This window comes from Leuciscus leuciscus, assembly GCF_965113295.1.
Source record: "Leuciscus leuciscus genome assembly, chromosome: 6".
Lineage (NCBI taxonomy): Eukaryota > Metazoa > Chordata > Actinopteri > Cypriniformes > Leuciscidae > Leuciscus > Leuciscus leuciscus.
The window spans coordinates 42,154,310-42,220,633 of NC_138730.1; the positions used below are offsets into that span (position 1 = coordinate 42,154,310).

Sequence of the window (66,324 nt, forward strand, 5' to 3'; positions counted from 1 at the left end):
AGAGTCACATGCTGACGCATAATAAGATCATTGAACACACACATATACACACACACGCACACATTCATGTACTCACGGGCTCCTGCGCTGAGCTTCACATAAACACTCCATATCCACAATATCAGCGGCACCTCCAGTCCGACAATCCGTCGCATTCTCACTTTTTTCCGATGTAAACAAAGAGAACCGCGACGTTTTGTCCTTCCTTCACTCGCACCCTCCCTGCACGGAAGGGAAGCCTCAGGACTGGCGCTGTTTCTGCGAGATATACGTGCGCAATACAGCCAGCTTTACGTATCTCCCAGCAAGAAAAGGTCTCGGAAATCGCATTGTTTGTCAAAGCATTTCTTGGAGGAATATCGTTCCACTGAATGCTCGCATTGTTACACCAGTGGAGGGTTTCCGGGACGGTCGCTGTCCAGGTGCTGAAGTTAATGAGGTCTCACGTTCCCCCCTCTGCGGGTGAAAGTGGTACAGTCCACCTGCACAGTAATGCTCAATGAGCCGCTGAAATATATGAACAGAGGGGTGGGCAGTTCTTAAAGGGCAAGTAAGCAAAAATAAAAATGATGTCTGCATTTATGTTACTTGCCGTCATCTGGTTCCAAACATGAATGTTTTATCCTTGAACGGAACACAAAACAAGAGGTTTTGAAGAGTATTCATGCTGTGAATGGGGGGAAAGGGTCACACATAGTGCACATGCCTTGTGCACTCCACTCCAAGTCTTCTGAAGCCATATAGCTCACTGTATGAAATAGACTGTGTTTTAAACGTACACTAATAATCTCAATTAAAAAAAAAAAATTCTCATTTGCACTTGTGGGGGCAAGATACTCTCATGTATCAAGATACTTCCATGTATCCCATGTGTTGCGTAACACGAGAATGAACCTCATTGGTTCTTGCTGAAGCTCATACATGATGCGTAACACGAGAATGAAGCTCATACGTGATGCGTAACACGAGTCTGAACCTCATTGGTTCTTGCTGAAGCTCATACGTGATGCGTAACACGAGAATGAACCTCATTGGTTCTTGCTGAAGCTCAAACGTGATGCGTAACACGAGTATGAACCTCATTGGTTCTTGAGGAAGCTCAAACGGGATGCGTAACATGAGAATGAACCTCATTGGTTCTTGCTGAAGCTCATACGTGATGTGTAACACGAGAATGAACCTCATTGGTTCTTGCTGAAGCTCAAACGTGATGCGTAACACGAGAATGAACCTCATTGGTTCTCGTATTCTTGAGCTTCCGTGTACCACAACTAATGTGTGAGTTGCTGAATCTGTTCAGCATATAAAGCAATCATGTCCCTTCAGAAAATTTGGTCAAACCGCTGAATCATATGGATTAGATTTATGATCTCTTTATGAACTTTGTGTTCCGAGAGATGAACGAAAGCATTACGGATTTGGAACGAGATGAGGGTGAGTAATTAATGACAGAATTTTCCTTTTTCCATTTAAGAAAAGGCATTCATCAAATTAAACTGATTAAAAAAATCAAATGAAAAAAAATAAATGCTCTATTAGAAAACATAATATCTAAAAAAGTTGAATCCTTTTTATGAAGTGAACTAAACTAAGCTTGAATATAAATGTGAAATCTACATGATTTCACTGAAGATGCCCTGCAGGGGCAATTAGCGGAGGCCTTTGGCAATCAAGAACAAAACTGTTTCCAAGTGGATAATGATGAGACAAACGGTGTCTGGTGAAGCGCTACAGTTCAGCCTTTCCCTTTAAACTGTCTTCAGAATGCAGCAGCTTCCAAAACAAGGGAATTTGATAAGCTCCTGCGATAAGAGTCACCATTCTGATCTGGCACTAATCTAAAGACCTGATTGTTTAATGAGAAATCACACGCCAGCATTTGCTCTCTGACAAACGACATGCTTTAGTCAACAGAAATAAAAGAGTAACCACTAAGAGGCGACAAAACACCATCCAGTTAAAACTTGCAGCAAGCTCTATATTTTTTGCATCAGGTGCATACAAATCATGGCCATTGCTTTTTAATGTAAAACAAATATTTTGCTGTTAAACAAAACAGAAGGGCTGCACAGATTCAATGAAATATGATCATAAAACAAACAACAGACGTAAAAGCCTTCTGGAGTCAAGCTAAAAAGTTTTCCACATTCCACTCTGTCATTTGAGCTGTAAATGCATGGAAAACAATTCAAGCTAATCTAATTTACTGTAATATACATTGAAGGCATGCAGGTTTAAGATGTTAGACCACATCTGAAGTGGATTGCAAAACAGGAAAGCTAGATAATCCATGTTTTGGCATGCAAGCTGCTAGTACGCTAAAGCCAGTGAATTCTGCCTGGATAACCCCATTCAGCCCTGCAGTGTACGTCAGCATTTCACAACCACAGCCGAAGACACTTCCAGCCAGGGTACACCTCTCATGAAATGACCTCTCTATAAATTGAGTGATCTCGGACTACATTTACATTTAGTCATACTGACCCCAAAACAGACACATGTTTGTGTCCAGGGTTAATCAGATGATGTCATACAGCTTATCTGCAAGAATTCAAACTCTGTTCATTGTAAAATAAATATCTGTTTTTGCTTAATTGTCTTATTTTGTTTAAATGTGGTTTAACACATGACATTCCTTGCCTTGTGCATCTTAAAATTCAAACAAAAAACATTCATGCTGCCTTCTCTCATTTTAAGCCTCTCTCTCCAGCATACTACTCTTTCTATTTATGCACAATATATGTTTGCTATGTTGAAACACATTCTGTATTGATGAATAACTGGTTGACTTACTGTTACTACACTGTTTCCCATAATGCAATGCACCTGACCTTCCATTTTCAGCATGATAATGAAGGATTCAAAAAGGGTGTTTGTTGCAATTATGCCATAGACGAACCAAAAGAGCTCTTAAAAGAGCCATTGTTTTTCTTTGTGTAAAGAACATTTTAATGATCTAATGAACCCGTTTCCACTGTAAAGAACCTTTAGTGCAACAACACGTTTAAGATTCTTCATAGAACCACAGATGCCATCGCTGTAAACCTGAATAAGTTGGCAAAACTCAATAGTTAATCAAATAGGTTCTCAATTGGTTAGGTCTCAATAGAAACTCAATAGATTTCATCAAAAATTTTAAGTTAAGAAACTCAAAGTTTAAGAACTGGCAGATTTTTATTTTGTACTCATACATTTTAATTGCTCTTGAAATATTTGAGTTCGCTAACTCATTCATTTAATTTTAAATTATCATGGAATCTCAACTTAAATATTATTAGTAGGGGAAACTTGGCTATAGCTTAACTAGCTAATTCAGCGAATGCTAACTTGCTATTTGGTAGCACAATGCTTTGATAGTATTAGCATAGCATAACAAATGCTAAATGAGTACAACAACATAGAATATTTCATATTTATCTGTTCTCAAGCCATGCTCATGCTCCACTCAACATAAAAAAACAAAAAAACCTAACAAACTTTTCTAAATTAGCAGAGCAAAGCATTAAACATTACTAAATCTCACACTTAACATTAATCTCACACAAATAACATTATATAATAATTTTAGCATTTACTCTCCCTTTCGAATGCCATGGCAAAACAAGCTGGGAAATAAAAATCCCAGCCCAGATTCAGTTAAATTTAAGTTTGTCTGAATTAAAAGAAATAAGTTCATAAAACTCAAAACAATAAAGTAATTCAGATTACTTAAAATGTGTCATACAGTTTTGTAAAGTTCTAAAAACTCTAAAAAATGTATTTGAGTGAACTAATTTGTTTAATTTAAGGAGTCATTGCACAATTCAGGAGTCATCAAACCAAAATGAGCTACAATGCACAGTTTTGCACACACTCACCCTTTCTGACACACACAGTAAGAACAGCTGAGGATGAAGAAACAAATCTAATGAAAGAGTGACTTTCAAATGGATAAATCACACCTCTAATCAAATGTCTTATTGGGGAGAAGTGTGCTATTGTTACTTTTCAGTCCTGGCTATATACTGGTCAACCAAAATCATAGAGACATGAGGCATGAATATCTAATATTATTATTAAAAAGAGTAAATCTAGAAATCATGACTAACTCATCATTGGCGAGTTTTGTACAAGCAAGAACCACTTTTAATCATGTTCAGCTTTGAGCAACTCGGGTTATGATTACAGAAAACCATCTGCTCCTGGCATTGTGAAAGCATAAATCACAGCTGTCACGGACAGATATTCAATTATCATGCAAATCAGGGTCAAAGAATATAAGGATACATCTAGAGGAAAATCCGGCCGAAATGACATTCTAAAACTTTTGTACATTACATGCCAAATTTTCTATTTATTTGATGTTTTGTCCATGTAATTTGTTAGATTAAGGTACAGATTGTCATTGTTCAAATCTAGGTGACATATTTCCATAATCGTCATGTAAGTACTGTGCATATGAGATACGTTTACTCAAAGTTAGTTAACCTTGGTATTATAATGTTAAATGTCCTATAAAAACACCATGGAACTTTTTACGGGACTGTAATATTTCAGAATGAGGTCTTGTGATTTTTAGACCTTTTATTCAACTGTGAACTGAGCTTTAAAATATTCACCCTCTGCTTGGCAACAGATTTACACAAACACAGTGCTAAACAAAAAGGACCACGGACAGCCAGACAAAAGGTGCAAATGTGAGCAAAAACACGAAGGATAGAGGCGGACAGTATGGAGTGATTTCTGGTGTTGTAAGTTTTACAATAAACGTGTACACACACATGCAGACACAAATCTCCTGCTCTTTTATAGTCAACCCCGGTTTAGCCCTCTGTGGTCCTGGAAGCCTTCCATCGTCCTCCTGGGTCGCCATGGCGACCTGAACAAAGACCTCTCAGCCTCATTATTCCTTTTGAGAGTAAAGTGTGCCAAACTCATTCTCTATGGAGCGTATGAGAACACTGTTAGAAGTTTTTACTGTGACTAACACCTCTCTCAGCTCCCTAACAAACTCATGAAACATGTTTCTTACCCAGTTTTCTAACCTCTTTGTTCCCTGGAAAAATGCAGTCCCAGTCCTATCAGTCATGTTCCTTTAACATCAACATTACTAAAATAGCCTATTTAACAGAAATTTTGCAGATTTTTTTTCTCTCATATCTACAAATTCAGAAAAAAAACTGAAAAAATTATAAGGGAAAATAAGACATTAAAATGTTTACAAATATTAACAACACATTTTACGTTACACAAAATAAACCAGTGACGACACTTTATCGGCACATGCTCAGTAAAGTTTCAAATCGGTTCCTCGTGTGCCTTTATGAAAAAGATTCAGTCATTTGTTTGTGAGTCAGACTACACTGCTGTGTTTTTGATTCACTGAGTCGGTCCATAAGAGTCATATGATTTGTACATGAATTGGACAACACTGGTGTGCTTTTATTCACTGAGTCAGTCCTGATAGGACACGAACATCTCAGAGACGTCTATTTGATGTCTGCATTTATATCTGCAAGATGTATTTTTTTGAGTGTTTGCTCATCTGCAATACATCTCTGAGACGTCTCCTGTCAGATGTCATATAGACATCTAGAAGATGTCTGTAAGATGTTTATGGTTTAAAATGTAAAACTGCTCTGTCTAAGATGTTATTCACAGATGTATTTACACAGCAGATGTTTTCTAGATCTCCAGATCTTTAGCAGACATCTTACAGACGTACACTACCTGTGCTTTGTTCATGAATCAAACTAAACTGCTGTGTTTTTGATTCACTGAGTCGGTCCATAAGAGTAATTTGTTTATGAATCAGACAACACTGGTGTGTTTTTATTCACTGAGTCGGTCCATAAGAGTAATTTGTTTATGAATCAGACAACACTGGTGTGTTTTTATTCACTGAGTCGGTCCATAAGAGTAATTTGTTCGTGATTTGGACTACATTGGTGTGTTTTTGATTCGCTGAGTCGGTCCATAAGAGTCATTTGTACATGAATCAGACAACACTGCTGTGTTTTTGATTCACTGCGTCGGTCCATAAGGGTCATTTGTTCATGATTTGGACTACATTGGTGTGTTTTTGATTCGCTGAGTCGGTCCATAAGAGTCCATAAATCATAAATCGGACTACACTGGTTGCACTGTAGGCTTAGGCTATGTTGCTGATTCACAACAAAGGCTCGGCTCAAAAGAGTCATTTGTACGTGAATTGTTGTTACAAGTTCAACTATATGTTGCCCGGAATTTGTTTGTGTTTGTTTTTGCAGGCAGCCCACAGGGACATGTCTATAGGCTTCACTTTTGACTGTTCTTGTGTAGACACTGCCCTTGTGTAACTTCTTCTTTCCATTATGCTATGTGTACATCGTGGACACACCTAGTGAAAATAAGAATTAGACCTTGGACACATTGGTACACTCGAACGCATGACGCGCACTGGAGCACATACATTTGCTCACACACATCTCCTACTTGTTACTATACATTTATTGGTGAGGTTTGACCTCTGAATACTGTGATTGGATGCCCAGGATATCCTGGATGTTATTCCCTGATCGTGTGTTTATGACCCATATTCCTTAAAGGAACACTTCACCGTTTTTTGAAATAGGGCTTATTCACCTTCTTTCCTACATTTAGATAGGTGGGCAAATGCATTTTTGTCTCAGTGCATGCATTGTTTTAGTTTGACAGGGTCGGCGCTAGCTTAGCTTAGCATAATGAATGGAATCCTTTGTTGCCAGCTAGCATGTCCTGAGTAAAAGTGATATAAAAAATTTAAAAAACCCACCTAATTACTTCTTGTGGCCTGCATATTCACAACAAGTACAAATAGAGATGCAGATTAACACTAGACGATTTCCTATGCAGATATTGACTTGGGACTATATTAGGGGGAAGCACAGGTGAAGCACTGCTACTTGGGCGCAGAGATATCACGCCCAAGTAGCAGTGCTTCGCCTGTGCTTCCCCCTAATATAGTCCTTAATATATAAGTCAATATCTGCCTAGGAAATCGCCTAGTGTTAATCTGCATCACTATTTGTACTTGTGAATACGCAGGCCACAAGAAGTAATTAGGTGGGTTTTTAAATTTTTTTATATCACTTTTACTCAGGACATGCTAGCTGGCAACAAAGGATTCCATTCATTGTGCTAAGCTAAGCTAGCGCCGACCCTGTCAAACTAAAACAATGCATGCACTGAGACAAAAATGCATTTGCCCACCTATCTAAATGTAGGAAAGAAAGTGAATAAGCCCTATTTCAAAAAACGGTGGAGTGTTCCTTTAATAAAGTTGAGAATGTAATGGTCCCACACCACACCAAATCGAAGAGCGACTAATATTGCGTAGGCTATGTGCGAGAATCTTCAGGCCTATACTCTTTTTAACACAACCCCAAACTGGGAGAGCCAAGAGGACACGTGTACAGCTTAAAGAATATGGTCTGCACATGGAAAGTTTGTAAATGTAAAATATATCTATACAGTTACGTACTTGGATGGGATTGTGAATGCATTGCCTGTTAGCTACACCATTAACCAAACCTTTTCGTTGTTAGGTCAATTCTTCTTCAAACAGATTCTAAACAAATTATTTTGTAATACTAATCAATAGTAGGCCTACTATTAACAAATATCAATAATAATATTAGACTACTGATATATAGGTATGTATGTATGTATAGCTCTGCATTGTGCTTTTACAGGGAAAACTGTTTACTTGAGACATGTTTACCTGAGTTTCCATAGCAACAGGACATGATGATCAGTGGCTCAAAATCATGGGAGATAAAACAAACAAGCTTTTCAACCAAGTATACTTGAGGCCTGAGGTTAAGAACCAAGGGCTCATACAAAAAAAATAAAAAAAAATAAAAACCCTTGCTATAAAGCATCTGTCTCGCCTTCAGACTGAATATCTTACAAATATATAAAGTATAAAATTAAGTAATTTAATATGGAAGTGTAAGGCCTGAGAAAAGACAGTGTTAACAGACAAGCATGTTCCCTGTAAAGCAAAATTGAATTAACTCTTCAACTGAAGCTTGGCCTATTTCAGCTTCCAAAAAAAGCTCAAGAATGATGTTTGTGCAACACAAGGGTCTACTTGTCTCTTAACTGGATGATTAGTCTAGGATGAGGTAAACAACTGCTGTGATCTCTCGTCTCCTACTGAAGACTCACTTTACAGGTTGAAATATTTCTTCAAATAGCAGGAAATGACTCACCAAAATATGCATGATATGTGTGTTTTACAGAATTTGTGAAACAACTTTTAAGCTTTCACAAGTTTAGTGTATAATACGAATGGACCCTGTTTATCACAGAGGCCTTCAAGTGGAGCTTGGATAGTTTAGATATGACAAAACAAAAACAAAAAAACAACTTTTTTTTTTTTTATCTGTAAAAAACTTAGTTTAAAACTAAACATTTGATTGTCATTTATAAGGCAAATGACAAACTGAAACAACTAAATAGTCTTTATTCACACATAATAACCAAAAACTAATATTTTGTATGGCGTCCTTTGATAACAGCTTACATTCTTGCTTGCATTGTTTTTAGGCCTACAGCATTTTTCCACAGCCACTGTTGTTATTGTCTTCCAGAAAGTTTCTTGTTGTTCCCAAAGACTTGCTGTTGATTAAACTTTTGTGCGATCTATCTTTGAATCCACTAAATCCCAAATTTATTCAATAGGATTCAAGTCCGGACTTTGACTTGGCTAACTGTGACTAAAGAGCTTACACATGGCCTACCGGTGATTAACCATGACTGGATCCATCCATGCACTGGATAACAATAAGATGAAGTTCAACAAGGAACTAATGTGCCCGGTTCTGAATATGTGTCTGGTAAAACAGGGTAAGTAAACCAGATTACCTAACAAAACCACAGCTTTGTTTGAAAACATGTTCTATGTGCATACTTCTGTGTTTGTGAATCATCATCATCATCCAGAGGATTCTGGGATATCGTCTCGTGACTTGACAACAAGATTAAGGCATATGCACAATGGCTAACTCTTCATAAAAAAGGTTCAATGGGGTGCTAGAACCTTGTCCTAGAACCGAGTCTTGACTCATAAAAACAAACAAAAAGGTTATAGGCTATAATAAGGAGAAAGAGAAAGTTCACCCAAAAATTTAAATTCTGTCATCATTTACTCCCCGTCACGTTGTTCCAAACCCGTAAGACTTTCGTTCATCTTCGGAACACAAATGAAGATCTTTTTTAATGAAATCTTTCAGTCCCTTCATTGGCAGCTACACAACTACCACTTTAACGCTTCAAAAAGTTAATAAAGAGATCGTAAAATTAATCCATATTAATTTAAATGTGGACTAAATCGTTCAATTCATATGGATTCGTTTTACAAACTCTTTTTGAAGCGTTAAAGTGGTAGTTGTTTTTTCGTTTTGTTTTTAAATAATAAAAATAAAAATACTAAATACATGCATAGCCTACATAGCCTATATACATGTTAGGTTTTGGCGAAATAAATGTGATAGTTTCAAATCTATAATAAAATGCCATTGTAAAAAGTATAAGTTGTATCTGGTGGCCTTAATTTCCATTAGTTTATTTCCTCAGTGGGCGGAGAAGAGAAGCTTAAAATAACTTTTGAAACGCTCTGTAAGTCTGAAGGAACTCAATAGGGTTCTGATTGTGTCACTCAAATCCTCCAGCACCGTTGTGTGATTTGCATAATGAGTTGGCTATAAATAATGCTTCCTCTCACACTGTCGCTCCCCGTTTGGGACAGTTCCTGAAGAGAGAAACGGTTCTCTGAACTACCACATTAAAGTTCACGATGTCAACCTCTTCCTACAGAAAGCGATTTGGAGATGTGAACCGGAGCAGCGCGTTCTCCAGCCGTCAGACCTCCAGTTCCGTGCGCTCGCGGGTGTCCTTCGGCGTCTCCTCGGCTCCGGTCATTTACGCGTCGAAGAGCTCCAGAGTCCGAAGTAGCGTGGGGAATCTGGGGATGCCACGACTGACCTCGGAGACTGTGGACTTTAGTCTCTCGGACGCCTTAAACACGGAATTCAAGGCGAATCGGCTCAGTGAAAAGGCGCAGATGCAGTCTCTGAACGACCGCTTCGCCAGTTACATCGAGAAGGTGCGTTTCCTGGAGCAGCAGAACAAGATCCTGAGCGCCGAGCTGGAGCAGCTGAGGGGTCAGAGATCGTCCAGCATCGCGGATCTGTATGAGGAGGAGATGCGCGACCTAAGGCGACAGGTGGACCAGCTCATAACGGAGAAAACACGCGTGGAAGTAACGCGAGACAACCTGGCAGAAGACATCGAGCGTCTCAGAGAGAAGTATGACAAACATTCACAAAATGTTTGGGCACGTTAATGTGTGAATGGCATTGTATTAGAATACCAAGTGGTATATAATAGGCCTACCATGGTACACTGGCATTTGCAGCAGGGTTGGTGGTAAGGTAACGCATTACAAGTAACGTGTTACAAGTTTACTTTTACATTTACAACTAAATATCTGAGTTACTTTTTCAAATAAGTAGCACAAGTTACTTTGTTTTCTCATTTATTGACTGACACCTCGCTTGTCCCCATGTTGAGAGAAATCAGAAGTGCAGAGGCGTAGGCTATTGTAGTTCTAGGCTAAATGTGAGCATTGTGTCTATTGATCTCATTTGCACAAAAACAGATTCAGTATTCCTCAAAATGAATAAAAATAGTGAAGCGCTAACTCAGAATATTGCGCAAATCTGCAATAGTTAAATGTTAAATTACACAAATATACTTTATGTATTTAATCTCACTATTAACCATATGTTCTCTGCTAATAACAGAAGGCTGTTTTGATTAAAAACATCCCATTCTAGGACTTTTACCCTGATTATTTGCAAAATATCAGAGAGCAAGATGCTTTTTGGGTAACAAAATTCTCATTAAAAATAACAAAAGTACATTTGGCATATGTTAAGGAGTTTGTGTACTATAAGCAACCCCTTCTTTTTTATTATTTTTAGTATGTGTGCAATCCTTTGCAAACAAATCAACATTAAATGAATTAAAATGATTCAATATTTTTTGTAATTGCACACAGTGAGTGACCTTATGCATCAGGATACTGTGCAGTGCACAGTGACAGAGCAGTGTTCAGGAAAGTGCTGTGGGGGTGTTTGCTTTTTACTGTTTTGGAAAATATAAAATCAATTGTACTTTTTACTTTAGCCTTGTTTTGCCCTGTGCAGAATGAAGACAAAAACCTATTTGGAAACTTTGCGGTTGTCAAAGCATCTAGCTCTAGTATAATTTGTTTGCATATGCCAATTTTTTATATTATTTTGTGGTCTAATGCAATGAAAATCACCTCAAGTGATTATTGAGAAGCTAAATTGTGTGATTGACCAATAAGAAACAAATATTCCTGAGAGCTGTGTAATAATTCAATAAATCAACTAGTGAAACTAATTTGTAAAAATATTTTGAATTGGTGAAAATTTTTAAATAAACCAAGGTGTTTTCTTATTGATGTGTCATTTACAGACTGCAGGATGAGATTCTTCAGCGAGAAGATGCAGAGAACACCATGAGAAGTTTCAGACAGGTAAAACACGATTGTGTTTAAAACTAAAGGTTTTGAGAAACGTATAACTATTGCTACTTATATTATTTCAAATGGCAGTGTTTAAAGGCCCACTGAAGTGCCTTGAAACGCGCAGCATTATTCAATGTGTTGACGTAGTTCTGTCACGGAACAGTGAGAGAGGAATCAAGCGCAGAATGAGTTGTGAATGAGTTGTGAAGTTGTGCCTGACACTAACGTGAAAGCAGACTTCATTCGCCCCCATGAAAAGCATACTTACACTGCCTGAATCGTTCCCTATCCCCTATATAGTGCACTATGTGCCATTCACCATGTAGAAAATAGTAAATGTGTGAACAAGTGACCGATTTTAGCCGTAGCTTCAGCGTCTATTTCTAATGTAGGGGGCGGAGCTTCAGATTCTAGAGAGCATTTGATTGGAGAGAAAATCTGATGAGAAGCTGAAGTGCAGAAATATGTCATCAAAATCATTGCTCCATATTGGCAGAAGTGAGAAACTATACGTTTTGAATGCTTATCTTCTAAATGCGAATTCTGTAATTGTTTTTGAGCACATTAGCTTATAGATAACAGTAAGGCTAACATGCTATTCATACTAAAATCAAAAACTCCATGTCTAACTTTAAAAGAATCTGCAGTATTTTTCCTACAAGAATTACAAGATTCTGTTAGATCAGTAAAAAAAAGAAAAGAAATTGTGCAAGAAAATATTTCATGAGGCCTTTGCTGATGCATATAGCTGAAGATGTTATCACTGTTACATGTTGCAACATTTAAGAGTGGCAATACTAGTTTTCATTATGTCGATGTAAAAAATTGAGCAACATAGTATGAGATGAATTGATACAATTGTGTAACTTCTGCATCTGGGTGGATGACTGAGCTCACACGATAATCTACAATACCATTCAAAAGTTTGGGGTCATTAAGATTTGTATTTTTTAAAATAAATGAATACATTTATTCGGCAAGGATGCACTGAATTGATCAAATGTGTCAACGGCATTTACGGATTTCGATTTCAAATAAATGCTGCTCTTTTGAACTTTCTATTCATCAAAGAATCCCACAAAATCTCCACACAAATATTCAGCAGCACAACTGTTTTCAACATTGGTAATAAGAAAAGTTTCTTGAGTACCAAATCAGCATATTAGAATGATTTCTAAAGGATCATGTGACACTGGAGTAATGATGCTGAACATTCAGCTTTGCATCACAGGAATAAATTACATTTGAAAACATATTAAAACAGAAATCAGTTGTTTTGGAATTATATTTCAAAATATCAGTGTTTTTACTGTATTTTGATTAAATAAATGCAGCCTTGCATGGTGAGCATAAGAGGCTCAAGGAACAAACATAATAGCCTGGTTTCACAGACAGGGCTTAAATTAAGACAGGATTTGGCTTTAGTTTAATTAGGGCATTCAAATAGCTTTCATAAATGTGTCTTAGAAAAAAAAAAACATGACTGGTGTGCATCTTGAGACAAAACAATGATATTTTAAGATTTGTCGGTGCAAGTTTCTTTCAGTTTAAACAGCTCAAACATGCATTTTAGTCTAGGAATATAGGCTTAAGCCTTGTCTGTGAAACCTGGGGATAAAGTTATAAAGAATTGTGAATCTACTCATAATCTTTAAGCTAAATTCCCTAAAATCATTACACGGGGTGGTGTTTGTGCTGCTTGCAACTCATTTTCTCCATTGAATCACAGAAACAAACAATTGTGGGTTTAGTTTGGGAACTGTGATAGAGATTCTGGTTTGTGTGTGTGTTTGAGGAATGGATCTGTGTGGCATGTCAGGCTCAGAGCTGAATGTCTTTGTCTCTGGCATTAGCGCTGGGAAATCTCCTTCTCTGCCGATTGCTCTTCCAGCAGACCAGCAGACCCTGACAAAGCAAACTGTTGTGTCTGAACTGGCTGCCAAGGGCAGGAATGTCTGGATGTGTGTGTGTGTGTGTGTGTGTGTGTGTGTGAGTGAGAGCACGTGTCAAGCATAAAAACAGTGTGAGTGTTAAAGCCCTGTTTATGGGTAGTCCCGTCAGCTGACATCCAAATGGTGCCACACAGACTCCAGGGCTTTGTGCCCGGCCCAGATTCTCATTAAAACACAAAGACCTCTTCACCGTGTGCTTGCTGTGCATCTGTGCTCAATACAGTAGTGCTGCTGTGTCATATAATGTTGTTAATGTCGTGCAGGACGTGGATAACGCTGCTCTTGCTCGAGTGGATCTGGAGAGGAAGGTGGAGTCTCTCCAGGACGAACTCGCCTTCCTGAAAAAGCTCCATGATGAGGTGAGATACACTGGCAAACTTCTGCTTTAACACACAGTAAAAGGCATTAAATGACAGATCAATGCATCCTCTTCTTACCACCACCACCACCACCACCACCACCACACTCTCAACTAGTGATAGACTGAATAATCAACATAAGCAAAATCACATAATCAGAGTATTTTATTTATATGAGCTCCAACTTAATTGCAGTTCTGTCTTGGTCATGTTATAGGGGAGCACGTAAATGTTGCCATTGAATCTAATCTAATCTTTTTTTAATAAGTGTTTATGAACTTTCAATAAATATTGTGTAAAATAGGTGTTCATGTAATTTTCACAATTTTCTGTATGTCTAATTTGCTATCATTAAACTTAAATTAATGAAATAAAATAATCATAATGCAATTAATAATTATTCTTAACAAATGTATTATATTAAATTACATTATATTATAAGCTTGGTGATCAGGCAGTTAGGAATTGATTATCATTTTATGATTCTTTTTTTTTTTCTTAAATCTTTTTTATGTAAAGCATGTTAAAGTAAACTTTCCTATATTATCTAGAATTATATTATATTATAATACATTTTTCTAAAGTCCAGGGATTTACATTAAGTCACATTCAAATCTAAGGATAGCATTTTTTGTCTTCGAGACCTTTGTGTACTAAAACGTTGTTTTAATCTATTAATTCCAAGTCATCATATTTGTCATACAAATGTAAATCCATTACAGTATTATCTATACAATTAAATAATAAAATGACTGTTTGAATGAGAAGTACCAAATGACAAAAACCATCTACAGTATGTGTGCTGTTTCAACTGCATAGCAACACCCTGGCAACCGTGCACAACACCCTAGCATCACGGCGGCACGTTTTGCACAAGCAAAAGCTACTCAAAATGTCAAAATGTGGCTGTTTATATGATCACAACACAAGAAAAGAAGGTTTGACAGATGCTTTTCAGATTTCACTACAGTCTGTAATCTCTCTCTCTCTCTGTAGGAGCTGGTTGAGCTGCAGACACAGATCCAGGGCCAGCAGGTGCAGGTGGATATGGACATGGCTAAACCTGATCTGACAGCTGCTCTGAGAGACGTCAGACTGCAGTATGAGAACCTGGCAACCAAAAACATCCAGGAGTCAGAGGGCTGGTACAAATCCAAGGTATTTAACATGAGCCGTTTCACCATTAAGAGGGATTTCCTCTGTTTATCATCAACATCTTAGCCTCTTCTTTATCTTGCTTCACATTTTTTCTGCGAGTCATAACTGTCAGATGAGCTGCTTCTGCTTTTAAGGAATAAAATTAAATTAAAGTCCTCATTTACTCAAATATTTTTTTATGGATTCTTCCTTTTATACTCGCATTTAAGTTTTACTTCGGTTTCCAAACTCTGCCTACCTTTACTAACACGTGTCTTCACTCACTGTCAGTTTGCTGACCTGACAGAAGCGGCTAACAGGAATAATGAAGCTCTGCGATTGGCCAAACAGGAGGCCAGTGAATACCGGCGTCAGGTTCAGGCGCTCACCTGCGAGGTGGACGCCCTCAAGGGAACAGTAAGTAGTTTACATATTTAGACATATCCTTTGGCTAGAAACGTGATGACTGTTACAACAATCCTCAGTACTCAAGGGGGCCATAGAGTTTTCTTCAAATGCTGTCGTTTTATCGTTGTATTATTCACTCAGCTGTTTTATTATTCACTCAGCTAGCTATATGCATGAGTGACAGTTTTACTAACTTTTCCCTTCAAACTGATGCTTTGCCATGAGAGTAGTCAACTTTAAAGGAAAAACTGACTGTAGAAAAAGACAGTTTACACCAATGTCTGCTATAGAGCCTCGTGGAAATGCTGAGAATGCATGCAGTCTTTACAAAAACCAATTAACACTAAAAGTTACAACAAATATTTAGCTCTTAAATTCTTCACTTTCAAAAGTTCAAACCTTTGAGCTTTTAACATGTCAAACCTTCTTGCTGTTATTTTGCCATTATATTTGTGAAATGCTGTAAACATCTGTACAAAAAAATTTTTTATTACGCAAATGTGAATATAAATAAAGCGGACCTATTGCATATTGTGTTCCCAATTGCATGTTAAAGGGATACTCCACTTTTTTTGGAAATAGGCTCATTTTACAACTCCCCCAGAGTTAAACAGTTGAGTCTTACCGTTTTCAAATCCATTCAGCCGAACTCTGGGTCTGGCGGTACCACTTTTAGCATAGCTTAGCATAGATCACTGAATCGGACAGGACCATTAGCAGCTCTCTCAAAAAAATGACCAAAGAGTTTCAATATTTTTCCTATTTAAAACTTGACTCTTCTGTAGTTACATCGTGTAGTAAGACCGACGGAAAATGTAAAGTTGCGATTTTCTAGGCTGATATGGCTAGGAACTATACTCTCATTCCTGCGTAATAATCAAGAAACTTTGCTGCCGTACCATGAGTCCAGCAGGCGTAATGATATGACGCAGCGCCTGAAAATAGTCCCCAGCTCGGTAACTTCCAACGTGACCGGGACTAAGTTTGTCTAACCTATTAGACCTATTTTCAGGCGCTGCGTCATATCATTACGCCTGCTGTTTCTTGATTATTACGCAGGAATGAGAGTATAGTTCCTAGCCATATCAGCCTAGAAAATCGCAACTTTACATTTTCCGTCGGTCTTACTACACGATGTAACTACAGAAGAATCAAGTTTTAAATAGGAAAAATATCAAAACTCTTTGGTCATTTTTTTGAGAGAGATGCTAATGGTCCTGTCCGATTCAATGATCTATGCTAAGCTATGCTAAAACTAAAAGTGGTACCGCCAGACCCGGAGATCGGCTGAATGGATTCGAAAACGGTAAAACTCAACTGTTTAACTCTGGGGGAGTTGTAAAATGAGCCTATTTCCAAAAAAAGTGGTGTATCCCTTTAAACTCACAGCACTTGCAGAGATGGAGTTTGTGAGAAGCAGCAATTAATTTGAACCAAACTGCTCTGAAAACATGGTTTTATAAAGCTGTATGTATTATAATCCTTCAGTCTGGAAAACATGCAGCTGTCACGGCGTGGTTGCGTCAGGGGAAAGAAATAAAACAAAGATGCTCATTATTCTCAAATATAAAAAAACACAAACAGAACAACCAGCAAAATGTGATAAAAATGGAACAAAGACTAACAGAAAACAGGCTTAATATATACTAATGCAAACCAAACAAAGAAATGAGAAACAGGTGCAGTGCATTAATCAAACAATGAAGAACCATGGAAGCTAATGCTAACACAGAATACAACTCAAACAAAACACAAACTCAAAAAAAAATGTGACAGCAGTGCAACAGGCTATATACTTTAAATTGCAGCCTTTGATTTGATCGCAATTTGATGATATATTGCTATTTCCGTTTAATTTTGAATAATTGTGCAGAGCCATTTGTTTATTTTAATGATACATTCGATTTAGGCCTAAGCTTTCATGAACACACAAACCCCCTGCAGTTCCCTCACAAACCACAGTTTGGGAATCCCTGGCAGTGTTAAGTTACCCAAGTTACCCACAGGGAAAGTTACTTTTAAAGTATATTGCGTTACTCTCTTAAAAAAAGTAACTAATTACGTTACTTTTTATGAAAAGTTATGCATTGCATTACTTTTTCTCACCTGAGGCTCACTTTCTTTCAGGCCTTGCAGGTGCTTTTTTTTTTTTTACTGGGAAGTTCATTTTTGCAAGTGTTTAATGCATTCAACAATATAGCCTATATACTGTAACAATAACCTTCATTTTCTTTTAAAAATAAATTTATAATATTGTTATATTCTGACCACCTAGAATATTTCCAGACCCCTAGAGCAATGTATGCCATTCAAAAGATGTCTTTACAATATGGGTTATATTACTGTACGCAACCGTTTTTATTGAAAGTTATGTGTTTTGTTACTTTTGTATGTTTTGTCTGTTCCCGTGCACGCATGAGTGAACATGTGAATGCAATATGGAGAAGAGATAGAATTTTAATACAGTAGTAGTACACTGGAAAGTAACGTGCATTGTTTAAAAAAAATAAAAGTAACTGAAGTATTATGTGTACATTTATAAAGTAATCCATTACTTTACTCCATCCTTTAAAAAAGTAATCTGATTACAACACTGAACCTTGGTGTAGAAAAACCTGATATTCCATGACTATCATAACATTATATCCACAATCCCTAAATCTTTTCTTGATGTAAATAATGCAGAATGAATCTCTGGAGCGTCAGATGAGGGAGATGGAGGAGAACTTTGGAATGGATTCATCTAGCTCCCAGGATAACATCGCTCGGCTGGAGGAGGACTTACGAAGCATGAAGGACGAGATGGGAAGACACCTGCATGAGTATCAGGATTTGCTCAATGTCAAGATGGCCCTGGACATTGAGATCGCCACCTACAGGAAACTTCTCGAGGGGGAGGAGAGCAGGTGAACGCTTCCCACCTCTTTTCGGGCATTACTGCATTTTAGTGCATTATTTTGGGTTGAAACAACACGTTATAATGTTTTATAAATTAATTCTACATTTTGTTCTCTTGGATGTAGAATTGCTCCCCCTCTTCCAAACTTCTCCTCCTTCAGTCTGAGAGGTAAGATATCAAGTCACCAATAAATAACACTATGAAAAAAAAATTCCTTTTCAGTTTAATTGAAAATGGTATTTTCACAGATATGATGCTCGAGTCCAAGCCTGTTACTGAAAATACATTTACTAAGAAAGTTCTTATTAAGACCATTGAGACCAGAGATGGCCAGGTATGTGCTTAACTTATCACAGCATTTTTACACACTCTCAGGGCTCGGAAAAGTAGCGCAGTGGAATCGGAAAAACAAAACGTGTTCCGTGTGAACGGCCCCTTATGATTATAAAGAAGTAAAACGTTTTAAAGCACTTTATTGAAAGAGTGAAAATCAGCAAAATGCTTACTAAGTGTATCTCACAAAAACATGTCTTGATCACAATTAAATTAAACAATATAAATAAATAAATGTTAATTGTCCTAAAATATGCTTCTATGTATTTATTTAAATATGTTAAATATTTTTATTTTTTATTTATTTAAGCATATTACAGGATTACATTTTTGAATTGTTTTTGCATCATTCATTATTTTATGTTTTGTAATTCACGTTAATCTCTAATAATCTGTCTAATTTACAATATTTTCAATAATATTCTGTACTTTAAATAAACCTGAAATCAGTTTCATCTAATTTCAAGTCAGTGATTTCAGTTCTTTCTCTCATGGACACTTCTGCTCTTCTCTTCTATTAAGGTGATCAATGAGTCCACTCAGAACCACGATGACCTGGAGTGATGGAGAGAAATCTCTTTCCATTATCATCCACCAACTGTAGCACATTTTTTGTATCCCTACTAACTTCATCTAATGTGAACAACCCACAATAACCTGCTTCAAAGTGCCTTTTTATCTGCCAGAAATAAACCTGTCAAGTATTTGAGCCTGTCGAGGACCTGTAGTTCTGCTCAGAGCGAGAACACATGACCTTCAGTGTACTGTGAATCGTTTCATTGTCTAAACCTGCTTTTATCTTCCACATAATGTTGCCTAAGGAAAATGCTTCAATAAAAATAATCAAAGAAGAGTTTGTATTCTTAAAGAGCCTTATTCTTTGTCTGATTTTTCTTCAATGGAAATTACAATTTTGAAAGTAAAAGCCTTAATAACAAAAAATCTTGATTGTTCCTGAACTGGATCTTGATTTGAAGCCCGTCACTGCCATCGTGTGGACATTTGTAAGAACAGAAAAAAACAAGTCAAAGTTGCATTCTCAAGTCTCAGATTTTTGATATACCTTTTCAAAACAGGGTGTTTCTATCACCAAGGAGCATCAATGTTCTCTAATAGTGGTTCATGTGGGATAGGATGTGTTTTCCTGTCTGTTTGTTCCAGTGATGGAGACTAGTACTCCCTGGACATGAGTGTTCAAGTTCCTGTTCGCTCCCATGTGGGGTGTCATATCTGAAGGAAAAGGAATAGCTCACCTATTAAAGGGGTGGTTGATTATAATTTCACTTTTCTAACTTAAGTTAATGTGTAATGTTGCTGTTTGAGCATAAACAACATCTGCAAAGTTACAACGCAAAAAGTTCAAAGCAAAGGGAGATATTTGCTTTTAAAGAAATCACTTTTTAAGGACTATAACAAACGGCTGGTAGGGACTACACAACATTCCTCTCGGGTTAGTGACATCACAAACCCTATAATTTACATAAAACCCGCCCCCGAAACACGATTTATAGATTATCAAGACAGAATATGCTAATCAATGACTAGAAGATAACTACACAAGCTACATCAATTCATCAACTAACCATTCAGAAATGTTGTCTACATGTTGACACTTCTTCTTGAGTCTCTATCTTTGTCTGACTCCGGTTTGAACATAAAAGGCTAAAAGGTTTTGAAATTTTCAGTGCATGTCTGTGTGAGTGGAAGCTATTGAAATTCCGCCCCCTGTGTCAGGAGCAGCAGCTCATTTGCATTTAAAGGGACACACAAAAACGGTGTGTTTTTGCTTACCCTCAAAAAGTGACAATTTTAACATGCCATATTAAAATATCTGTGGGGTATTTTGAGCTAAAACTTCACATACACACTCTGGGGACATCAAATACTTATTTTACATCTTGTAAAAAGGGCATAATACCACCCCTTTAAAGCATTATTTACAAAATGATTTTCTTTCTTCCATGGGACACAAAAAAGAAAATTTTGAAGAATTTCCATGCTTCTTTTTAATTAAAAGGACAGATGACTGTGACCAGAGGGCTGTCAAGCTCTAAGGGACAAGAAACATATCATAAATGTAGTCCATACAACTCGTGCACTAGCCTATTTTTTCCAAAGCCATGCGATTGGTTTGTGCGATGAAATTTATGAATGCGATTTATGAGTAAATAAGGATCAGTGGTTAACATAGAGAATTTTACATTATACACTTGCACATATTCATACCTTAAAGTCAAGTCAAGTCAAGTATATTTGTATAGCTCTTTTCACAATACAGATTGTATCAAAGCAGCTTCACAGTATTAAATTAAAATAATACAACAAGGTTTGTTTCAAGTGGAATTTATTGATTGATAAAATTAAATTAAATATCCCCAAAATATCCCCAACTGAGCAAGCCAAAGGCAAAAGGTAGGGTAGGCAATTTTCGGAGAAGCTAGCAATAGCAAGCTAGTTTTGAAAGCATAAGATCCCACCCTCCCTTCAGAGCGTCTCCAAAGCACATGAACACGTACAGTGGGGAGCAAACAATAGCATCACGAGAGATGGCGTTAAATTACCTCATGTCTGAAAGCACATTACAATAGGTGTGTTCCACTTGCTGCGCAGACCAATCGGTGCATGCCATCGCCGACGGCTCTGTATGCTTTAGAATCGTTCTCACGGTACTTTGATGTCATACGCCGATCGGTCTGCGTGAAACACACCTAACAATAGAGTGGTGCAGGTATGACATCACTTTAAAGGGCCAAACGAGTTAGCATTTTTGCACTTCCGGTTTCATCACCCCGAAGTCAATGGGTTTTTTGAATGGGGTTTTGGTTAAATGCTTAAATAAGGTCTGTGGTGAACACTAGCTCAAGACACTTTCACGCTTTATTCTACGACATAAAATACATCAATATTACCCCGCTCATGATTTTTTAAAGCTATAATGTGTCTTGAAAAGCGGTTGCTAACAAGCAGCTGAATGGGACTACAGAGGCTGCCGGGGACATTAAACGTCATCAGGACTGTGGCGAGCAGGACGAGGAGCCGAGGGCCGTGAGAGAATGGTGCGAGGCCGGTGTCGTGATTGATGATGAGCGGCACCTGCGCGACGCACCGGTTTCGTATCTCTCACGGAGGAGCGGAAGCATAAAAGGAGGAGCGACGTCAGTGAAGGACGAGAGAGGACCAGGCCTGGACTATTTTATTTAATGTTTTGTTTTATTATGTGTGGCGGGCGGCAGTCGACCGTGAGGGGCTGCCATCTTTACTTTCGTTTTTGTATTTGTTTATTTATTTGATTAAAGTCTGTTGAACGTTCGCCGGTTCCCGCCTCCTTCTTCCCATAACAAACTTTGTTACAAGGACGAACAGGTAAGCTCAGTTCGCTTTGATAATTGTGCTCCTATAAACTATTCGAACTCAAACTTTTTGGGAAAATGTTTTTAGGTAAAAACTGAAAAAATGGTCTAAAGCTTACTTAGTGAGGGTGACGTTTAAGTCTTGGGACCGTGGTGTAGTTCTTTTATAGCCTACCTTTAGCTTTTTACTTCTGGCGACTGCATTTAGGCTTCAAAATTCATAACTGTTGAGTTCATCTGTGAAAATGATCTTGACGGACAAATCGTGTAAGTATCATAAACCTGTGTTGATATTGATAACAGAGGTTGTTTTGCGATAATCCGAAAACCTATGGGTAAATCCGATTGGGTTTTGTAGAGGGAACCAGTGTGATGCTAACTGCCGATTGGCCTACAAAGTGACGTCACACCTGCACCACTCGTTATGAACATTAACAACTTAAAGAGCTCTGACCTGTACAACCTGACTGCTGCAGATTCACTTCGGCGTTGATAGCGTTGCCATTGAAACGCATAAATTCGAGTCTCGAACCACTATAACGTCACAGGTTTCCGTCTCTTTCAAATGACAGTAGTTATGGTGTGATAAGCTCATTGTTTTGGTCCAGGTGGAACTGGAAAAGGCGACATTTATTTGTGGTTGCGGTGCTCGGTGACTGATCATGAAACACGCTGATGACGTGTGATGTCTGCGTGAGATGGTGCGTGGAGGAATGAAAATACATGTTGACAGGCAGTCGGTCCAAATGCAACGATTGGACGAACATTTTATGGTCCTAAGCCTCCCACAGATGATACGTATAGCCAATATTTAGACCAGTTAACTTAGTGATTGCTATCAGGATGTGAAGAGACCAAAAACATTTCTGCATGAACTAATCACACACCCTGCCTTTAAATGTTTATTTTTAATGCAAGTTGCAAACAAATTGCTCTTGGTTTGGAACATGTTGGTCAACCAGCTAACTGACCAGTAAATAACCAGCTTGGACTAAACCGACTACCAAGCTGGATTTTGCATCAGGGATGAGAAAGAAAATAATAACATTGTTGCTATACGACATGAAAATGTGACAGAATTTTGTATAATTCTATTTGAACCTTTATTACTGGATTATGTTGATCAGAAATACACTTTAGTAAAAACACTGAATTAAAGTGAACACACGGGGAGAACAAATTAACAAATTGAGCTAATGAGAAATATTGCTTACTAATGTCAATTTCCCCTTTATAAATATGATTTCTTATCACTTTAATTGTGAATGTAATTGCATATTCGTAACTCGACAATGTCGGATTTCATTAATGTAATACACTTGACAGAGTAATTAAAGATGCTTGTTTTCAACGCTCGTGACCCCCAGGGACTCGTGTTTGCCAAACTAACTTTATACGTGTGACGACCGCGCGCATTCTCTCGGGAAAGCGCACAGGAGATTTCCGCTGGTTCCATCGCCTCTGTTTGACAAAATGACTCGCAAATAGACTGAACCGAATACAAAAGGGTGGTTCATTATCCACGCTCAGAGGACACAGTTTGCTTTGTACCATAGTTCTATGAGGACGAGACAGCAATGACAGTGCCTGAATCAGAGTCATGGAGTGTGTAACTGTCTTTCCCAAGCAGACGTTCAGTCAGCTGAAGGTTGTTCGGCAGAGATGGGCTCAGTGACCTCAGCTTTCACCAAGTCGCGGAACACGTTGGTTAAAGTGGGTTCGGAGCCGCAGAAAGAGCCGGACGGGAAGCCGCGGACCGGGTCAGGTGTGATCGCAAAGCAGACGAGCAAAGAACCGCTGGTGCAGAAAACAAACTGCACATCCAGAGCAAACACGCCACAGTTTCCTGCATCTGCAACAGGTCAGTTTAAGTTTCTGTCATGTTTCATATTCTTATGGAGGACGGTCTAGTGAGTCTGCTCATTTATATTAAGGCATATAAAAGCTGAAATTGCTGGATTTCTATTGGTAGAATTGTTTTATTGTTTTGTTTTGTTTACAGTAGCCTCAAAAGTAGGCTGGTATTTGGAGTTATAGCTCTTAACAATAGCTAAAGTTCATTAGCCTACACTAAATATAAAAATATCAAAACCCCAAATAAAGTGGCATCCTTTTATCCTTAAACCCTGGTTTTTTTGTGTCCATTAAGTTATTCAGAATACAGTTCAAAATGTCTATAGTGTTCTCGTTCTACTTTATTAGGAATGTTTTTAATTTCTGAATATTTTTTTTTATATATTAAAGTTGATGGCTAGGTGGTGTAACTAAAAATCTCTTAAAGTATGAAACTCTTGATTAAAAATGTGATGCTATTTAGAATATTCAGAATACAGATCATACCAAAATGATTTAAATACACTTACACTGAAAATGTTTTCAATTTCTGAATTTATATACATTTTTGTGGGGCTTAAAGTAAAAAATAGCAAGGAGCTGGTGTAACTTTCAGAGATTGGTATACAAATGGTAAATGGTAAATGGACTGCATTTATATAGCGCTTTCACAGACCTATGGCCACCAAAGCGCTTTACATAGCCTCACATTCACCCATTCACACACCGACGGCGGTGTCAGCCATGCAAGGCGCCATCCAGCTCGTCGGGAGCAGCTGGGGTTAGGTGTCTTGCTCATGGACACCTCGACACTTTGTCAGGTGGAACCGGGGATTGAACCACCAACCTTTCGGTTTGTAGACAATCTACATGAACCACTGAGCCACTGCCACCCCAACTTTCAGAGATTGGTATACAGGCTTTTAAAGGTTGAAATTCTTTTTAAAAATGTACATAAAAAAAATAGAAGAATTGAAAAATTTGTTTTAAAACATTAATGTTAAAAACCCTTCCTCTGCTAAAAAAAAAAAAGTCATAATAAAAGTCACTCCCTGCGTTCAAATATGCCTACTTTTATTCAATACAGTGGGCAAAAATCAGTATTTGAGCTGAGTAGTATGTCCAAATTCATAGTGTTCATACTCATAGATGAAAAGTAATCAAATGACCTACTATTTCTGGTGAGATTCTGAAGTGCGCATCTGATGGACACTTTCCTACGGGATGAGGCTACGGGAGAGAAGTTGTGAATGGCAGTGAAGTGACGCATTGATGTCGTATATCATATGATGGTGACAACATGGCGGATGTAGTACGTTCAATGCCCTGGACTCAATGGCACACTTTTTGTGCTTGCGGCTCTTGTGGACTTACATTGGCTGCCGTGTGAGTATTTCCATTAAGTTCACAAGACCGTAGGGTGTCCCATTTGCCATTTTAGGTTTCAGAAGGGTGCTTGCAAACACACCCTTTGTGCCTGATTTTAAGGGTGCTCCGATCAGGGTATTTGGGGCTGATCACCGATTTTCGATCACTGGAAGCCATATTGGCTGATACGGATCACCGAAATAAATGATACTACATGATAAATAGAAGGCTTCAAACAGACCCACTGGGGTTATTTAGCTATTCTTAACAACAATGTATTTTAAGTATTAAAAAAATGAAGAGAACAGCCTATCACTTTCGCAGCGAAAAATTGTCTCAGGAGTTTTGCGTCATCTAATCGGCTCTTCTCATTGGCTTTTATAGAGAGAGAACACCGACCAAACTACATAAAGCTATTATCGGCCAATAACGACCGGCACCCGATCAATCGGAGCACCCTTAGCCGATACGCACCCGCGATGCGCACTTTTGCTGAGCCCGCAGCAGACTTCAACCCAATAGTCAAAGTGGTATTACGTCACGAAAGTGTGGACTCTGAGGAACATTGTGAGGGCTCAGCGTTCCAATTGGGACAGGGCCAAAAATTACACACATTCATACTATATAGAACATGCCTTTTTTAATGGCAGTGAAGTAAGTTTCAAACCAAATGTATTACTACCTACAATACAGTATGTGATTTCAGACGATCATGTTATATAATTAGCATGTCTAAATAGTAACGTGGCTGACACAAGTTCAACATGGTATAATATGTATTAATTGTATTCATACTACACAAGTGCATACTTGCAGAATGTACTTCATTAACAGATGAGAAGTAAGTTCTTCAACCGCAGTACATACTCTGACAGGACACAATTTCAGACACTAGGTCTTTTTGACATTTACATTTATGTATCAAAGCAACTTAGAAAAGAGGAACAACTTTGACCTTTTATGAAAGTCAAGTTTTGGTCAGACCAAAAGGGCGTAATCTAATCCTTTGAAAATGTGTTGTACTTCCCGAGTTTGTAAGAAATATTTGTAATTTTATTTTTTGAAAATAATAACTAATTAATAGTAATGTTTTAATGTTTTATTTTTTAAATGACATTCATATATTTATAAGTGTAGCTGAATTGTCCACATACTCTTTCGGGAGCCACTGTTTTCATCTGCCTCTATTAGGTAATTGTGGAATTTCAGCACATGCCTTTATGAGACGGGTGGGAAACAGGTGTCTGCTCATTTTGGGTCAAAACACGGGGTGATAGCATCCATTTATCTGCACATTAGAGAGTTCAGGCACTTCTGTGGAACAGATGAGAAAAACGCTCCATAATGGGATGATCAATGATGCGCCGCTACAGTTCTTTTGAAGGGTGCAGATCCGTGTTTTTTATGTTTGAACTCTTTGATGTTAGAATAACACTGGCTCCTGATGCTTTATAAAGCACGAGGGTTTTTCAGAGACGGATTTTTACACAAATCTAAAATGGACATGACCATTCAAGGTTTATTTTTATAATTGCTGTCTACTATCGAAAATGCCAGATACATTTTTATTTAATAGATTTATTAGAAACACTACCATGCAAATGTTTGGGGTCGGAAATAATTTTATTGATTTTTGATCAAAATAATTGTTTTGATCAAAAATACAGTAAAACATATTGTGAAGTATTATTACAATTTAAAATAACTGTTTTGTATTTTAATATATTTTAAAATGTAATTTATTCCTGGTGATGGCAAAGCCAAATTTTCATCAGCCACATGATTATTATCTATGTTGAAAACAGTATTATTTGTGGAAATATTTTTGTGGAAACTGATAAAAAAAATTCATGATGTTTATGTATAGAATAAAAAGTTCAAAAAAGTTTAAAGTACAGCATTTATTTAAAATAGAAATCTTATAATTATAACTGTCTTTACTGTCACTTTTGATCAAATTAAAGGTAGGGTAGGTAATCATTTTTCTAAAAAAAAAACATTCCAAATTTGTTTAAACTGTCTTTATATACCAATACATAATTAAAATGTAAGTACTCTGAAAAAGAAAATATAAAAATCGAGTGACTGTAGACCTTTTAATCTGCAATAAACACAGCTCATTATTTCCATTCACTCCACCCCCTCCCTTCTGAGCTCCTTCCAAAGCCACGCCCCCAAAACACATGAACGCGCGACGCCAAACGCTCAGGCTGGAACAAGACGCATTTATTACCTGAGACGAGTGGAGAGGAAGGAGCGCAGTACATACAGTGACATCATGTCAGAATCACATGTAATAAAATACCTAACTTTATCACTATGAATATAAACAAATAAGATTTCTTTTAGTACTCACTATCAAGCTAGCATATCGATAATGGTAAAGTTTCATTCGGTAACGAGCTATATTTATAAGGCAAAACTAAAAACAGGTTGCATTGATACACGTTTTTCCATTACCATCAGTTACACTGTGATGAAGGTGAATTTCGTGTAAGATTCATAACATATACGGTGTTTTGCATGTAAGAGTTTCCATGATGAAAACATTGTTGACTCTAATGAAGACTAACGTACACTCCGAGTCCGGAGAAAAGTACCGCATCGTCGGCTCGAGGACAGGTCCGGGGTTGAGGGCGAAGCAGAGGAGGTCGTTCAAGAGTGCGGGCAGGGTCCGAGGAAGTAGTTTTTGCCTTGTTTGCCTTCGCTGACTGCATATGCAGGTGCTTTGAGCTGAATATTTCTGGGAACGGTGACATGTGATGAGTGCACGCAGGGCAGCGCGCGCAGTGGGGCTCGGGGCGGGCACGAGACATGAAGGCATCTGATTGGTTCTTTACATTCGCACCGAATGGCAGTGATTGGTCAGAGTTTTTACTGTCCTGCAGCTGCTACAGAGGTCTGATTTTTTTCACCCAGTATAAAAAAAAGTGTTTCTGAACAGGATTACCTACCCTACCTTTAATGCATCTTTGCTGAATGAAAGTATTAACGGGTCATGACATGAGACATCAAATTTGCTTTGATCTTTTGACATATAAGAGATCTTTTTTTCACCATTAAAACATTCCTGCAAGTTTCAGAGCTTAAAACGTCCTCCTTGACAAAGCACTTTTTAATCAAGCTCCAAAAATGCCGTGTTTGAATATTGTGGGATTTGTGACGTCACACGGGCGAATACATTTGCATATACCTGCCACCAGAGCAAGACATTGATTATTAATAATTATACATCATCGCATCATAGGCTCCTCCCACTTGGTGTTCAGTCGCTTAACGGCTGTCATTTTCTTTCACTGGATGTGAGCGTTACGTCAAATAAACCCATTAAACACTGACGCTGTCTAGTGGATACAGTTTACAGATGTACGTTCAGATTCTGACAAACTCCACGTGCTCGAGTCTGCCGATAACAGGACAAATGAAAGAGTTAAAGAATGTTTGCTTTGACGCGTCCGTTTCTGTGCAGACTTTAGAAGGACACCAGTGTCAGGAACAAGTGGATGGTTTATTTTAATGGCGTTACGGATCACGTCTGAGGATTATATGTTTGTTCGGAGCATTTTGTTTTGTAAACGAGGTACAGTGTAATGGAGAGTTCGCAAATAAACTTTTGTTAGATGAGATCTGACAGGAACTGCATTACAAACCGTACGTAACTGATTTCATAATGCTTTGTAAATTATGGTTTTATATGGATAATGTTTTCAAAACACTTGCACACATGTGAGCGGGCGTTGATACTGTTTCCTATGCAATGACGTCAGCCAATCATAACAGTGGCCATTTACTGACAAGCCTTAAAGGAGCCGCCCCTTAAAAACTGATCATTTCAGAGAGAGGCTCAGAATGAGGGTTGAAAATATATTTTTTCACATTGTGTAAGCAACTTTATATAATTATAAGTGAACCTTAAGGAACATATTAAAATAAAAAATAAAAATCCATGTAATGAGCCCTTAAAAAAAAAAAAAAAAACGTACTGACCCTGGACTGAACGGTAGTGTATATGCAAAGGGGAAGACATCATCATAACAATATATGAAAATGGGTATGATACATAAAGAAAATAATGTCTTTAAAATCAGCAAGTTTTAAAGGATTCCTTTTTCAATATGCCACTTCTCTGTCCCCTTTTCACCTGACCTCTCGAGGGTGACTAAAATATCTCCAGTAGCTCAATGTTTCATGGTTACCATAAACCAGTGACAGTAAAGTCTCCTGCTGTTAGTTGTTCTCCCTTTACAGCGTTGCATCTCTAGAGAGCCACAGGGGAGACACTAACCAACACAGTGACCGAATGTTACGTTTAGATCAAAACAAAACACAATCGGCTCAGTGTTATATGGTAGATGTAAGAGTTCAGTTAGATGTGCAGTTTGGTGTAAGGAGTGTTTTAAGGTGTCCAGAGTCATATTTTTACGATAGCTGCATTATGTAGCGTGTCTAACTGAGTCGCGTCTGCATGTCTGAGGATGAGACCGGCACCTGCTATGAATAATTAGGGCTTTGTTATTTAAATAATGAGTGATTTGTCTGAACAGATGGAGCAGAAATACACAGATTGTGACTTGCAGAAGTATGGAGACAACTTAGGTCAGTGGTTCTCTCAAGACAATATTGGAAAGCCCTTGAAGATATTTCTACTACATCTGCTATAATGACAAAGCTGCTTATTTTCTAACTTTTTATTTTATTTACAAAATCCGGGAGTGGCAATACATATAAATATATTTTTTAATTAAATAGTTATTATAATCATGTATATCAATACAAAAATGATATAAAAAAAATGATGAAGTTTCAATAACTAATTGTTATTCAGGGTTTACACTTTTTATTACTAATGAATATTAATGTTTTTTTTTATAGCATTCTTGATTAATGATTTACGGAATTTTTGCAGAAATATTTTTAACACACAAATAGCAATTTCTACTGGATAAAATATTTACAGATTGACATAACTCAAATAAAAATATTATTTCTTTATAAAAGTTCCACGACTGTTTAAGATTTGATTAATTTCCATGACTTTTGTAGGTCTAGAAAGCACACTTTTCAAATTTCCTCACATATCCTTGTTTCCCAAGACCACGACTGGTTCATAAATAACAATGACAGTTGTTGAGAGCATGAATTAAACTAAGAAATGTGAGCTTACATTTTATTTTGTAGCTGTTTTAGTATATTTTCAAGCTTTTATCTAATTTAAAATAATGTTAAAGCTACAATATGTAAGATTTTTGTAATAAAATATCCAAAAATCACTTGCACAGTGTGATGTATTTCCTGCAGTTGTGTACTTACAATATCCAAAAAGTTCCCAAAGATTTTTAATTTCAGAGAAATTCCAATTTTAAATAATAGCTTGTGCATGTTCACTTGTCGCCTTTCAATGACGTTAATATCCGCGTTATCCCTGGTTTCCGCTCGTACTGCTATAGTAACCATGGCGACAGACGTGGACAACTGCGTTACGTCTAGCGGCACGCTCACGCTGTTGTTGTTTCGTTCAAACATTATGGATCATGGCAAGCAGACTTTGGGACAAAAGGAGAACGAAAACGAGGATCAATATCAGCGTGGCATTTTTCGAGATGCCGAGAGCTCCACGTCCGTGACTAACTTCGACTTGACAGAAACGCGCAAATGTAATCAGTGTTATATAGCTCAACATGATAAAATGTTAGAATATGATCGGTATGTTATTCTAATGTTGATCTAGCTTACTGCTAGTCTCATACAGACAAACTAACACATAGAAGAACATTATAACTTTCAACACACTCAAATGCAGTTTAGTGTGATAGTGTAGAGCAAGTGAAACAGCGCTGTGGAAATAGGCTCATTTTACAACTCCCCCAGAGTTAAACAGTTGAGTTTTACCGTTTTCGAATCCATTCAGCCGATCTCCGGGTCTGGCGGTACCACTTTTAGCATAGCTTAGCATAGATCATTGAATCGGACAGGACCATTAGCATCTCTCTCAAAAAAATGACCAAAGAGTTTAGATATTTTTCCTATTTAAAACTTGACTCTTCTGTGGTTACATCGTGTACTAAGACCGACGGAAAATGAAAAGTTGCGATTTTCTTGGCTGATATGGCAAGGAACTATACTCTCATTCCTGCGTAATAATCAAGAAACTTTGCTGCAGTACCATGAGTCCAGCAGGCGTAATGATATGACGCAGCGCCTGAAAATAGGTCTAATAGGTTAGACCAGAGCCATAGAGAGAGAGAGTTGCGACACTCTTTGATGTCGCCGCTATGGCTGTCACGTGGTTCATGTAAGCCCCAATAGTTCCAAAACGTACGCTGGCTGTCATGTTCTTCTATGGGACAGACAGCAGCGATTGCATTATTGAACGGTAAATATAAAATAAAACACACACCCAAGTACTTTTTCAGCTGTTATTGCATTTTGTTAATGTCAGTTTTGCATTTTGAGATAAGTTTTAAGCTATATTTTTGGAGGGAAAAGCTTAGTGTTCATGTTCGCATGGGTAGTAGCACTGGCTTTAGCGGCTCTAACTTATCATCATTCATCTGATGATGGACGTCTCATGATATTTATTTTAGCACAACTGGGCTGTATTAGGCTATTGATTCCCGTGATTTTGCTTATAAATTTTGATTCAGCCATTAGCCTACCTTCGTGATCACGCAAAGAGGTCTGCCGTGGCGGTCCGTTCAGAATTCGCTTAGAAGCTAGCTCACTTCTTCTGATGAAAGTGGCCACCCCCAGGACCACAACGTGAAACATGATCATGTTAAGACTAAGAATATTATTTTAAGATTAAGGCCATACACATTATCAAAACTATAACAGATTAAAAACGAATTTAAGCATGGCTGATACAAATGAAGGTTTTCAAATAAAATATTTTTTATTAAACAATGACAGACAACAAAAATGTGTGCTTGTGTGTGTGAACAAGAAAAACAAAAACCAGGGGCAGGTGATCCATGAAACAGACAGGACTGGTGATGCCATAACAATCCTAAAGGTCCAGCATTGTTCTCACAAGCCGCTTCACTCAAGACAATAATAACATAATGAAAAGTTAGTATATCCCAAAAAATTAAATTAAATAAAAGTTGCTATAAAGGTGGTAGCGATTCATTACCGAACTCTTAGCTGACGAAGTCGCGCTAGCTAACTAACGTTAGCTAGCAGGCAGTGCTTGAAAATTGGTTGAAACAACCAACATAAAATATAAATAATTACGCTGTGCATGTACAAATGAAGACCAGTATAAGCATCGCAAAGGGCCTCTGATACAATATAGACAGTTGACAATTCAAAAGAGGTCGATATTTCGGCAACTTAACTCTGGAACAACTCGACGCGCAGCAATGTAAGTGAATGGTGTCCAACGCCCAAATGACAGTGTTTGGAACTATTCCGATCTTCATATCCCGGAAGTAGGCGGTTAAAAGCGCCGCCATTATTTACAACGGAGGTCTATGGGAGTGTCGCAACTCTCTCTCTCTATGGCTCTGGGTTAGACAAACTTAGTACCGATCACGTTGGAAGTTACCGAGCTGGGGACTATTTTCAGGCGCTGCGACATATCATTACGCCTGCTGCACTCATGGTACGGCAGCAAAGTTTCTTGATTATTATAACTACAGAAGAGTCAAGTTTTAAATAGGAAAAATATCGAAACTCTTTGGTCATTTTTTTGAGAGAGATGCTAACGGTCTTGTCTGATTCAATGATCTATCCTAAGCTATGCTAAAAAAGTGGTACCGCCAGACCCGGAGATCGGCTGAATGGATTCGAAAACGGTAAAACTCAACTGTTTAACTCTGGGGGAGTTGTAAAATGAGCCTATTTCCAAAAAAAGTGGAGTATCCCCTTAACAGTGACATGAGAACGAGAAAAGATCGATACAGGATCAATACCATACCTTTCAAACGATCCTAATGCTAGGATAATGGGTTTTCCCCCCAACAATGTGAATGTCTCATCAGTGCATTATTTGTCTGTATTCGGTGTATTTCACTGTGGATTATTTGGTAAATTTCGGCGGAGGCTTTGCAAACAGACTTTAACAATATGGATCTGCCAGCAACGCCACAAACATGTAAGTAGTAATGCTTATTCTAATGTCTGATCTGTGATCAGTGGTTTCTGATGTAATTATTCAAGTTCGGACAGATTATCTCTCAAAATATCGTTCAATACTGTTTATGCATCAGTAAATCAAGCCATGCAGTGACTAAACAATCAACTTCACGTCGTTTCTCTTAGTAGGGTGAAAATAATCTTATTTAAACTGTGATTAAATTATATAAAGAAAGCGATCAAAGAACGCTCCCTTTCCAATTGCCCAAGCTGTCAATCAAACAGCGCGAGTTTATCTGGACACTTGCCAAAACTCGTTGAAATCAATCATCACAAAATCATGAAGCTGTTACAATGTACAGTACAACGAAGCTTTTACTGTATTTACATTGTGTTTGCATTGATATTTGGTGAAAGCCAGAGGTGTAATTTCATACGGGATCAACAGACTGTCCGTCATCTGCTCAATGCTCATCACTGCAACGTTTCATGTGATGGGAATAGATCATGATCAATACTTTTCACGATTCCTAATCGATAGCTGTAGTAGTAAAAGTTTTAGAGAGAGTTCCACATGTTATACCAGCTATTTCATATGCAAACATGTCAGCCAATCACAGCAGTGGGCGTTTACACTGAAGTCTCACAGCAGACACGCCCCTTAAAACAGAGCGTTCAAATCAGAGGCTAAAATCAGGCTTGGAAAAATGCCTTTTATTTATAAATTATGACAATTGTTGATGTTAAAATCATACTAACATTATAAGGGCACCCCAGGAAACATTATAAAATAATAAAAAAATCCAGTCTATGACCCCTTTAAAGTCATCCTGTGGCACACACACATGCTGAGGTGCACTGTTTTAGATCAGTGTTTTTTAGGGGTGTAACGATACCCTCCATGACATGACTCGATACATATATAATTTTGTGTGTATGTGTCTGTTCAAGCGCAAGGAGACACGAAAGAGGAATCAATTATCTTTGGCCTCTTCTTGCGCTTGAATGGTTTAAAATTGCTTGAATGTGTAAATTGGCCCAGACAAAACGCGTGCAAATGGTAAACATTCACTTTATGAAGGTTAAACTTTGCAGTTAATCTGCAAATCACATGCGTGCCGAACCGTGGGGACTGGTCCGGATGGATCAGGGATCAACTACGATCCGTTGCACCCCTAATATTAGGCTCGACTGTTTTATAGTTTTTGTCAATACAAGCCCATTCAATGCCATATAAATTCCAGGGGCTTATTAGAAAAAAAATTCTAAAAATATATTTAAAATATTGTTCATATAAGTTTTTATTTATTTATTTTTTACTAAAAGTAACAAAAATATCAGCTTGTAATATGTTGACCCTGTACAATAAATGCAGTTATAGTGTATAATGTATAAACCTGATGGTGGTGGTGTAACATGATACCCATACTGAACTCATGATACGATATTATTGCGATACTCCAAGACGTATGATAAAAGGTTAACAAAAAATTGACTTTTGATTTAAAATGCAAAATTTGATATTACATTGTGGGTGTAAATGAATAGGCTTGGACTTGGTGCTGGAAACCCAATGCACAGGACAATGGAGACACCAGAATAAAAATAATCATGATTCTGAAGCTGAAAATACAGAATTATTTTAGACGAATATGCTTGCACTCTGTCACTGACTAGATATGTTTAAAAATAATGTAGGCCACTTTTTACTGGTAGCATAATACATTTGGCATTATCAGGCCCCTCAAATATTCCCCCATTGCATTATCATACATTATATTCAATTATATATAGCTAGCCTACTAAAGGATTTTCCTGAACTGAAAACTATTCAGGATGCAAACAAATCCGGTTCGCGGTTTAAAGCTATCTATCTATCTATCTATCTATCTATCTATCTATCTATCTATCTATCTATCTATCTATCTATCTATCTATCTATCTATCTATCTATCTATCTATCTATCTATCTATCTATCTATCTATCTATCTATCTATCTATCTATCTGTAAAAGAACATTTGGTGGTTTTAATTAACAGCGCATTTCCGCTCAGTCTGTGACATCATCGACCTCAGCATGAGGGAATCACAGCGAGCACGCGCTGTACGTCGCCACGGCAACAGGCTTGGGAACAGCTCAGAACAGTCTCAGATCGCACTGTTGTTCAGACTGATGTTCACATTTATGTATCATAATCAGGAAGAAGCGGAGAGGCGCTGGAGCGTCAATATTTGTAGACTCTGACGATCCTCCATCATCCTTAAGGGTGTTGTGTCGCCCTCTTGTGGTCAGATGAGGGATATCCATCCATCCATCACGTTAGAAATGAGCAAAATCTTTAAGCAAAACCATTGAGAGCCTCTAAAGAACAGTGGAATATCGTTTTATTTTTTACTGTTTTACTTTTTATTTAGCAAAGAATTTGGCCACACGACACTGAAAGCAATTAATTAAAAAAGGTTTAAATAATGATTAGGCTAACCATAAGCTTAATGAGGTATGCTGCAGAGTTATTGGACAAATAGTTTGCTGGATATGTATCAGCTGATGTTGGATATTATATTCAGATTCAGGTTACTTACTCTTAATATTTAAGAATATTATTGATTGCTATTGTTTGAGAACTGAACTCAGCCGGACGATGGCATCGCTGTTTTCAACAGAACTGCTTTATAGATGAAATTAACTAATGTAATAACTGATCTTTACAACAGAACTGAATCAACACTGAACTGACTTCAGCTGAACAATGACACTATTTTCTTTTAGAGCTGCTTTATAGATGAAATGAACTGTTTGCATCATTGAATCTTTTTCGTGTTTATCACTGTAAATCTGCTTTGAAGCAATAAGTATTGTATAAAGCCTCATATAACTAAAGGTGACTTGACTTGACTACTTTTATATAATCAAACTTAAAGAGATAGCAATAGCTTATGGCAAAAAAAAAAAAAAAAATTTTTTAAGAGCATTATCTCTTGAAGAGCAATTTTCTTTAAAAAAATGACAACAATCTTTATATTTAGAAATGTGCAGTAAAGTCTTCCAGACCATTAAAGCAACCGAGCTCTCTTATCCAACTAGAGTTTTCCATCCGCTCCTCTGCTATTTTTTAAGATCATTTTCAATTCAAACAATTATATTGTTTCTAGCATATTTCAAAAGGAATATTTATCCTTCATACTGCACATTATAAACCTTGTGATTTATAAAAGTCAAGGTAGTATATAGATTTAATGTTTGTTTTCATTGTTAAAACCTTAAAATGCATATTGAATATGCAAACTGAATATGCTGTAAATAATATAAACAGTTACTGTATATTCTATATGTTCCCTCAGAGACGTGTGACAATGAACAGGAGCTCTAGCTTTTGCCCATTTCGTTGCATTACATTAACCTCAGGATCTCTTTATTGCAGTGGGAAAAAAGCCTTGGTTGGTTGCCTAGTGACCAGCATTCACAATAGAGACATCATATACATGAGCAGCTGACCTCACGCACAAGCACACAAACAACACAGTACTTCTGTAATGACTGTCTGAAAGCTCATTAAAGCTCTTTGAGGAAAGACCAGATGAGGTTTGCTTGACTCTAGAAGAATCTCGGTTTATAAACAGAGAATATTAGCACACTGAAACATCTTCATATTCATTCAATAAAGCTAGGAATAATATCTTATTTTGCCTGAGGATGGACAGTTTCTCAAATGTGTGACTCTCTAATGCACGAAATAGTAGAATCACATTCATCATCTCCACTGTTTATATTCATTTATTTATTTGTTTGGTGGGTGGTGTTGCATACTGGTTAATGCTCAGAGGATTCAGTGGTAACTGCAAGTTGCTAGTTTTGATCCCATATAAGTTTCCAAGATAGTCTTGAGTGAGACACTGACTGAACCCTAAAATGCTCTACTGTAAAGTCAAGGAAATATATTCCACCAGCAGTATTCTATTCTATTCTATTCTATTCTATTCTATTCTATTCTATTCTATTCTATTCTACTCTACTCTACTCTACTCTACTCTACTCTACTCTATTCTACTCTATTCTATTCTATTGTATTCTACTCAATTCTACTCTACTCTACTCTATTCTATTCTATTCTATTCTACTCTACTCTACTCTACTCTACTCTATTCTACTCTATTCTACTCTATTCTATTCTATTGTATTCTACTCAATTCTACTCTACTCTACTCTATTCTATTCTACTCTTTTCTATTCTATTCTATTCTACTCTATTCTACTCTACTCTACTCTACTCTACTCTATTCTACTCTATTCTACTCTATTCTACTCTATTCTACTCTACTCTATTCTATTCTATTCTATTCTACTCTTTTCTATTCTATTCTACTCTACTCTATTCTACTCTATTCTATTCTATTCTACTCAATTCTATTCTACTCTACTCTATTCTACTCTACTCTACTCTACTCTACTCTATTCTATTCTACTCTACTCTACTCTACTCTATTCTATTCTACTCTACTCTACTCTACTCTATTCTACTCTATTTCTATTCTATTCTACTCTTTTCTATTCTATTCTACTCTATTCTACTCTATTCTATTCTATTCTATTCTACTCAATTCTATTCTACTCTACTCTACTCTATTCTATTCTACTCTATTCTATTCTATTCTATTCTATTCTACTCAATTCTATTCTACTCTACTCTACTCTATTCTACTCTACTCTACTCTACTCTATTTTATTCTATTCTATTCTATTCTATTCTATTCTATTCTACATAGTGTTTACATTACCATTCAAAATGTTAACTTTTGAAAGTAGTCTCTTATGCTCACCAAGGCTGCATTTATTTAATAAAAAATATTATTTAATTAAAAAATATACAATTTAAAATAAACTGTGTTAAAATATGTTAAAATGTAATTTATTCCAGCGATCAAAGCTGTATTTTCAGCATCATAACTCCAGTCTTCAGTGTCACATGACTGAAACATGACTGCACAAGAAACATTTATGATTATTACCAATGTTGAAAATAGTTGTGCTACTTCATATTTTTGTGGAAAATGTGATACTTTTTCATGATTTTCAGATGAATAGTAAGTTCAAAAGAACAGCATTTATTTTAAAATATTTTAGATTTTTATAACATTGTAAAAGTCTTTACTGTCACTTTTGATCAATTTAATGCATCCTTTCTGAGTAAAAGTATTAATATATTTAAAAAAATATGTTTGATTGCTAGTGTATAAATTTTATGTATTTATGTATTTTGAAATGTGATATATTTATACGTATGTATACACTAGCCTACTGGTCAAAAGTTTTTGATCGGTAAGATTTTAATGTTTTTAAAAGAAGTCTCTTCTGCTCACCAAGGCTGCATTTATTTGATAAAAACAATAAAAAAAAAACAATAATATTGTGAAATATTATGACAATTTAAAATGACTGTTTTCTATTTTAATATAGTTTAAAATGTAATTTATTCCTGTGATCAAAGCTGAATTTTCAGCATCATTACTCCAGTCTTCAGTGTCACATGATCCTTCAGAAATCATTCTAATATGATGATTTGATGCTCAATTTTTATTTGATTTTTATTATCAATGTTGAAAACAGTGGTGTAATTTTTTTTTCCAAAATTCTTTGATGAATAGAAAGTTCAAAAGAACAGCATTTATTTTTAGAATCTTTTCTAACATTATAAATGTCTTTACTGTAACTTTTGATCAGTTTAACTCATCCTTGATGAATAAAAGTATTGATTTATTTTATTTATTTCCACAAATTTTTTTTATTACAATTCTTACTGACCCCAAACTTTTGAACGGTAGTGTTTAATGTTACAAAAGCTTTCCATTTCAGATAAAGGCTGTTCTTTTGAACTTTCTATTCATCATGGCATCATGAAATAAAAATGTAAAAAACTGTTAACATTAATAATAATCATAAATGTTTCTTGAGCATCAAATCATCATATTAGGATGATTTCTGAAGGATCATGTGACACTGAATGATGCTGAAAACTCAGCTTTGATCACAGGAATAAATTACACTTTACTGTATATTCACATAGAAAACAGATGATTTACATTGGAATAATATTTCACAATATTACTGTTTTTGTTTGTATTTTTTATCAAATAAATGCAGCCTTGGTGAGCAGAAGATACTTCTTTTAAAAACATCAAAAATCATACCGATCTAAAACGTTTGACCGGTTTATAAACCTACTATAATTCTTACCATTTAAGATTAAACACCGTTAACCAAGTAACAGGTTTATACTGTATGATTTAATTCTTTTCTCTTTTTTTTTTTACATTATTTAATTAGTCTGTGACTTGGAGCTGGTGAAGGAGCTTTCTGCTTGTCTTCTGCTCTCTAATCATTCCCTCAGACGTGAGACAGTAACGTATTAAACCGTCACCGAGTCCTCGGGGGGTTTGAGTTCACCCATCCCACTGTGATTACACAGAGACAAAAAGATCAAAGCTCCAAAACTCCAGCTATTATTTCAGCTCGGCCTCCACCTGTCTGCTCGTCTCAATAGTTTTATATTCTGTCTTTGAATAGAATTGAATGATTCATGCTTCACCAAAATAGATAACATAAACCTCACGGCCTTGGCCCAGCTAGACACATTTCTGGGAGTGTGTTCAACAAATCTCCAGCACTTCCAAATAGGTTTGATTCTGTTTAGATGATAAAAATCGCACGCGCGCATACGCAAGGAAAAGGAAGCTGCGTTTTTTCCCTTCAAATGTGCATCGCAGAACATCGAACAGACACAGAGTTGTAGTGCGGATGAGAGGGGCAGAGTGTGTTTTAAAATGCATTGGTACACTAAGTGCTCTGAGAGGAGACTCACATTCAGCCAGAGAGAAAATAATGAGAGCGACAGAGGACGACAATGAGCCAAAAAAAAGAAGAGATGAGAGCAGGTCAGGATAGAGAGATCTGAGAGACAAAAGAACCATACGCACAACTTTGGGATTTACTCAACAAGAGAGAACTCACAAAATACAGAGAACATGTCAGAAACGGACTCCCGGAAAAAGGGCTTCACCAAAGGCAGAAGTGCCACTTTCAGCATCGACGGATTCAGCTTCACCATTGGTAAGAAACTGTGCAATAAAACCAGACCTAGGATGCCAGAATAAGGATTTGATGGAAATTTGCTTAAGGACAATCCCTTCTTTACTTTCTGAAATCCATCAGTACGGTCATTTGTGTTGGTGCTCCAGGAATCGCTCTTGATTTAGACGTTACAGTCACAGATCTGTTGATTTCAGGATGTGATGTGAGAGTGTATGATTTCTGAAAAGACCCATTCAGGTGAGCGCAACTCCATAGCAACCAGAGTAAAATGCACCTGACCATGCACACACACACACACACACACACACACACACACACACACACACACACACACACACACACACACACACACACACACACACACACACACACACACACACACACACACACACACACACACACACACACACACACACAATCAAACACATTCACCAACCTTAAACTATAGTGTTCTTTAATGGCATTTGCAATTTAGAGAGATCTCATTTAATCCGGTGTGTCTTCTGCAGTTTCTTAGGAGAAATACAAGTACAAATTGTTGATTTACAGTAAGAATGCAGAGTGAGAAAAGAAACGCATTCCCTTGTGAATTGTGTGTAACTTGTATATAAATATTTGAGTTCATATCAAGATCTTTGAATTTTTGTTCGGTGCACAATTTGCGATATATTAGCGAATTATATGCCTAATTTGCATACTTTAAGTATGTATATGCATATCATTTATTTTATATTATTATTTTGTATTTTCAGTTTTCATTTAAGTTTTAGTAGTTTTGTCATTTTTATATATTTTATATATTTCTATTCAACCAATTCGTTTTTTTATTTTAGTTTTAGTAATTTTAGTGCTTCAACTTGTTTCAGTTAGTTGCCAAGGCAACTTTTTGTTGCCAGTTTTTCAATTTTAAGTAAATTTTTTATCTATTTCAGCTTTAATTCAGTACAGCTGACTCTTCATTAAAGACTTCGGGTCACAGTTTAAAACATTGCTGCGATTTTTCTAGAAGAGACGTGATCATTACTGGAGTTTCAGTGAAAATCTGAGTCTCAATGTGTTCTCCATTTAATCTCATTTCTGTCTGAGAAACAACTGAGATATTAAAGAGCAATCTAACAGATATTATACAAGGAAAATAGGGGTCCATCATCTGCGTCCGAAAGCTTAAAAATGCAGCCTTTCGAAGCTGCGAGGTTGTTAATCTATGGTGTTTGCTTCTGCTTCTGCTGTCAGACCACATTGTTTCAGCTTATTTTTTTAAATAATCATGTTTTACAGTGGAATTCCTGGTGAAAAACTACATTACCCATGATGCTACAGAAAATTCCACCAATCAGAGTCGGAAAAAGCAACATGCGCCAAAATAGCTCTTTAGCTCCGCCCACTCCCATGAAGCACTGCAAATGACGCGAGTTGATCTCTACGCTCTCAAAATTTGTATTTGTGTGTATATATATATATATATATATATATGTGTGTATATATGTGTGTGTATTTTGGAATAAAATTTAAATAAATTGTTTTTATATCAACATTTTTAAATGAGAAGTAGTATATGTCTCCATTGTTTTTTAATTAAATTATGCTTCATGGGATTGTACTTCTTTCCCTCACTATAGCTGTTATGTTTTTTTGCCTTTGCCTTTTTGCCCGATTTTCATATACTTTTTTGCTTCAAATCAAAGTTTGTAATATTATGATTCACGTCGTAGCTAATTGGCTTGGTTCATGGCTTATAACGCTTTAACAAAGTATTTTTCCCATTCATTTCTCCCATAGGGATTTTTAAAAAGTATTCGTTAAAGTGCTATAAGCCATGAACCAAGCCAATCAGCTACAAGCTACGACGTGAATCCCATGAAGCATTACGAATGACATAATCGAATTAAAAAGGATGTAGAAATATAAAACTATTATTTAAAGTTATTTATTGTATCTATAGAAACAAAATGTTTTGATTTTATTGCAAAATATGCATAAACATTTACAAATATTTAAATGTTTTATGAGCATGGGGAGATGACTCGATTACATCATTTGTAGCGCTTTGTGGGAGGGGGCGGAGCTAAAGATCTGGTTTGCCGCTCTTTGCTCGCTGTAGCTCTCTGATTGGTGGAATTTTCAGTACAGCGTCATTGTTTTCACCAAGAATTCACTATTAAACAGTCATTTTATAAATAAGTTGAATTAACGCAAACAGAATATAAACAAAAGCATTTACAATCGATTAACAACCTCGGCGCTCACAACAGGTCTGTCTATAAAGGTTTATCAGTTATTGTTAAAAGTCACTTTCATTATGGAAAGTTTTTACTTCCGGAAAGCATCTGTTGCACGCTATTACACAGCTTATTAGAATAATCGCTTCTGATTGGTCCGATATTTTGGTATGATAATCACTAAATCATATTTTTGCCCTTCGATCCACACAACTGTCTTCCAGCATAGCTGCGCTAGTTTCATTCCTTTCTTCTCACATAATAACATTATTTCAGCCTAAATTAATATTATATGTCCATGGACTTCATCATGACAAAATAAGCGCTTCACATCTTGGTCCTGATCCCCTTGTCGGGGTCTATTTTGAGATGATAAACATCTGACTGTACATTTTTCCCTACTCAGACACACCGTCCTGTGTATCAGCCGTTTGTTTCGGAGAAACACACACCCACATGGGAGGACAGCGGTCACAGGGTGTATACAGGGAAGGTGTTATGATGGAAATATCAGAGGTGTGAGATGTTTTTTTTTTTTAGTCTCTGTCCTGATGCATTTATATAGGACATTTAATAATAAAAAAAAGCTCCATACTTTCAAAACTGTTTAACTTGCGCACTTTTAATACTGTAGATAAACTAGCCAACATCGCAGAGGAACGCAGCAGGGAATCTCAGATCCACATTTCATCACAACACTCCGTGGCATTTTCAAACATCTGCTTGTCGTCATGGTTACACAGCCCAGCAATCAATTGCTCAGTGTGCTTTAAGCTCATTTTGTGTGACATGTTGTCAATCAGGTCCAGTGGAGCGTGATGACGAACCGTTAATGATGATTGGCTAAAGCAACACGACCACTTCCTCCCCGCTCTCAGAGTCACTCTGTGGGCTTTTAATGGTTTGCCTGCTGGGGAAACATAGCGTTATTAAGGTCTGGATACAGAATGTCATGACACTTAATGGGAGTTGTATGATGTTGTGGTGTAAATGGTGTTGTACTAATGCATGTTCTGATTTTTCTCAGCTCGAGCAATGCATACTCAAAATCCAATCTCATTGACCGGTGCATCAGCCAGGCTGGGTTTGTTCTCCTTACTGTAACAGGCAATGCAACTTACATTAATGCACAGAAGAAACTCTTACAGCACGTGTAAAGAATCTCTTGAACTTTGAACTTACCTGTGAACTGACTAGGTTTACACTGACATAGTAATGCACTGTAAAAGGATGTGAATGCAATGCATGCATTACTGGTACATTTATTCAAATCACTAACCTCAAGTCTGTGTTATTTTAGTATAATTTATGTATTATTATAGTAATTATTAATACTTTTAGTTTGTTTTAGTCATTTTGTTTGTGCTTTTTTGTCATTTAAAAAGCTTTCTAAAAATATTTAAATTAAGCTTTAATTTATTTCAGCTTTTTATTTTATTTTAGTACTTGACCTTATTTCAGTTATTTGCAAAGGCAACATTTTGTTGCCAGTTTTCATTTATTTATTATTTAATAATAGTCTTAAATAAGTCTTAAATTATTAGTAATTATCTATGCCTTTATATTTTATTTCAGCTTTATTTCAATTGTAGAAAAAGATTTTTAATTTCAGTTAATGATAACAAAACCTAAACTTTGCCTTGAAACTCATCCTGCAGAGTTAGGGAAGCACCACATATATCGGCCACCATATCGGTATCAGCGGATATATGTTCATATTTAATGTTATCGTTTTCGGCCTGATTAGAAAATTTGGCCGATATATTAAAGCCGATAACTAATGGATTATTTCCTTCAGCTGAGACACTTCAGACACACACTGTTCACCGTGATGGTTTTGATATGCTTGAAATAAGAAAAATATGGTTAAGTGCAGTGCAAGTCTGTAGGCTACATAAATTATACTGAGAAGAACATTATAATTGTGTGCTTGGGTCATAGATTTACATGGTGAGACTTTTGTTTTTGGAATCAGGCTGTCAAAAATTGTAAAGGAATCTGGATTTAGATTTATCGGCCAATATATCGGTTATCAGCTTTCAAATACAAAGAAGTATCGGTTATCGGTATTGGCCAAATTTTCATATCGGTGCATTCCTATGCAGAGTTCAGCCCATGTACAGTATGATGTACATTTAAATGTAAATGTAATGTACCATAAAAAAAAATCTAAATCTAAAAAAATATTTGTTTTGCCTTGTGGATGATAAAACACCTGAAAAGTCCCTCAAGAGAAACGTCAATGAGTCACATCTATAGTCCTAAATATGAGAGAAAGGCTTTTTTGACTTTTTCTCTGGACTCTATTTAACCTCCTAGAACACCATATCCACCTTATTCGTGACGACCTTACTGCGTTTTGAATTATGGGTGGCACTTCCGGTTTGGGGAACTTCCATTCAAAAAGGCTGAAACGAATCATTCCAAATCATAAGTTTGCCCTACAAATAAAGCTGATCCGTCAGTTTGACTGGATGAGCTGTCAATTTTCCTTCATGATTTATTTTCAGACATCATGAGAATAACGTTATACTTGGTATTTTAACGTGGCATGTTATAACAAGAATATCTATGGCAAGAGCTCTTTTCAGTCGCTGTTTTCTTTTCCTCGTGATTCTCTTCTTTTTTCCCTTTGCATTCCGCTGTAAAAGTATGAAAAAGGACAACATATCCTGCACATTTGTCGTCTAACTCCCTCATTTAATTTACGATATATTCCATTAATAATTCACTGGAATGCACGAAGAATCTCTCGTTATTCTCCTCAAATCCTCACGTCTCTTTCCAGGTTTGTTTTCACAGGTAAATGCAATTTATAATCTGTCAAAATGACGGAAATCACTTTTAAATTTGTATCACGTAATCCTGAAGTAAATGAACATTTTTAATTAAGGCAACCAGTTACATAATACATATATTAGTGATATTTAACCAAAGACTCGCGCTTTTAGGATTATTTGGTCCGTTGAAGTACATTGTTGATGCTTTACACTTTTAAATTAACTTTTAATGTTCGATGGTTGAAGGGTGAGTAGATTAATGTCATCTCATTGTGACACTTTTTTTTTATTGCGTTCATAGAGCGAGCGTTTCACTGATTGTTTACATCTTAACGGAAGTTACACCCATAATCCGCGCAAAGCGTCATGGGGCGTAGGAATAAGGTGGATAACAAATGCATGGTAACGTGCAAAGAACACCACAACAAACTATGAAAATGAAAAAATAATCAATAGAAATGTGCTTCTCTGATTGTGCTTCTCAGTATACAAGCATCACAAAAGAATTTTTTGGGGGACTGTTCTGATTTTCTCTGTCTTTTTTTGTTCTTGTTGTTGTGCTATTTTTTATTGCAAGTGACTCACAGTACACCAACAACACCTTGCCAGTCCCCCACTGACCAAGACCCATTTGAAAAACTTATGAAAGGCTCATATGACAGCGGCTGAAGTCGTATTAAAGCAGCCTTCCAAGCTTTTCCAGCAGCTCGGTTCATTATATTCACATTATGCAAAAAGACACATTAAAATAGGAGCAAAAAAAAGCAGAAAAAAAAGAAGCTTTTTAATGATGTATTTTACTTAGCCTCTGAAAAAGCTTTTGAAATAAGTTTTTAATGTTTTTTTTAGAGATGCACACACACACACACACAGAAAATGCCACTGCATTCATGTGTCTCTCTTTTTCTCTGTAGTGGCTAATGAGGATGGTGAGACCAACAGCCGACCACTGGCGAGATTTGCTCGTAAGTATGTGTTTTAAGAAAGCAACAAATTAACTCTGCACTACCTACATTTTTTTTTGCACACATTCTACATCTTGTTTCATATTCAAAAGGAATGGGCTGAAATGAAGTAGAAGGAACTCATTTGCAACTATATTTATTCATATAGCAGATGCTTTTATCTTACAAAGTGCTGTAGAAATTCTGTGGAAACACTACCACTCACCGCATGTCTTTACAACAGGATTTTCACAGTCATGGAAAACCTGGAAATATCAGGAAATGTTAAAAGGGACTTCCAGGTCTATAAAAAATGTCTAAAACCAGCACTGAAATTTCCATTCCTAAAAAAAAAAGTATCCAGTAATTACGAATGACTGAAAAAAAAGTCATGATCAAATCATGTAGGTTCATTAGTCAAAAAGCGTGGACATTTTGTTAGCAGAGATGGAGTCATGGTCTTGGGATCTCTCTAGACCAGTGGTTCTCAACTGGTTTGGCCATGGGACCCACATTTTCCCATGGTCATTAAGCGGCGACCCAAATTTGACCAAATTCCTAAAAAAAGATGATAATATATATCTTTTAAAAACCAAATTTATTTCACAAAAATGTTGACACACAAAATATCACTAACACTGGTGAATAAGTATGAGGAACAGTAAAGGCAGTCCCAAACTAGTTTTTGTTCAAAGTTAGTACGTTTGAATGAGCCACCACAGTCATTAAAACATAAAAAATTTCAAAATAAGTAAAAATAAAGTGGTATTTTGGAAACTACAGTTACTATGGTAAATACACAATACTAACATGAACTGTTAATAACACATGGACACTAATCCTAATGAATAAAATGAACATCGTACCAGCATCTTTCCCAGCTAACACATGATGTAGCCTTAATTTATTGGTACTTTTTGGTAATGATATAATTACGACAACGTAAATCAAGCGTAGCGTCAGTTCTGGCAGGTCACGTTAGTCAAGCTCGCATCAGCTGATCCACGTCTACCTATAGGAATACGATGCCTATCACAGCATCCATATACTGTATTATCAGCAGCTATGGCGTTTCTCAGGAGCTCATTACCCTCATCAGTCAGGATTTGACATTCTGATTCCCCTTGAATCAGAATAAATTCCTGAATCATGTTGTACATTAAAATATTGACATTAATGATATCTGTAATACATTGATGTTGGTTCTGTTCTGTTTACCCTAAGGGGGGTTATTGCTGCTCTTATCCATGCTAGGCTGTTCTCGCCCAGAACAGAACCATACCGCCAATCCTAACTGTATGCTAATAGTCAATCGTCTTTTACGATAGTGGTCCTAATGGTGTTTGTAATTTCTTTGCTCAATAATATACAGCGCATGCCTCTGCATTTGCGCACCACAAGCACAGTATAAAAGTCTGACAGGAAACTTTTTGTTTGTCTTTGGTGAGAGACTTTGTATTTCATAGCAAGATACGAAAATAACTTCAGAATAACTTTTAGAATCGAATAATGACACTGACAACGTCTGACAGCTGGACAGCGATTTTTTTATTTCTCTCAGGCACTCTTTAGGTGGGTCTGACAGAAGAGTCAACAACTTTCACGCACGCCTTTCAAAATAAAAGCCTTGCACCAGAAAAACATTTCAAACTACGTTTTGTTGTTGTTCTTTTTTCTTTGACCAAACACTCAAAACCGTCTTGCAACCCACCGGTTGAGAAACACTGCTCTAGACCACATAAACGTGGCCTTGGTCTGCATGGATATCAGCTTATAGACTTTTGAGACAAGTCAACAATTGATTATCTCTACAAAAGTTCCTCAATATCTCAACCAGTCTTTATGACCCCACACAGTGGAGTTTCATATGAAAGTTGTATGAGACTTTTGTGATGTAATTAGTTTTTTTTGAATTTGTGATTTTAATGCTTTTTGGAAAAATTAAATAAGGTGAAAACTTGATTAAGTATTTAAATACCTTTATTGGTATACAGTCTTGGTCTCGGTTTGGTCTTGACTCCAATAATAGTAATTTCTACTACCCAGTCTGAGTCAGATGGCTGATGTCCTTTTAACAGACATAACACTTTACATGGGCTTGTCACTAGGTGGCAGCATCCATCAATAGATGAGTTTAATGGGCTTTGCACTTGATCCAAAGAATCTCAGCTTTTCAGAGGAGGCACAAAGATTGCATCTGAATGACAATATTATGAATATATGATCTCACGATGGTAACGATGTGCACAGCATTGGTGGGAGCAAATCAATATTATGTACCATGAATCAACAACTAGGCCATTAAGATCTCTAGAGGAGGCTTTAAAAACATTTTCAGTATTCCTGTTTTGGTCTTCTGTTGCCATTGCTGTTATTTTGAATCAGAATACTGCAAAATAATAATAATAATCATTCTAAAGGCATGGGAAAGGCTTTAAATATTTCAGTTTCATTTTCAAATCAGTGGTTTGATTTAAAAAAATTGAATTATTTATATAATTATATAAATTATTTAGGCTATTTATATAATAAAGTTATTTAATGTAATAAAACAAAATAAATGACAACATAAAATTAAAAGAAAAGAAAAGAAATAATTGGAGGCTAAATGTACCAATAGTAATTGCATTACCAATAGTATTGTCAATATCATTGAAGCACGGCGGATCATATATTTGTCATATTGTGTCAGGCAAAGACATAACGTGTTGCTTTTAGAAAGCAGTTTAAAAATGGGAGTTTATCAAAGTCTTTACTCCGATTCATCTTGTTTCCAGGCTCAAAGTCTCAGAGTGCACTGTGGAACACACTCACCGCTGGGACAGGGAAGAAGGAAAAGGGCAAAGTTGAGAGGGACATTCCAGACGATCCACGCAGAATAGAAGAGATCCTGGCGGATGAGCTTCCCGCTACAGACGTCCCAGAGGCAACAGAAAAAACTGCTGTCAGGTTCATCTCTCTCCTTTTATTGTGGTCAACAGTTGCTTTACAGGTCATGCGATCATGTCCACTGACAGGGCGGACCGATCTGGGAACTGCAAATGTTTTCTCGATTATCAACTTTGTCTCAGAAGTTTCTCCCAAAATGAATTAAGATAGCAGGTGTATTTGTCATTGGAAAAATTTGATGAGAAATGTTTTAGTTCATAATATTGAGATCCCTGACTTTTGATTGCGTACTTTGGTATCCTGGGCAATATGAGTGCCGTTTGAGACTTTTTGAGATCCCTTCTCAGAAATGAGAAGCTCTACAGTGATAAACAGGTTCAATTCAGGTATAAGCAGCTCTACAGAAGACAGTGTCCTTATTCAGATCAATTCAGTTCAGTGCTGATTAAATTCTGTTCAATAACAGTGTTGATGTAGCAAAAATAGTCAAATATAAATTCACTTCAGGTTTTGTTCTCATCCAATACTGTAAATGCAGTCAAATCAATAATATTACTGAATACTAAGTGTCCCCAACTAAGCAAGCCAAAGGCGACAGTGGTAACAAAGAATGCAAAAGCTAAATTTGCCTTTGCTGGTACATTTAGATTGCTGGTTCACTTGGAAAAGTGGGAATTGTCTACTTGTAAGGCGTTTAATATATCTCTATAAAGATTTAGCCTTTAAAGATTTTGAAGTCATAGTAGATGAGAAACATGGCTGTCATGTTAAGTTAATGACCTGAATTTCTGATGAGTTGAACTTCAATTTGACCGGCAGAATCTGTTGCTAGTTTTCATTGCTTACTCTACAGATGGAGTTGTGTCAGAGCATTAGTTGACTGGATTGAGAACACTTGAGACTTAGCACCGCTGAGCATATCATAAGTGGATCAAGCAGAGCTGAAATTCCCTGAACATTTTTATATCTGATATCAAGAATTCTTTTTGGGTATTTGCAAACTGCAGCACCAAGAAACCGGCTGCTGTCCACTTGAGAAGGTCTGAGATGCATTCAAGTGGGCTCCAGAACGGTTTATAGTTCAGAAAATGGTTCAGAGAAGAGGCAAGGACTCAAAGATCCAGAGAAAATAACTGGCTTTTATTTGTAACAAAAACCAGATAACAAAAGTACCCCGTTGGGGAAAAACAGACCGGCAATGGGCAAGGATAATAATGGGCTGGACCTAACGGGAATACATCCACAATGAACTGGCACAGGACAGAGAACAAAGGAAGGATAAGGGTATGTTTACGTGACAACGATGTACCAAAAACGAAAAAAAAAAATCCTTCGCGTTTTTCGTGTGCAAATGACAACGTTATCAAAACAATCCCTGTTCACACGGACCTGCAAAAAATAACTGTATTATGCATGCCAGGCCAGTAAGTGGCGATGTCACTTTGGCCTCGTTTACACTGTCAGTGAAATGTGACCCAATTCCGACTTTTTGCTCATATGTGACACAGATCGGATGTGTTCTATGACTGTGTAAACAGGAAAAAAACGCATGCATTCGGATATTTCGAGATCGGTTTCAGGCCTCATTCATATGTGGAAATAAATCCGGTACAAATCAGATATGTGCCAATGCGACTGTCATGTAAACAGGCAGATCGGATTTTCTGAGGCATTAGGCATCTCCGCGGTTTAATGGCGAGAGCAATCTCGACGCGCATCTGCAAAGGGACGGCTGGCCCGACAAAACGTTGTGTCATCGTAGGAGAGGAATGTGGACAAACGTTGACACAACATATTTTGATATAGGTTGGCTTGCTCATCCTAAAATTTCAGACCCAATGCTCCTCTTTAAAGCCCGCCACAATCTGCTCCCCACCAGTCCTGAGAACTCTCTCGCACACAATAACTGAAGTATATGCACAATGATGCAAAGATGATGGCCCTTTTTGTCCTTCTCCGCCTCAAAATCATGGTGATGTTTGACAAACTTCGCATAGGCTATATCGCAAAACTAGCATCAAGCATATTTCGCGTTTGTCCATCTGTGCAAGAACCCCCTTTAAGCATGCATTTAAGATGTTTCAGATAGTATGGTAAGTGTAAACACATGAATTGGATATGGGTCACAATTGAAAGAACGTGTAAACGGACGGTCGAAGAAATCGGATATAGGCAACAAATCAGAATTGGGCCTCAAGACCTGCAGTGTAAACGAGGCCTTTGTAAAGAAACACTACACGCCTATAGACTGAACACGTAATACACACACACATGAAGTCACCGTTTTCACAAATGCGCATTTTTGTAGTTTACACAGAGACGATAAAGGTATCGATTTCAAAAACTTGCACTTTGAAACCTGTTTTCAAAAGTTAGCATTTTCAGATCCCCGAAACGCCGTTGTCATGGAAATGAACAGGCAAAACGCATACAAAGTTTTCCATTTTAGTTGAAAAGGGTGTCATGTAAACGGCCCTTAAAGAGGGAAGGAAATCAGGAGGGTAACAAGTGAGAGCAGGTGGGGTAAATAAACCAATAATCAGGTAACAAGAGGGCAGGGTTAAAAATAAAGACGGACAAAAGAGCACATGGCACACAGAAACAAACATGACGGAAGCCAGGTACTCACAAAAACACCCAAAACATGAGCGCACAGCCCAGAGAACAACCCGAATGCCTTACGCTCACACAAGGACAAGACAGACAACATTAGTGTCAGGATTCTGTCACCAAACTCAAAATAAGACCCTGACACCTGTAGCGGCTAATGAAAGTCTCACACATTCTCAGAAAGTAGCTTACTTCCGCATTGCAAAGTAAGGTGGATAGAATCAAACCCAACTAAGTAATCAAACCATGTCAACGTGTCTACTATGGTCCAAAGAGTGCAGTCAGACTATTTCATTTGACCGTCAATGCTGCAGATTGTTCAAACAGTGTCCATTGAGAACAGTTCTATCTAATGGCACTGAACACCAGTTTTTATTCTTGTAGCAGTCAGAGGCAGATAATTGAAAATCTTACTTAGTTGATGGATCAATGAATAGTTTAAATACCTATATAACTTTTAAACTCTTGCCTTCTGCCTGTTTGACTCTGCTGAGACAATCCACAAAGTTGTATTTTGGGGTTTTGCCAAAATAGAGCATGAGTGTTAAGGCTTAGCACACTAATGAGCAATTTAATTTGTGTTGGGATACTTAATGAAGGCAGATGTTGCATGTCACTGAAAGCTCTGTTTGTAGTGCACCACTAGAGAAGAAAGTTGTCTTTGAGTGTGAAAGAAATGTGTGTTTTTGAGATTGCTATGATTATTGCTTCTTGTTGGGGAGGGAGGTGGAGGTACTGACATGTCATGTGATAAAATCACAATTTAGTTTAGTTTTTTTAAGGAACATTTGGAAAGGATCAATCTGGAAAAAACGAAGGCACAGAATTAGCATGAGAGAGTGAAATGAGATAATGTGGGTCGGAAAATAATTGCAATTTTATCCTTTAAACATGCAAAAAATGCATGCATGAGTGCAAAAAAGCATAACGCGACTCCATAAAGTCTTTATAATACAATATGTCTGCTGACAAAACACTTTAAATTAAATGTCATATCATAAGAAATAGCCCTCATTGATTTGAACTTGTATTAAATAACTTTTCTAATGATACTGCTTTAAGTATTTACTCATTAGTGTGAGTGGCATTTGATTATTTTCATGAAGTATTCATTATGACGCACTGCAACAGAGAGTTGCCGCCCTTAAAATTATTGTTATAAATGGTGTGTTTGTTCCCGAGCCTGTTGTCAGAATTTAGTTATGCTCATTAGCGGCGTTGTTAGCATAACCTGTTGCATTCGGTATCGGAGGTTAAATTGATAAAAAGGAATATTGCTCAGACTCATTATCAAGCACCTGTCTGAATGCTGTCGATATTACAATACCCTGAAATGGAAGAAAAGAACTGCACACATCGATAAATCAGACCGGGCGTTAAATGTGATTTATCGCATAATAAGTAAAGCTGTCAATTTAACATGTTAAATTGGTACTATTAAATATATTTGATGCAGTGAGATCCAGGCAGGCAAGCAATGATTATGTCAAAAATGTAATTTGAATAAGGAATAACAAATTGATTAAGTAAAAATGTAAAATCAAACAGACATCAAATCGATTAAGTAAAGGTTTAAACAAAAACAAGATCTATCTTATTCAATAGTTTATAATAAAGTCTAACAGTGTCTAAGTGTCTAACAGATGAAGATTGTGAAGATCAGAGTATAAAGAAAGAAGGACTCAAAAGAAGTAAGAATAAAAGGAGACGTAAAAGAGAAGAAGCAGAAGTGAAGAGCAAAATAAGTGCAGCGAATATATATATATATATATATATATATATATATATATATATATATATATATATATATACAGGGAACTTATTTTCCTAAACGTATGTTTCGGTGTAATAAGAAAAGGTCAAACAGACTTATCCATTACCATTATAGTTGGTGTAACGGCTAGGTCGGCGTGACCGGTCAGATGTCAAAGATGAAAATAGATATACGAGGTGTGGTTTGGACACCTTTAGAACAAAGACAGCGAAGCAATCATTTTAAAATATCATATATTATCATAAAAACACTGTTTCTGGAAAATAACACAGGACTGTGAATTACTAATTCTGAGAAATGATCACTTAGATAGTAGTTGGAAGGAATCTAATATCAAAACACAAGTACATTGTAAAATCCAACAGCTGTTCTAACTAACACTCTTTACAACCCCATTTCCAGAGAAAATTGGGACATTTTGTAAAATGCAATATAATCAAGAATCTGTGATTTTGTTAATTCTCTTCTACCCGTTAACAATAAAAGTACAAAGAAAAGATTTCCGATGCTTTCATTCACCAACTTAATTGTATTTTGTGAATATAAACAAATAAACACACTCCGTTTACCGCGGTGTCACACATCTCCTGTTAATTACACATTTTAATTGTTTGGGAATTGAGGATACTAATTGTTGAAGTTTTGCAAGTGGAATTTTTGCCCGATCTTGCCTCATAAAAGACAGCTGCTCGACAGTCCGTGGCCGGAGTTGTCTGATCCTCCTTTCCATGATGGGCCATACATTTTCAATAGGAGACAGATCTAGACCCCTCTGCTGTTACACGTGCAGAATGAGGCCTGGCATTGTCTTGCTCTAATAACCATGGATTTCCCAGGAAACATGTCATCTCGATGGCAGTTTATGTCTCTGTACAATCCCAATACACGCCTCCATGTCAATGGTAGTCCCCCATGCCGTTTGCACTGATGCACCCCCATACCATGACAGATGCGTGCTTTTGAACATGTCGCTGATGAAAGTCTGGATTGTCCCTCTCGTCTTTTGGACTGAGAACTCGATGTCCAATGTTCCCAAAAACATGCTGAAACGTGGACCACAGCACATATTCTCACTGTGTTTTGGACTATCTGAGATGAGCTCGGGCCCGGAGAACTCAGCAGCTTCTCTGCATAGAACTGATGTATAGCTTTTTACTTGCGTAACAGAGATTCAAGTGGCATTCCTTGATGCAACTGCAGACTGTGTTAAGTGACAATGGTTTTCCAATGTTCCCGAACACATGTGGCTGTATTTAACAGAGTAGCATGACGGTTTCTCATGCCGTGTCACATGAGGGCTCAAAGGTCATGCACATTTAACAGAGGTTTCCTGCTTTGATTTATCTGGATTCCCTGAATCTTTTCACAATATTATATATAGTAGATAGTGAAAGACCTAAATTGTTTGCTATCTTGCATTGAGAAATGCAAATGTGATTTTTGAATTGTTTGACAATTCTCTCATGACATTTTGCACCTAGTAATGAGCCATGACCCATCTTTGCTGGCAAAGACGGAGATGCTCCTTTTACACATTCATAATACCCTCGCCTATTATATAAAAATATAGAAATCTGTACTATTCACATATGCCTTGTTTACTCATAAAACCCAAGTTAAGATTAATTGATTGGTTTGAGTGCCATTTTGTCAAGCAAAAACAAACAAAAACAAAAAAACAGTTTTTGAGGCAGGGCAATTCTTAATAGACTTTTCACTAATTTCCTCCACTTATCTTTCTCTAGTTGCATTCACTCATGTCCCAAAGTCATCTTGAATTGTCAATACAATACAACTGAAATTTGTCAATGCAATACAACACAACTTGTCAATACAACTGAAAAAATTGAGAGGATATCACATAAGCTGACTAAATTGATGTTGATTTTCCTAAGATGTTTTTGTTTGAACTCACCATTATGGTGATCGGTGTTCCCTTCGGTTGAGCACTTTGAACTTCATTTATAATGCTGTAATTCTCTTCTTGCTGTTGCAGCGATGCAACAAGAAATCACAGTTATTTGGTTTCTAAGGAAGGGAAGTAATAAATGGGTTTTAAAATGTGACCTAACTTCTAACTAGATCATTAACTAGTCTATTTTTCATGTCGAATAATGATCTTTTAAAATTGTATTGCTAACACTTATGTCATAAAAAACCTTGTGAAACTTTTAATTGAGTTGCTATAATACCTCTATATTTGTGACAATATCTTGCAATTGACCATGCTTGAGTCACACACAGACTTCAACATTCAGCACACAAAACACAACAATGGTAACAATTTGTTATACAAATAAAATTGGCAAAAAAAACAGCAATTGCATAATTTATTGATGCTGCAATTGGCCCTGTCCCAAATGGCGCACTTCATGCGGACTTTCGGTCTCGTGGACTTGAATTGCGCGTGCTCGCTGAGTCTACGAGTCCGTAGGCCGTCCCATTCAGCATTTTACCGCTCTGAAGTGTGCTCAGCAGCGCCCCCTTTGTACCCTTGAAGCGGTCTTCCACGAAGCCCGCATAGATGCAGGCTCCACGCACTTTAACTACCCAGGAATCCTTGCGAAAGGCCAATCAGACAACAGATGGGAGGAGATTTCACTCACGGATAATTGTTGACATGGCTGAGAAGAAAATATTACTGTTTGTATGACCTAAATGTACATTTTACCAGTTGTTACCTACAGTTTATACAAACATTATGGTCATCGACCAGTGGTTGATGTCTCAAATACGATCGCATTATGATTCATTAAATAAATAGAACCGAATGGCAGGGCTTTACTGAGTAATATGTAAACATAGTATGAATATTGAAACCTGTAAATGGAAAAAAATATGTTTAAATTATGTTTTAAAATTGTAATCTTAGTTCAAATGGAACATTATGTATTATTATGTACAACTGTATACATCATTTAAATAAGCATGATGTATCTATTGTCTAATGCCCAGGTGATATGCATAATATCAAAATATAGAACTGTAAAATTAGGCTGTGTAGTGGACATGCAGATAAGACGTCGGAGCGCAAAAATGTGATTTCTCCTGTCCAACAACAACCAGACCGTTATTTCCGGCATGCCGATCGAGTCTGTCCCAAAAATACCTCTCAATGCGCCCTCGTGGACTCGCGCCAAGGGCCCTATAGGTCTGCACTACATGACGTCACCAAAGTGTGGACTCTGAGGAAGTCCACAAGTCCGGAGTGTGCCATTTGGGACAGGGCCAATGCACTCGGGAGTCAGCAATTTGGAGAAGCTATGTTAAGTCGAGAGTAAATCTAAAGTAAATGATCAAGTACTCTCTACAGTTCTTTTTTAGTTACTAGAACTCTCGTGTAAGTGAACAATACTAAGCATTTGTCAGTAAACATACTATTCCGATTTCTCTTAGTTTTTTAAGGCAATTATCGATTTGCATGTTTTCTTTAAGTCTAACTAATTACATTTACAGTGTAACTAAAATATTAATGTATATGAACATGTGAGTACAATATACATACTCTTGGATAATAGTATATAAATACAAATTAAATAGAGTAAAAGATTAACATAAATGAGTAACAATAATGAGTATATACGTGAATATATGATGATGGTTAATATATTAAGGAATACATACATTTAAAGATACAATTAATAAGGAACAAATCATAAATTAATAATATGGATAGAAATAATCAATACAATCATTATAAACATTGACCTTTTGGATACACCAATATTGTTGTTAATTTTAAAGTATTTAATAATAGGATAGGATCATTTTGTGATTCTTTTGTGGCTTTTTAAAAAGGTTCATGCTGTTTGCAATTCACTGCCATTATATGGACGAGCAAGAGCGTGAGGTATCTCTTTAAGTGTTCTCTTTCCATGCAATCTGAAATGCTGAAAAGCTTTTTAATCCATGTGTGTTAGCATTGAGATCATCTATATGCTTGTATGTTTTCCAGACAACTAAAATTTTCCTTACTTCAAAATAATGACTGGAGTGGAACGACACTCAAAGTAAGAGATTTTACTTGAAAAATCAGGAAAGATCAATCATCTCGATCCAAACTCATCGAAAATCATCATTTGGAAAATCAATCACTTTGTGTTCATGACATAAAAAATTGCATAAGAAAATGAATTTCTCTTGAGGTCAGAAGTGGAACATTTCAACTCTGGTCTTGAAAGTGGCATTCGCAGATCTTTCTGTTTTAGTAAACAGAACACAAATCTTTGCACCATTAACCTTCTTTTTTTTTTTTATGCTTTGGAAAATGAAAATGTCCTTTCCTCCTAATAAATGGCAAGTAGCAAGTAGCAAATCATTGTCAGCGTGTCTTCGATTTTGCATCGATTTCGTTCCTTTTTTTAAATAATACTAGTAATAATTCATTCATTCTTGTTAAGAGTGTAATATTGTACACAGCTGGTGGTCTGATTGTGACTGCGGATCTGGTCTCTTCATCAGCTCTAATATCCCAGTGTATCGATTTTAGGCAGCAACCCATTGATGGATATGAAGTTTGCCACTTCATGCCTAAGGTCATAAAGAGGTCAAGAGGAAAGGCCTCATTAGCATATCCAGTCATCTTTGATCAGTGACGGCTCACATCAGAGAACCTGAGCTGTGTGTAATATTCTTGAGAGCGTTGCATTGGGTATCTCAAAGAAATAGTTTTGTTTACAGTCTTATCAGAGTACAATAGCTCAAAATAAGCCCAAGTAATAATAATTGAAAACCAGTGCTAGTTGACTCGATTTATGACTTAAAGCAGAACTCGGCAACTCTAGCGAACTCTAGTCACTTCTTCGCTGATTTTCCCTTTTGTTGTCGCATGTTTTCCCCACGAGCTCCCCCTACAGCTGTGGGGGGGCGTATATTTCACAACAAGGTCGTAAAAACTCACTTGCGGCGGCCTCCTCCCCCTCTCTACCGCTTCTCATGTGCGTTTGTTTTGATCGGAGCAAGCCAACTGTATCGTGTGGAGCTATGTCTACCGAGGTGGGTAATCTGGTAATACATCATACATGCGTGTGTGTTTATGTCGAATTGCCGTAAAGCAATTCGTGTTTCGCGCTCGTTCTCGTTCTAGTTCTCGCTTCTCACGAGACTTCCAATTTCTATCTTGCCGGGACGGTAGTCCCCAAGTTGCAAGGTTGGTTTTCCGCCTGGGAACGCTGGGGGGAGCTGGGAAAGTCACCAATATCACCAGAACAGGTTGTTTAACCATCCAAATGATTTCTAGACAGTTTTATTAAGTTAAAAAAGTTACCAAGTTCTCCTTTAAAATACAGTAGTTTAGCCAAGGTCAGCGTGTCAGGAGATAATTGATAAATTACAGTCAATGTGAAATTGTCGTATTGATCTTGTTTATGCATTAACATAACACACACACACACACACACACACACACACACACACACACACACACACACACACACACACATATACACACACACACACACACACACACACACACACGCACACATTCTTCTTCATGTAATTGGATCTTCATATCCATTTATTTATTAATTTACCCATTTATTTATTTTGTCATTTATTTTGCCATGGATTTATTTATTTAATTTAGATTTTGGTAAATCTGGTTAGAGCTGATAAAGGTACAAATATATTTTTTTTCCCCAGGAGGACGTTGATCTTTCCATTTAGCCCTGCTGTTGTTACATTTTTCATTCGATTTTTGGTCATTAAATGGGCAAATCAAATTTCCATCATTTAGCACCTCAGAATGACTTTGGCACCAGTTGCATGAGTATGCTAAAATCACTCGTTCAGACGGCCCTCATTAGCATGTGTGCTCTTAATAGTGATCACTTAATTCTCTTTTGACAATATGGCTTCACGGACTCATGTACTGTGACACAAGCGATTTGTAACATTTACAGGCGAGATGTCTCAATTTGTTCAGCGTGTCACATGGCATGTTCTTAATATTGGTTACTGTTATATTAACTCTGTTAAATTCTCATTAAAGCCTCTGGATCAGATGCCAACAGATGATTGGAAGAATAATGTCACCATTCTTCAGTCGGACAGATAAATACTTTAAATCAGAATCTGAAATGAGCCATTCGTGTGTGTGTGTGTGTGTGTGTGCTGACGAAATGTCAGGAATCTATTTGGAAAATATCAAACTTTAAATCATTCACTGGAACTCAATGGGACTTTTCAGATCTCTGACTCATTCTAAACCCACCTGGGACTCATTTGGCATCTCAGGCCTTCATGCTATCCATAACCTGCTCTGGCACAGTATATATTTTTGATAAAGTTCTTGTGTGTGTAATTTTTTGTGTGCAATATGCTGCAGTTAGTCCACAAATGGTGTGTGGTTTCTCTCTTGGTTTGGTGTTTTCAAATTCATGTGAGTTGTGCATTGGAGAGAGACCTTCTAATGTCCTCCTGTGAGACCTTTCCTCTGTCAACAGGGCTGCTGGGAATGACCTGTGACATTTGAGAGACTTTTACCTTTGTAGGCTGTGATGTCTGCTGGATTCGGTTGAACTCCAAAGACTTTTAAAACTGTTTAAAGAACAACTTGTTGGTGGTGAGCATCTAGAGACCATTCCTTTAGAGGGCAAGAAACAGTCTAATGTTGCTCATTAGTGTCTGAGGTTTGGGATTTTTTTGTTTTTGTTTTGTTGCATTCATATCTGGGTTGTCAGTCTGGTCCAAATATATGATTCAATTCGAAGCTCTGTTCCAAAACCAAGTGAGTTGCAAACCTAGATGGTGTTAAGTAATAATACATTACAACATGACGACAGCTAATTCATATTCATGAGAAAAGCTGATTAGATTTGGCAGTGTTTTTTTGAGATGCCCCAGGTCAAGTTTCATGTGTCTGGTGGTGATGATGCGATAGGTCACAGTAGGTGACGTCATTGACGTTAGAAGCTCTAAGCCTACACACACACACACACACACACACACACACACACACACACACACACACACACACACACACACACACACACACACACACACACACACACACACACACACACACACACACACACACACACACACACACACACACACACACACACACACACACACACACACACACACACACACACACACACTATAAACCTCACTTTAAAGAAAAGAACTGAGTTGAGGCAGCAGAAAGAGCAATCGCCTTCAAACATTACCTTTGAAGAGCTCAGTCGACGGAGGGAACTGTTTGCATGTGCAGCACAGGGAGCTTCTCCATAGATGAAAGCAGGCCCGCGGTGATGTGTCTTTGAGACTTTGGCCTGGCATTATCTCCTGCATCAGGTAATTGAAAGGCCTCTGAAAGAGAAATCATCATCAGGAATGAACGGCAGGGAGGGAGACGCAGGTAGAGCTGTAGCACCTAAAGGCAAAAACCGAGAGAATGTCAGGGATAAACGGACAGGACGGTTTAAGTTAAATTTACTATTTAAATGGTGATTTGTAGTGCTGCTCGACTCAAATATTAGCGTTTCTCTCTTTCCACCCAAGCCAAAATTCCAGGCTGAATAGAGAGCCTAAGTCCCTCCCCTCCGCTTCCGGCTCATGGGACCTTATTTCGGAAAAAATATGTATGGTAGTCAATGGCGAGGGACAACTTCTCTTTTTATTCCGTCTGAACTGTGCCCTGAATTACACATATGATGTTTGTCAATTTAAAAGATAATTACGAAAGTCAAGAAAGTCGCAGTTTGTCATAAAACAGAAGAGTAACATTTCGTTTTATGTGAAAATCGCTCAATGAACTACATCTCTCGTCTCGCACTATAGTGTATGTCAGTTACCAACATGGCTGTCACCTTAGCGCGTTTCATCTCGTTCACACTCAGGCATGACGGCGTAACGTTACGATTAAAACGTAAGACTATAGAAAAAATGACAGACGTTAGCTTCAGTAAAGTTAGCTTCATTCATTGAGAGAAAAGGTATGACGTCACATGTGCGCCTTTTGGGTTTGTAGTCTTTGTAATTATGTATTTTCACAGTCTTATAACTCAACAGTTTTACATCAAACTGCAACATTCTTGTAGCCTGGGAAAACCCAGACAACTTCCGGCAAATTCAGATTTGCTCTGCAAGTAGTCTGGCAAAGAGCTCATTCAAGCCCATTTCCATGCCGTCGAAATCGCGGCACCAATCAGAAACGTTGAGGCGGGCTTTACACGATGATGATCGCTCTGATTGGTTTTAGGTCTATCCAATTGCGCCCAGAGGCATTTGAGCGACGTCCGTTCAACTTTTAAATGCATTATATTCAAATTGCAAACACATGAGGACAGTCTCCATAAAAGACCCACTGGCAGATGAACGTGCTACTACACTTCTCTCCGAAACGGTAGGAAATTAAATTAGATTTAATAGAGGATTTTAACTGTGAAGATGATTGACAGGGCAGTTTACGTGACAGGACGCACGCGACAGATCCATCCGATAAAGATGACGAAGTAGTATGTCCCAAAGCTTGCCTACTTTTTTGCTACACATTCAAAAGTAAATACCTTTTCTTCACAAAAAGAGTATATACTTTTATGGCGTAGTGTAACTTAGGCAAATTGGGACGCAGCATATGGCTTTACACGATGACGATCGCTCTGATTGGTTTTAGGTCTATCCAACTGCGCCCAGAGGCATTTGAGCGACGCCCGTTGGTGACGCCCCTTTGGAAATGATTTGTCTATGGAGCTTTGCCAGACTATAACTCAGTTACTACTGAGAATAGTCTGGTTTTAACCAGGCTAACATTCTTGACTTTAAAATGTATCTTCTAAATTGACAAACATCATATGTGTAATTCAGGGCACAATTCAAACGAGATCAAAATATTTGTTGTCTCTCGCCATTGACTACCAAACAATATTTTTCCGAAATAAGGTCCCATGGTGGTCCACCGGAAGGGGAGGGACTTAGGCTCTGTATTACCAACCCTTAGGTTTCAGGCCACGCCCCCTACATAATGAGGACCTTGTGATTCAAATCGTTAAATAAACAAACAGTTCTAAACTACTTTTTATTAAAAATGTAAAAATGCTGAAAGTTTTCTTTGATGGGCAGGTTTATGTCAGCAGAATGCTTTGTTTCATTGTGTTTGTTCCTTCTTGACCATCTAGTCTGTGTCAGTTTCATTTAGTTCACCTGTTGTTCGTTAATGAACTCATTGGTTCCCTTGTTTAGTTCTGGTATAAGCACTCCCTGTTTTGTTCAGTTCTTGGTCCTGTCTCATCAGTGTTATGAGGTTGTTTACTGTGTTTTGCGCTTTTACCCGTGACAGTTTAGTGTTAGGGGATAGAAAATGTCATAAGCTCAGTATAAAAACCATTATATGCCCTCATAATGATAGGAATGTGTGTCTGTGTCCTAAACACCAGGGTTGTGTGTAAGGTAATTACTTTAAGGAACTGCACACCCAGTTATTTTATTTATTTGTTTATGCAGTTACTTAGATTTTAGTTATTTAATTGTATTAAATAACTAACGACTGCTGAAAACCCATCTCTTCCGTGAGCACTTAACCTCATTTAAAAAAAAAAAACAATAATCATTTCTATCCTTTTCCTTTAATCCTCCCTTATGCTTATGCTACTCTGAACAAAGAACTTCGTATTTTGAGCACTTCTTGCGTTGCTTTTGTCTCTTCACGATGACTCACCTAATTTGTAAGTCGCTTTGGACAAAAGCATCTGCTAAATGACTAAATGTAAATGTATTCATATTTTAGCTATTTTCTGAATTATTATTATTATTATTATTTTTGCAAGATATAATAGCTATATTTGAGAATTTCATTATATTATAGCTGCTTTACCAGTGACAGATCTTATTTGGAGGGCTCTTAAAAGTCTGAAATAGACTTATTTTTCCCTTTCTGCTCACATCAGGATAGTCACTAGTGAAGGGTTTCCCATCAGCCAATCAGTGTTGTCATGACATTATCCTGCGGCTGCAATGATTACTCATGACATTTAACTCTCAAAGTGACCTTAAAATGTCCCATTGAAATGAATGGAAATGTTATCGGATAGTTTTGGGCCTACTTTCCACAGAACTCTCTCTGAGAATTGATATAGTATTTGTAAAACTACTACTTTTAATCAATTGATACACTTTTTGTATTAAGATTTACATCTTAAATATTACAGTTATATTATTCTGCGCATTATTGCGAAACTGATTTTGTTCTGAATATTACCAACACAGCAGATTGTTTTGTGGAAATCTGCCGCACCTGCTGCTGTGTCTCGGCTTTCAATCACAGCTGTCCCTGAATGTCTCCCTGGAGAAAAAACATTTCCAGCGTGAGGAATTAGATCTCTGCATTAGTCTCAGGCCGGTCAGCCCTGCTCTCAGCCTTAGACCTATTGGATTTTCGAGGTGTTCAGGAAACTCCATTATGTAATGGCCCCATTGTGTGAAGCAGATGGAAAATACAAAAGCACAAGAAACAAAAGGAGTGGAAAACGTAATCAATTGTTTTTTTAAAAGAGCAATGTAAGGCAACGCAAGTAAACCACAGCGTGGTTTTACGACTCTATTAGAGTTTGATGTTTTTATTCAGATGAATATGCTATAATAAAAACAACATTTACTGTATAGAGTACTGGAAGCTTTTGCAATAAACATTTAAGCTAAACTGTTGCTGCAAGCAATGAACCCTAAGTACATTATTATAATTTTTAAGTCATTAGCAGTAAAGAACAATTCGTTTTGAATGAATTTGAGAAATTTTACGTACAGGGCAAATTGTCGTGAGAGCGCAATTCCAAAAAAGTGCCGATGGGAGTGGAAAGTTAAGCGCGTGATCTACTGACGACGCTCAAATTAAAGAACACAGACACAGCCGGATAATTTCCATAATGACCAACGCAATCTACCAATTAGCATCTGGTATAAGATTGGCTTTTTGGGGGCACTAATTAATGACGCAAATACCAGTAAATTGACTAGCGCAAACCTTAGTAAATCACTTTGCATGATTCATTTAAAGGAACCGTATGTAAGATTGTGGCCAAAACTGGTACTGCAATCACTTTCAAATGACTGTAGAGCGGTGTATCCCCTCCCCCTCCCCCCTGACTCGAGGTTGCCAGATAGGCTGCAGGATCCAGCAGGAACGTTTGTAGCTGTAGCTGTGGTAACTAGAGCAGAGCTGGCACCCCGGATGCCGAAACACTACTGACTTTGTGATTGGTAGATAGGTGGAGGGTGGAGCTTCAGGCCAAAACACAACATGACAACATCAACATCAGTTGAGGGCAGCAACTTCACTTTTTAAATGACAATATCCTGGCCGGACTACTGTTGTCAGTGATATAAGTATTTGAAATGAACATGATTTCTTAATGTCTAGTGACATATCAGGGCCATTTTATGATTAATTGAAATACATTTCTTACATACGGTTCCTTTAAATATTCTCCTCCCATAAATTTAAAGTCAGCCGCAAAAATAACCCTGTCCACGTCTTTTCAGCGCTCATTTTTCACTGCGTGTCTTTAGTAAATCCTGACAGTGTTTTTTTAACGCCAACAGAGGGTTTGTGCTGGAGCGAGCTGTAAGTAAATCTGAATGTAGATTGTGGTGTCTTTTGTACATTACAGTTCAAAAGTTTGGGGTCATTACGATTTTTTTATGCTCTTGAAAGAGTCTTATACTCACCAAGGCTGCATTTATTTGGATTTATTATTATCAATTTTTAGCATCATTACAGGCTTCAGTGTCACACATGATCCTTCATTTGCTGCTCAAGATACATTTCTTATTATTATCAATGTTGAAAACAGCTGTGCTACTTCATATTTTTGTGGAAACTGACAGATTTTCAGGATTTTTTTGATGAATGGAAAGTTTAAAATAACAACGATTTGAAATAGAAATCTTTTGAAACATGTTGGGCCCTATTTTAACGATCTGAAACGCAAGTATCAAGCGCGAAACGCAAGTAACTTTGTGGGCGGGTCTTGGGCGCTGTTGCTATTATACCGGCGGGATAAATGACTCTTGCGCCCAGCGCAAATCTAAAATGGGTTGGTCTGAAGTAGCTTCATTATTCATAGGTGTGGTTTGGGCGTAACGTGAAATAAACCAATCAGAGCGACATCTCACATTCCCTTTAAGAGCAGGCACGCTTGTTCCATGGCGGATTGATATTATAACGGCGGATTTGCCAGGCGAGCGCCAGGAGCAGTTCACAGCCGAGGAGACCGACGTTCTCGTCAGGGCCGTAAAACACAGAGAAGGGATCTATCTATCTATCTATCTATCTATCTATCTATCTATCTATCTATCTATCTATCTATCTATCTATCTGTCTGTCTGTCTGTCTGTCTGTCTGTCTGTCTGTCTGTCTGTCTATCTGTCTATCTGTCTATCTGTCTATCTATCTATCTATCTATCTATCTATCTATCTATCTATCTATCTATCTATCTATCTATCTATCGTATGATTTGCAAAAATGAAAACTGCTGCTTCTGTGTAGATGAGAGAATCAAAGTGCGCGTTGTGCACACGCTACATTGATTATGGCCAAGCATGCGCCCTTAAAATAGCATATGAATAACATGCGCAACACGCCACTGACTTTAAACTAGATTTTTTCGGTCAGTGGCGGAATTGTTTTCTAAACCTGCAAAATAGCACCAGGGAACGTTTGCGCCGGAACACGCCTCCTCTTTGCTCTGAACCGCCCCCGGGAGCGCAAGTGTATTTCTTAGTTAACCGACGTGCATCTGTTGAGGG

General features: G+C 37.2%; 3 protein-coding genes across 3 annotated transcripts in view; 2 read left to right on the forward strand and 1 right to left on the reverse strand.

Annotated features, from left to right (window-relative positions):
• cntnap2b (contactin associated protein 2b) overlaps window positions 1–440 on the reverse strand; it is a 47,286-nt gene extending 46,846 nt beyond the window's left edge. The window contains exon 1 of the mRNA XM_082172972.1: window positions 77–440. Within this exon, the coding sequence (XP_082029098.1) occupies window positions 77–155 (79 nt within the window). The 5' untranslated portion in view covers window positions 156–440. The remainder of the gene's footprint in view (window positions 1–76) is intronic.
• Window positions 441–9,720: 9,280 nt separating this feature from the next.
• viml (vimentin like) lies at window positions 9,721–19,501 on the forward strand. Its single transcript, XM_082173103.1, has 9 exons — window positions 9,721–10,311; window positions 11,509–11,569; window positions 13,776–13,871; window positions 14,868–15,029; window positions 15,300–15,425; window positions 18,102–18,322; window positions 18,440–18,483; window positions 18,564–18,649; window positions 19,171–19,501. The coding sequence occupies exons 1-9, from the start codon at window positions 9,800–9,802 to the stop codon at window positions 19,210–19,212; spliced, it is 1,350 nt and encodes a 449-aa protein (XP_082029229.1). The 5' UTR covers window positions 9,721–9,799; the 3' UTR covers window positions 19,213–19,501.
• A 4,045-nt stretch (window positions 19,502–23,546) lies between these two features.
• Window positions 23,547–59,634, forward strand: LOC309501349 (uncharacterized protein; the record flags this gene model as incomplete). Its single annotated transcript, XM_082173398.1, has 4 exons — window positions 23,547–23,859; window positions 46,277–46,327; window positions 49,084–49,250; window positions 59,569–59,634. The coding sequence occupies exons 1-4, from the start codon at window positions 23,661–23,663 to the stop codon at window positions 59,632–59,634; spliced, it is 483 nt and encodes a 160-aa protein (XP_082029524.1). The 5' UTR covers window positions 23,547–23,660.
• Between the last annotated feature and the right edge of the window lie 6,690 nt (window positions 59,635–66,324).

Coding starts and splice junctions, on each gene's coding strand:
- viml (XM_082173103.1), top strand. CDS start 9,800: ATGTCAACCTCTTCCTACAGAAAGCGATTTGGAGATGTGAACCGGAGC. Junction 13,872..14,867: donor TGAAAAAGCTCCATGATGAG/GTGAGATACACT, acceptor CTCTCTCTGTAG/GAGCTGGTTGAGCTGCAGAC. Junction 15,030..15,299: donor AGGGCTGGTACAAATCCAAG/GTATTTAACATG, acceptor ACTCACTGTCAG/TTTGCTGACCTGACAGAAGC.